Here is a 72,089-nt window from a genome sequence, read left to right on the forward strand (position 1 = left end):
TCATGGATTGCAAGAATTAATGTTGTTAAAATGATCATACTACCCAATGCAATCTACAGATTCTTTGCAATCTCTATCAAAATTACAATGGCATTTATCACAGAAACAGAATCAATTTTTTTAAATTTGTATGGAATCACAAAATACTCAAAATAGATAAAGCAACCTTGAGAAGAACAAAATGGAAGGCATCACACTTTATGATTCCAAACTATATTACAAAACTATAGTAATGAAGTAGTATGTCATTAACATAAAAACAAATACATAGATCAATGGAACAGAGTAGAGAGGCCAGAAAAAATAACCAATGCATATATGGTCAATTAAGTAACAACAGATGAACCAAGAATATACAATGGGGAAAGGATATTCTCTTCCATAAATGGTGTTAGATAAACTGAATAGCTAGAGGCAAAATAATGAAACTGGACCCCATCTTACACTACACACAAAAATAAACTCAAAATGAATTAAAGACTTGAATGTAAGACCTGAAATGATAAAAATTCTAGAAGAAAACACAGGGGGAAAGTCCCTTGACATCAGTCTTGGCAATGACTTTTTGGATTTGACACCAAAAGCTAAGGCAACAAAAGAAAGATAAACAAATGGAACTATATCAAACTAAAAAGCTTCTGTACAGAAAAGGAAACAACCATCAAAATAAAAAAGCAACCTACCAAACAGAGGGAAATATTTTCAAATCATATATCTAATAAGGGGTTAATATCTAAAATATTTAAAGAACTAACACAACTCAACAGAAAAAGAGTCAGATTAAAAAATGAGCAAGAAACCTGCATAGAGATGTTTCCAAAGCAGGCACATAGATGCCCGATAGGCACATGAAAAGATGCTCAACATCACTGATCATCAAGGAAATGCAGATCAAAATCACAATGAGATATCATCCCACATCTGTTATAATGGCTATCGTCAAAGACAAGAAATAATAAGTGTTGCGTAGAACATGAAGAAAAGGCAACCCTTGTGGACAGTTGATCGACATGTAAATTGGTGCAGAAACTATGGAAAATAGCAATGGAGGTTGCTCAAAAAATTAAAAACAGAGCTACCATATGATCCAGGAATTCTGCCTCTGGGTATTTACCAAAAGAAACGAAATCGTTATGCTGAAGAATCCATATACAATGCAGCATCATTTACAATAATCAAGACATGGAAACAACTTAAGCATCTATCAATGAATAAATGGATAAAGAAAACATGGTATATAATGATATACAATGGAATACCATTTGGTCATTAAAAAAAAGAAAACCTTACTATCTGCAACAACAATAATATGGATAGATCTTGAGGGCATTATGCTAAGTGAAAAAGTCAGACAGAGAAAGACAAATACCATATCGTGGTATCATGGTATGATTTCATTTATATGTGGAATCTTAAAAAAAAAAAAAAAAACCTCATAGATACAGAGAACAGATTGATAGTTCCTTGGGGACAAAGGGGCGAGAGGTAGGCAAGATGGGTGAAGACAGTTAAAAAGTACAAACCTCTAGTTTTGAAATAAATAAGTTCTGGGAATGTAATATATAGCATGTTGCTATGGTTAACAATATTGTATTATATATTTGAAAGTTTCTAAGATAGCAGATCTTAAAAGTTCTCATCACAAGAAAAAAAGTTTTATAACTATATTTGGTGATGGGTGTGAACAGAATTTATTGCAGTAATTATTTTGCAATATATACATAAATCAAATCATTATGTGTACACCAAAAACTAATACAATGTTGTATGTCGAGTATATCTCAATTTAAAAATACTATAGAGTTAAAAAAAAATCTACATGGTAATCTCAATTGCTGACTCTTATAGATCAGACCCAGTTTCAAATAGTTTAACTCAGTTTCCTACAAATACAGACACTCCATGATTTACAATGTTTTGACTTAGGATTTTCCCACTTTACAATGGTACAAGAACTAACACATTCAGTAGAAACCATATTTTGAATTCTGATCTTTGCCCAGGCTAGTGATATGCTGTACCATACTCTCTTGTGATGCTGGGGAACAGCAGCAACTCACAGCTCCCAGTCAGCCCCACAATCACAATGGAAAATAACCAATACATCTACAACCATCTTGTACCTACAAAAGCTTTTTTTTTTTTTTCACTTTTAGTACAAGATTCAACAAATTACATGAGATACTCAACATTTTATATAAAAAGGGGTTTGTGATAGAGGTTTTCACCCTACTGTTGTTGTTGTTCAGTTGTTCAGTCGTGTCCAACTCTTTGTGACCCCATAAACTGCAGTATGTCAGCCTTCCCTGTCCTTCACTGTCTCTGAGTCTCTAGGTGCCCTACTATAAGCTAGTGTAAGTGTTCTGAGCACAATTAAGATAGGCTAGGCTAAGCTATGATTTTCAGTAAGTTAGGTATATTAAATGTATTTTCCACTTGCAGTATTTTCAGTTGATGATAGGATGTGGTCTCATCTTAAATTGAGGCAGATCTGTACATACAAGACTATCAGAATATGTGTTCTGACTGTGTGTCTGGAAAATGGGATCACTCAATTTATTAAGTCATTTGGAGCTTACAGGAAAAAGTAATGCAGCATGGGTTTAAAACTCCATTGAAAATTGTTGTTCAAGTAATACATACTTGGTACATAAAAATCAAATAATACAAAATGGTATAAATTGAAAAATGAAGGTCCTACTCCTTAGATAACTACTATTGTTTATTATGGTTCCTTATAGATATTTTCTATACACATAAATCATCTCTCTGTCTACCCCCCTCTTTTTCAACAAATGAAGTTTTAATATACAGTCTGTTCAGTATTTTGCATTTTTCAGTGAATATAGTTTAAATGTATTTTTATATCATGACAATGGCAATAATCCATATGTAGAACAGGGTTATCAATCCATCTACATTTGCTGAGCAGATAACATAAATTAGAGGAATGAGTTGGATAGAAGAAAACCAATACAATATTGTAAAGTAATTAGCCTCCAATTAAAATAAATAAATTTATATTAAAAATAATTTTCATTTATAATATAAATTAAAAAATCAAAGATTTAAAACTTTTGGGCATCAAAGGACATTATCAACAAAGTATAAAACACAGTCTATACTAAGGAAAGAAAATATTTATAAATCATATATCTAATAAAGGTCTAGTGTTCAGAATAAAAAAAGAATTCTTACAACTCTACAACAAAAAGACAACTCAATTAAGAAATGAGTAACAGAGTTGAGTATCCATTTCTCCAAAGAAAATATACAAATGGCCAATAAACACAAGAAAAGATGTTCAATTTCATTGGCCATCAAGGAAATGCAAATTAATCAAAAACACAACGACATACCACTTTCAGTTCAGTTCAGTCACTTAGTCATGTCCAACCCTTTGCGACCCATGAATTGCAGCACGCCAGGCCTCCCTGTCCATCATCAACTCCTGGAGTTCACTCAAACTCATGTCCATTGAGTCGGTGATGCCATCCAGCCATCTCATCCTCTGTCGTCCCCTTCTCCTCCTGCCCCCAATCCCTCCCAGCATCAGAGTCTTTTCCAATGAGTCAACTCTTCGAATCAGGTAGCCAAAGTATTGGAGTTTCAGCTTTAGCATCAGTCATTCCAATGAACACCCATGACTGGCCTTCGTTAGGAAGGACTGGTTGGATCTCTTTCCAGTCCAAAGGACTCTCAAGAGTCTTCTCCAACACCACAGTTCAAAAGCATCAATTCTTCAGTGCTCAGCTTTCTTCACAGTCCAACTCTCACATCCATACATGACCACTGGAAAAACCATAGCCTTGACTAGACAAATCTTTGTTGGCAAAGTAATGTATCTGCTTTTTAATATGCTATCTAGGCTGTTCATAACTTTCCTTACTTTACACTCACTCAGTTAACTATATTTTTAAGGGAAAATATGTGTTGGTGACAATGTGGAGAAATAGGAACCATCATACACTGCTGGTGGGGATGTAAATGTTGTAGCCTCTTTGGAAAACAGTATGGCACATCTGCAAATGATTAAAAGAAGCGTAACCATATGACTATACAATTCCACTACTAGGTATACCCCAGAGAAATGGTAACATATGTTCACACAGAAACTTACATCCTAATGTTTACAGCAGTATTATTCATATTAGCCAAAAGATGGAAACAACCCAAATGTCCATCAAAAATGAAGGGGTCAACAATTTATTACATATACATACAATGGAATATTACTCAACCATAACAAAGAATGAAGTACTGACATATGCTAAAACTTTGATAAACCTCAAAAAACATTATACTAAAGTAGTGAAACACAAAGGGTTACATATTGCATGATTCTTTTTCTATGTAATATGCAATATAGGAAAATCCATAGAGACAGAAAGTAGATTAGTAGCTACCAGCAGTTGAGGTGGAGAGACGAAGCAAAGAGCAATTACTTAAAGAAAACAGGGTGTTCTGCTGGGGTGACAAAAAAGTTTTCCCACTAGTGAGAAGTGGTGGATGCAACAACATTATGAATGCATTAAGTGCCATTTAAGTGTCCACTTTCAAATTATTGATTAATTGTATTTTACATGAATTTCACCTCAATTTTTTAAAAGAAGATTGCAAGGGGAATGTTTAATTTGCCCAAGAGAACCACTGTCCTCAAGGGACCTAGTCTATTAGCTTTTGTTGAACTAAAGACAAGTGAGTTTTCCACACTCTTTAAAGCAGACTTGGGATTTGGCTTGAGAGGCAATGAACTAAAGAGGAAATAATACAAGGCTCAAGAGGAATGTTCTTGATTACTTGCTGTACATTTTGGAAAAGAATAAAATGAAATACTGTTTTCCATTTTTTTTAATGTAACAAGAGAAACGAGGGTAGCAGCTTATTTAAGAAACCAATAAGAAATATTTTCAAAAATCAGTAAGAATGATCTTTTTTTTTTTTTAAGGGGATAGACCATTTTGAAGTCTTTACTGAATTTGTTACAATATTGCTTCTGTTCTATGTTTTGTTTTTTTGGCTGAGAGGCCTATGGAATAATTAGCTTTGCAACTGGGGATCAAGCCCACACCTACTGCACTGTAAGACAAAGTCTCAACCATTGGACCGCAGGGAAGTCCCAGGAATGACTTTCTGAGAGGAAAAAACAATAGTTACATTGAGCAGATAAGAACCAAGATGAGACGATGCAAGTTCTCCCCTCCTAATCATGTTAAAAGCCTTGAACCACACTGTTTATTTTTTAATTGTCTTTATACGGAGGAAATTTTCAAACTGTGCCAGAGAGTCATTTCATCAAAAATGGCACAATTATGAGCAAACAACCCACAAGGAATGTTCTTACTCCTCTCCATTCTTTGGCCTGACAGAAGTATTCATTGTGGATATAATTCTCTATTTCTGCACTGTGGTATGGTAGTCCCCAAATGGTGAGCCCATTATCTAAAGCTGTTGATCTTTATGTTGTAGTGGGAACAGGGAGTCACACTCCTTTCTGGCCTTCAGAGTTTAACAATAAATACTGGAGAGGGTGTGGAGAAAAGGGAACCCTCTCACACTGTTGGTAGGAATGTAAATTGATACATGCACTATAGAAAACAGTATGGAGGTTCCTTAAAGCATTAAAAACAAAGCTACCATATGACCCAGAAATCCCACTCCTGGGCACATACCCAGAGAAAACCATAATTCAAAAGGATACATGCACCCCAATGTTCATCGAAACACTATTTACAATAGCCAGGACATGGAAGCAACCTAAATGTCCATCAACAAAGGAATGAATAAAGATGATGTGGCACACACACACACACAGATATATACAATGGAATATCACTCAGCCATAAAAGGAATGGAATTGTACCACTTGCCGAGACATGGATGAACCTATAGCCTGTCATACAAAGTGAAGTAAGTCAGAAAGAGGAAAAACAAATATCATACATTAACACATACATATGGAATCTAGAAAAATGGTACAGATGAACCTATTTGCAAAGCTGAAATAGAGACGCAGATGTAGAGAAAAAACATATGAATATCAAGGCGGAAGAGGAGGTGGGATGGATTGGGAGATTGGGATTGACATATATATTGACTGGGCTTCCCTTATGGCTCAGATGGTAAAGAATCTGCCTGCAATGCGGGAGACCTGGGCTCAATCCTTGGTTGGGAAGATCCCCTGGAGAAGGGAAAGGTTACCCACTCCAATATTCTGGCCTAGAGAATTCCATGGACTGTATAGTTCATGTTATCGCAAAACATCAGACACAACTGAGCGACTTTCACTTTCACTGTATATACTACTACGTATAAAGTAGATGGCTAATGAAATATAGCCCTGGGAACTCTACTCAGTGCTCTGTGGACAAAAGTGTGAGTGTGTGTGCGTGCTCAGTGGCTCAGTCATGTCTGATTCTTTGTGGCCCCATGGACTGTAGCCCACCAGGCTCCTTTGTCTATGGGATTCTCCAGGAAAGAATACTGGAATGGATTCCCATGCCCTCCTCCAGGGGATCTTCCTGACCCAGGGATTGAACCCACATCTCCTGCAGCTCCTGAATTGGCAGGCAGATTCTTTTACCAGAGCCGGACAAAGTACATATATGTAGGTTATAGCTGATTCACTGAGGTATACAGCAGAAAGTAAGTCAACATTGTAAAGCAATTAAACTAAAAGAAAAAAACTACTTATAATTTTCTCATACAAATAAAGTAAAAAAATAATCGCTGTATCCCAGAATCTTAGAACAGCAAATATGAGAAATTGTAGTACTACAGTTAAAACACCAACTTCGGGACATATTTCTCCACCAAAACTTCCCTAATTTCAACTCTTCTCTTCCCTCCACATTTCCCTGGGAGGCAAGAACAGCAGGTCAAAGAGACGAAAGGAAAGGTCACTCCAAGAGATAAAAGTGGTAAGGAGCAAGGCTGTGGGCTATGAGTTCAGAATCATGGCCACTAGGTTCACACTATCCTGAGCACCATGCCCTGCTGAGTCCTCCAGAGAATATGAACTGTGCGGCCACTGGAAATGTAGCTTACAAGGGCACACACCAGACAGACACATTCATTTCTTCATAATTGGAAAAGCCAAAGATATGACTTGGATTTTGATCTGCAGCCCTCAGGGGTTTTCCCACAGAGACTTCATAAATAATCAAGTTTGATTCTTCTCAAACCTAAGACTCGGGCTTCCTAATGGCTTATACCGAAACCAATATGTAGTTCATAGGAATTCTATGATTTCATCCTCCTTAATTATCAGAACCTTAAAAGTTTATCAAAAGCTATATTAAGTGTATTGGAAATCTCTATAATATTTTTTTTTTTGTTAGTAGCTTCATTTTTATTTTATTTTTTTTAATTTTTTAATTTTTTTTTTAAATTTTAAAATCTTTAATTCTTACATGTGTTCCCAAACATGAACCCCCCCTCCCCTCCCCTCCCCATAACATCTCAGTGGGTCATCCCCATGCACCAACCCCAAGCAAGCTGTATCCTGCGTCAGACATGGACTGGCGATTCAATTCTTACATGATAGTATACATGATAGAATGCCATTCTCCAAAATCATCCCACCCTCTCCCTCTCTCTCTGAGTCCAAAAGTCCATTATACACAGCTGTGTCTTTTTTCCTGTCTTGCATACAGGGTCGTCATTGCCATATTTCTAAATTCCATATATATGTGTTAGTATACTGTATTGGTGTTTTTCTTTCTGGCTTACTTCACTCTGTATAATTTAAAAAGATATATAGGTAAAAATTATTTTAAACAACTAATGTTAAGATTCACAAAATCTTCACAAATCTGAGAGATACTCATCATTTTTCTTTATTAAAGTATAGTTGATTTGCAATATTGTGTTACTTTCAGGTGTAGAGCACAGTGATTCGGATATATATAAACATACATATATACACATACATGGGAGAAGGCAATGGCACTCCACTCCACTACTCTTGCCTGGAAAATCCCATGGACGGAGGAGCCTGGTAGGCTGCAGTCCATGAGGTCGCTGAGGGTCGGACACGACTGAGCGACTTCACTTTCACTCTTCACTTTCATGCATTGGAGAAGGAAATGGCAACCCACTCCAGTGTTCTTGCCTGGAGAATCCCAAGGACGGGGGAGCCTGGTGGGCTGCCGTCTGTGGGGTAGCACAGAGTCGGACACGACTGAAGTGACTTAGCAGCAGCAGCAGCAGCAGACACATACATACATATTCCTTTTCAGATTCTATTCCCATATAGGCCACTGAGAGTATAGCATAGAGCTCCCTGTGCTATACAGTGGGTCCTTCTTGGTTATCTATTTTACATATCATAGTATGTATATATTAATTCTAAACTCTTTTAAGTATAGGCAATTAGAATCTTTAATTAGTTCCTTCCTACCCCTCTTTTTTTCTCCTATGTCCACACTGTCACATTCTTCCCATTCATCCTTAACAAAGTGACTAGGGCTATATTTTCCAGTATTATTTAAACCTATCTTGACCAATAGAGTTTTTGGTTGTTTTACCATCGTTCTAAATATGAATACTTTAAGAATAGATGGGGTACCTCCAAAGATTCCCCAAGGCCAAATGAAAAAGACTTACAAGGTTTTTTTCAAGAACCTTTAAAGATAACTACCCATTGTATTTTACAAAGTTAGACTAAGCTTCATAAGAGATCTTGATGATTATAGTTTCCAAAAGATTCATTTCACTTCTGAACAGAGATGTAAGACCCTGAATAAAATCCTGGAAAAGAAAATTCAATAATAAAAGAATCACTCACCATGATCAAGTAAGTTTTATCTCAACAAGGAAGGCAAGATACATTCCTGGACAATCTATCAATATAATAGATTGTGCCAATGAGTCAAATAAGTCATTTTTTGACAATGGCAACAGAAAACAAAAACAACATTCATATACATTTCTTAGTTTAAAAAACATGTAACCACTACAAACCTATTATAACAGATAAAAATCAAAGAGACTGATAATACAAAGAGGTGGAGATGATGAAAAGCATATGGGACTCTAATGACAGTGATTGGGATGAATATGCAAACAAGCTAAACTGTTCAAATTTCTTTTCTTAAGAGGAGTTGCTTAACTACTTGTGGCCATTTATAGAAAGCCTGTCTGCAGTGGGAAACAATGAGGCCAAAGAGGGATAATTAGAGTTGAAAAAATATATAAAATTACTATACAATTTTTAAACATATATATATATATATAATGGGCTTCCCTGGTGGCTGAGAGGTTAAAGCATCTGCCTGCAATGCGGGAGACTGGGGTTCGATCCCTGCATTGGGAAGATCCCCTGGAAAAGGAAATGGCAACCCACTCCAGTATTCTTGCCTGGAGAACCCCATGGACGGAGGAGCCTGGTGGGCTACAGTCCATGGGGTCACAAAGAGTCGGACACAACTGAGCGACTTCATTTTTCATGTATATATAATAGTTAATTTTGTGTCAAATTGACTGGACTAAGGGATGCCCAGAGAGCCAGTAAAACATTCTTTCTGGGTGGGTCTGTGAGTGTTTTCTGGAAAATATTAGCATTTGAATCTACAGGTTGAGTAAAGAAAATCACCTTCAACAATGTGGATGGGCATCAAACCTTGAGGGCCTCAATAGACTACATGGGAGTTTTTTGTTACCCACCAGGCTCCTCTGTCCATGGGGATTTTCCTGGCAAGAATACTGGAATGGGTTGCCATTTCCTTCTCCCTGGGATCTTTCTGACCCAGTGATGAAACCCCTGACTCCTGTATTGTCAGGAAAGTTCTTTACCACTGAACCAGGGAAGCCCCTACAAGGGAGAAGGAAGTACAAATTTGTTCTGTGCTTGAGCTGGGACACCCATCTTCTCCTGCCCTCAGACATTGGCATTCTTGGTTCTTGGGACTCAAACTGGACCTTATACTATCTGCTGTCTTGGTTTACAGGCATTCAGACTAGGACTGAATTATACCAACTGCTAAATTATACCACCAGTTTTCCTGGTTCTCCAGGTTGAAGAAAGCAGACTGTGGAACCTCTTATCCTCAATTGCACAAAGCAATTCCTATAATTAATTTATACACACACAGACACACACACACAGAAACACACATAAATACATATTTACTGGCTCCTATTGGCTCTGTTTCTCTGGAGAACTCTGACTAATACAATATGTAAGGGGGAGAGATGACCTGCAGTACTGAAGAAGGACATGGCAACCCGCTCCAGTATTCTTGCCTGGAGAATGCCATGGACAGAGGAGCCTGGTGGGCTACAATCCATGAGGTCATGAAGAACTGTACATGACTCAGGGGCTGAATGAACAAACAAATGATTGACTCCCAGACCAGTATTAACTGAACACAATTTCACTTTTGGGATTGTCACTAATATAAAACCATGAATTTCCATTTATTCTCATGCTCATTTGAATAGTTTCTTTTGCTTTCAAGAGAGTTGTCACTAATGGAGAAGTAATGTCACACTGGATGCAGACTGCGTATACTGAGCACCTATTATGAACAGAAAGCTGTGCAAGATAAATAGGACAGATTCTTCCCTCAATATTAACTGCTGATTAATCAAATACACTAAAAAGACTAATAATATGCATGAATTGAATTTCAAAACAATGCTTTGCAACATGTGATTTCATGTAATACAGACTTGGTGTTTTGTTTTGTTTTGTTTTGTTTTTCACCATGCCACACAGCATGTGAGATTTAGTTCCCCAACAGGGCATGGAATCCACACCCTCTGCAGTGAAAGCATGGAGTCTTAACCACTGGACAGCCAGGAAAGTCCTTAGTAATAACAATATAGAAGACCCTACTTTAAAGAGATAGGGACAATTCTATTATTAATAATTATATATTTTAAAATTTTATTTATTGGCTGTGTTGAGTCTTAGTTGCAATATGTGGGATCTTTGTTGCAGCACAAGGACTATCCAGTTGTGGCCCATGGCCTCTAGAGTACGGGGTCAGTGGCTGAGGGGCACAGTCTTAGTTGTTCCAAGGCATGTGGGTCTTAGTTCTTCCCCAGTGAGGGATCAAACCCATGTCCCATGCATTGCAAGGTGGATTCTTAACCATTGGACCACCAGGGAAGTCACCACTATTAATTACTGAAAGCTTTATTACTGAAATACAGTACCTAGTATTGAAAGAGAAAGTTTTCTCTTCTTCTGTTTTCAAACACAGTCTGAAAAGTGACATATTCAGTCACTCAACCCAACAGTTTGCATTAGTGATATGTTTCCTATTTTTAAAAACTGATTTATCTTTTAGTTTGGAATACTGACACAATCCTAACAATGTTTCTTTGTAGTAATCAGGAAACGAATGAGATATTTACAAGAGATGAAATTTCTTAAACTTCCAGAGAGATAGGGACAGAGAGATAAGATTGTTCTTCTACCAATATCATCACCTCTAGAATCTGAACATTTAACTGTGAAACATATTCATATGTCATTAATATTGTACTGGATGTATATATAAATATATATATATAATACAAAAATTATATACATACACACACATATATATTCAGTGGCTTCCCAGGTGGCGCTACTGGTAAAGAACCTGCCTGCCAATGTAAGAGATGCAAGAGACATGAGTTCGATCCCTGGGTCAGGAAGATCCCCTGGAGGAGGGAATGGCAACTCAATTCAATATTCTTACCTGGAGGATACCATGGATAGAGGAGCCTTGAGAGCTACAGTCCTCAAAGTCAGAAGCAACTTAGCACACAACTGAACAACTGAAGCAACTTAACACACACTCATGTATACATATTCAGTACAATATTCAAATTCCTATCAAGGTTTATGTTTTTGTATGCCTATCCTGTTTTAATCAGATTAATACAACAGATTTCTGAAGTCCCATTTCTATCACCTATGAGCAGCATACTTGCATAATTTAACTGTAGTCACATTATGAACCTTTCATAGTTGACAGTTCATGCAACTAGAGAGTAGTCAAAATCCCATTATTTTTGTTTCTGGGGAAGCCTAATTACTGGATGGTTTCTAGGAAAGCATATTGACAAGTTGAATGAAATGGATGGTTCTCATATTAAATTTTCCTAGAAAGGAAAAGCAAGGTAATTCTTCTTAATTTTCATAATGTGACTTTTCTGATTCAAAATGGTGAAATTTCAGTTTTTCTAAGGCTATCTGGAATTTGCCCCTAAAGAGCTTTTGAATTGAGGCATAGAATATTTTTAAAAAGAATTTGTCACAAGAAAACTTATAAAAACACTAATTAAGTATATTAGGAAATGAAAGTGGACTAAGAAGAAACAAAACTCAAAAATTTTGAGCAACTCAAGATTCTTAAATCCACTATGGAAAATAGCAATAATGAAACACTACTTTCATGTAAAACAATTAAAGTTTCAAAAACACTTTCATATCAACAACTTCATTTGATACAATTGACTTATAAGAAAGAACAGGGATCAAGCCCTTCTGTCAGGTGAATCAGTTCAGTTCAGTTCAGTTGCTCAGTCGTGTCCGACTCTTTGAGACCTCATGAATCACAGCACGCCAGGCATCCCTGTCCATCACCAACTCCCAGAGTTGACTCAAACTCACATCCATCGAGTCAGTGATGCCATCCAGCCATCTCATCCTCGGTCGTCCCCTTCTCCTCCTGCCCTCAATCCCTCCCAGCATCAGAGTCTTTTCCAGTGAGTCAACTCTTCGCATGAGGTGGCCAAAGTACTGGAGTTTCAGCTTCAGCATCATTCCCTCCAAAGAAATCCCAGGGCTGATCTCCTTCAGAATGGACTGGTTGGATCTCCTTGCAGTCCAAAGGACTCTCAAGAGTCTTCACCAACACCACAGTTCAAAAGCATCAATCCTTCGGCGCTCAGCTTTCTTCACAGACCAACTCTCACATCCGTACATGACCACTGGAAAAACCATAGCCTTGACTAGATGGACCTTTGTTGGCAAAGTAATGTCTCTGCTTTTGAATATGCTATCTAGGTTGGTCATAACTTTCCTTCCAAGGAGCAAGCGTCTTTTAATTTCATGGCTGCAGTCACCACCTGCAGTGATTTTGGAGCCCCAAAAAATAAAGTCTGACACTGTTTCCACTGTTTCCCCATCTATTTCCCATTAAGTGAATAGAGAGGCACAAATTTAAGTAATGAACTCACAGCCATAAGTAAACATACACATATGCATCCATTCACAGCATTTCTTGAAAGATCACTATGTGAAAGACATTGTACTAACTGATAATGGAACATCCTTCCCTTCAAGGGTAGGCTGTTCTAGAGTGTTGAACACTCTAGAAAGGGTGACAAAAAAGTTCAGCATGATATAATAAATGTTTTAAGGTGCTTTAGTCATTGGGAAAAAATCACCTTTAAATTCATGTGGAATTTAAAACATAAATATCTCTTGAATCACACAAGTGAGATGTTCATGGGAAAAAAGTAATCTTTGAGCACAGAACCATGGAATGTTGGCACTGCAAAGAGCCGTAGAGATTACTGTTCCAACAGTTCCCTTATTTCACAGGTGAGGAAACTAAAACTGGTTTTCCAAGGATAATAAAACTAGAAAGTGGCAAAGTTTTAAAGTTTCTTAAGGCTATAAGTATAATTTTCAAACAACCTAAACGTACAGAATCAAAAAAAAAAAAAAGGGAAAGAAACAAAGTGCATAATAACTTGGATGTATTCAGTCAAGCATGATTGGTTTTACCACTACCCTTAAAGTGTTCAAAATGTCAACAGAAAAGAGGACTTTTTCATTAAAGCTATTATTTTATAATTTCCCAATGAATTAAAATAATTTTAATACTCAATGGTCAACCAGTATTCAAAAGGCAAAAATAAAATAAATTATGCCTGACATTATTTTGGCCACCTGATGCGAAGAACTGACTCATTTGAAAAGACTCTGATGTTGGGAAAGATTGAAGGCGAGAGAAGGGGATGGCAGAGGATGAGATGGTTGGATGGCATCACCAACTCAATGGATATGAGTTTGAGTAAACTCCGGGAGTTGGTGATGGACAGGGAGGCCTTGTGTGCTGCAGTCCATGAGGTCGCAAACAGTCAGACATAACTGAACAAATGAACTGAACTGACATTACTTTTAAGATCATTGCTGATACTTCTCTGAATGAACAGACCTCACCATGCTAACTGCTAAGTAGTTATATCCTCAATACAAGGAACAGACAGTGGACACTGCAGTGCATTGAAATGTACAATCCCCAGTCTGTGACCATTGCTGGTCTACTTTTATATATGTATTTTTTCATAAACCCACAGCATTAACATCCATCAATATCATTCCTTCCAATAACACCTTTAACTTTTAGCAATGTGAATTTGTTGAGGAAAAGGCTATGTCACATTGAATTTTGAAATTTCCCAAAATAATGTAGCATGCCAGTACTGCTGACTTTTTAGACTGAATTATATTCACATTACCTTTCTTCCAGTTCACTTTGCTATTTCTAGTAGAGTGGTTCTGCCTACATGAATAAAATTGTATTACATTCTTATCCTTCACTGTTGGCTCTACCTTGACAGTCAAGTTTAATCACGCCAGATGTTTTTGCAAAGCTCACTCCTTCTGCACAGATAATAGCCAGCCTGACCAATTCTTCCCCTCAAAGTACCACCCTCCCTCAGAAGTGTTATGTTCAGGGGATAATTCCTGACAATGAAGCAAACTAACCTGCTTTCAGTCAATTTGTGGGCTGCCATTTAAGCAGAAAAATCTGATCTTCATACTCTTTTAACCTGGCTAGTCTAAAATGTTCATAGTTTACTGCTTTTGTCTTCCTGTATGCTTCCTGAACTATAGAATCTCATACAGAGAATAGAACCATGAATGATAACTACAAAACAATGAAACAAAACTTCCAAATGAAATATAAAATTAATCACATTGCTTTTTTATATCAGCTACACCTATATTGATTTTTTTGTTGTTGTTGTTGCTCTTCAAACGCAGGTTAAGAAGTAATTGTTTACACCTCCAGTGACTCATCTCCCCCCGGTAGGGGCTACAAAATCATATGACTACAAAATCAATGACTACAAAAGTCACTGACAAAATCATATTTTTACCAAGTGTATATCCCTCTGCTCTTAGATTTCCTTTTTTCTTCTATTTCTCTGTCTCTGTACATAAATATATCCCTTTCCCAAAAAGACTTACAGAGTTACATGTCACTCCTCCAAAGAACAGACTTCTAGTAACTTCAAACTTCAGGGGAAAAAAAGCCACAAACCTTTATAAAAGGGAAAAAAAAGATTTCTAAGAAGCTAGTTGTCAGAAAGCACATACTTATTTCATAAGAATAAAATTAAAAATGTGCTCTCCTTCCTCTAAGTTTCCCAAAGCTTATTATCTGTTCTTATCTCATGGCACTTACAATTTTTCCTTATTATTCTAGTTATTTATGTAAATGTGTTATCTTCTTCACCAACCTGGAAGATCTTTGCCAGCAGGATCGAGGTCTAACTTATCCTATTCCCCAAAATGTCAGTTGCTTCATTTATGTTCTATAAAGAACCATTTCTCCATCCTTTAAAGCCCCATGAAAGTTGCAGAAAGGTCAAGGCAATGAGGATTGGAAAAAAATTATTTGATTTGTCCAGTTTTTCACTAGTGTTTGACACTTAACACATACTTTTATTATAGGTTTTTTTACACACGGCTTATATTCCCAACTGCTCCAACTAAAAAGGCAGCTTTATAAGCTCCTTGAGGGAAGTTCCACCTGTTGCTCGTCTTTGTATTTCTCAAAGTTTTTAAACAGAACCTTGTACCTAATAGGCACAGAGATATAAATGAAATAACATAAATCAGATTAGAAGGATAAATAGCAGACCCCTATAAGGCATAACAGCAATGAACAGCATTAGAATATAAAAAAGCCATTTTTATTCATTAAACATTTATTAAGTGAATATTATATACTAACTGTGGTATGTACTAAAAGGAATAAAGCATAAAATTTCCCTCAAAGAAAACCTAGGTTAGTGGGGTAACTAGGAATCAAAAATTTTAAGCCAAAATTATGAGATTACTCCCTATTGATAAACTCAACTTTCTCAGTGCACATTATATTGTAAAAAGATATTTTAAATGAAAAAAAAGCCATAAAACTTTGAGCATGAAAGTAGATAAGATTACATTAACTGAAACCCCCATGCCTAAGACATTACTTATTGTATGTTATCACCATTTCTTAAATGCTTATAGTCTAAATTAGATTGCTTTCCCAATATTCTTTGTATGCCATATCCCAAAGAGTAATAGATAAGAATAGTTGTTTTACATGGATTATCATATTTTAAGAGATATTTGTAAATATAATAAACAAATGTCATTATTAATAGTATTAAGCATTCAAATTTGTTTCTCTTTTTTATAAAGCAAGATTTCTCTAAATGCTTTATATAATATTCACAAATCTTACTAGGTATTTTAATCAAGCAGTTAGACAATTTCCAATAGTTCATGGAACCATAAAGGCCTATTCCAATATCTACTCGATTATAGCAAGAATACTAGCTAGTGATTAAAATATTCAAGCATAGCCTTTGAGAATAATTTTATTCAACTTTAAAAGACACAGCAATTTAGTCTGCTATCATCCTCTTTTCTCCAGAAATGACTGACACTCTCATTGAATACCAAATAAATTTCATTTCCTTTCCTGTTGATAAATTAGGAGGGAAAAAGGAATGAGAGAATTTTACCACCTTTATAGCCTTAAAGAGTTAATGGGCTCAAGACATTTAGCAGAATTATTTAGGCAAAAGAAGATACACAATGAGAAAAAAGGGTCTGATTTAGGTAGCCTATATGCAGTTTTGGATTGTATACTAATCCAGCCAGTCATTTGCTATTACAGTTGATATTGTTGTTATTATCATTGATAGCTAACTAAATAAACAACAGTAAATGGCAATGTGTAGTGCAGGGTATGCTCCCACTACAGATGTGTTAGATAAGGAGTATATGGATATTTTAGGAGCAACTTTTCTCTCTGCTTAAAAAAATACATATTCATTCTAGAAAATTTGGAATATTAGAAAAGAACAAATAATATTATAAAAACCATTATTCTAAAATTGATATATTACAAGTATTAACATTTTACTGTATTTTCTTCCATAATGTGTACCATTGTGTGTGTCTAGGTGTGTACATGTGCATGCATGCAAGTTTTATATGGTGTACACATGGATTCTTAGTATGTTTTTTCCCACTTCAGACATGAAAATTCTTCCCATGAGTATATAGAATTATAATTTCAAATAGTTACACAAAATGCCATAGTATAAATGAACCATAAAGCATTTAAGCAATGGCTCACTGTAGGCTATTTAAGCTATTTTCAATTTTTCATTATTATAACTAACTATATAATAAATATATGTTTTTTGGTACATCACTGGGATTTTTTTGTAGGTAGATAGATAGATGATAGAATATGAGAGAGTCAGTTCTTAAGCAGATTAATAAGAAGTCCAGGAACCAGAGAACAAATTGCCAACATCCGCTGGATCATGGAAAAAGCAAGAGAGTTCCAGAAAAACATCTATTTCTGCTTGATTGACTATGCCAAAGCCTTTGACTATGTGGATCACAACAAACTGGAAAATTCTGAAAGAGATGAGAATACCAGACCACCTGACCTGCCTCTTGAGAAACCTGTATGCAGGTGAGGAAGCAACAGTTAGAAATTGACATGGAACAACAGACTAGTTCCAAATAGGAAAAGGAGTATGTCAAGGCTGTATATTGTCACCCTGCTTATTTAACTTATATGCAGAGTACTTCATGAGAAATGCTGAGCTGGAAGAAGCACAAGCTGGAATCAAGATTGCCAGGAGAAATAGCAATAACCTCAGATATGCAGATGACACCACCCTTATAGCAGAAAGTGAAGAGGAACTAAAAACCCTCTTGATGAAAGTGAAAGAGGAGAGTGAAAAAGTTGGCTTAAAGCTCAACATTCAGAAAACGAAGATCATGGCATCTGGTCCCATCACTTCATGGGAAATAGATGGGGAAACAGTGGAAACAGTGTCAGAGTTTATTTTTTGGGGCTCCAAAATCACTGCAGATGGTGACTGCAGCCATGAAATTAAAAAATGCTTACTCCTTGGAAGAAAAGTTATGACCAACCTAGATAGCACATTCAAAAGCAGAGACATTAATTTGCCTACAAAGGTCCATCTAGTCAAGGCTATGGTTTTCCCAGTGGTCATGTATGGATGTGAGAGTTGGACTGTGAGGAAAGCTAAGAGCCGAAGCATTGATGCTTTTGAACTGTGGTGTTGGAGAAGACTCTTGAGAGTCCCTTGGACTGCAAGGAGACCCAACCAGTCCATTCTAAAGGAGATCAACCCTGGGTGTTCTTTGGAACGAATGATGCTAAAGCTGAAACTCTAGTACTTTGGCCACCTCATGCGAAGAGTTGACTCATTGGGAAAGACTCTGATGCTGGGAAGGATTGGGGTCAGGAGGAAAAGGGGACGACAGAGGATGAGATGGCTGGATGGCATCACTGACTCGATGGACGTGTGTCTGAGTGAACTCCAGGTGATGGTGATGGACAGGGAGGCCTGGCTTGCTGCGACTCATGGGGTCGCAAAGAGTCGGATATGACTGAGCGACTGAACTGAACTGAACTGAATCCTGTTATCCTAAAATGTAAATTATGGGAGTGGGTCTAGTAAGATCTTTACCACCTCCAGACATTCTTTTGATTCATTGTAATAACTAATTAAAAGGTATATAACTTCACTGCTAACACTAGCAAGGGGGGTACTCTCTGACCCTCTTCTGATGTCTGTGTCAGAAGCTTTCTCTATCTCTTTTACGCTTTAATGAAACTTTATTACACAAAAGCTCTGAGCGATCAAGCATGGTCTCTGGGCCTGGATTGAATTCTTCTCCTCCAGAGGCCAAGAATCCCTGTGTCTTTCATGGTTCAGCAACCTTTCAGATACATACATACACACATGCATACATATATATGCTAGTGAAATATTATTTTAAGTGAATAGCAGTTACTTACATCTTGTTTTTTGCTTAAATATTTGCCCATTTTTCTACTGACTACAGAGTATATCTTAATTTATTTCTTTAAATTTTATTTATTTGTTTTTGTTTTTGGCTGTGCTGGTCTTTGTTGTTGCAAGGAATTTTTCTCTAGTTGTGACAAGCAGGAGTTACTCTCTAATTGCGGTTCATAGGCTTCTCCTGTTTTGGATCCGGGCCTCTAGGGTGCACAGGCTTCAGTAGTTGCAGCAAGTAGGCTCAGTAGTTGTGGCTCCCAGGTTCTATAGCACAGGCTCAACAGTAGTGGCACAGGGACTAAGTTGCTCTGCAGCATGTGGGATCTTCCCAGATCACAGATTGAACCTATGTCTCCTGCATTGGCAGGGAGATTCTTTGCCCCTGAGCCACCAGGGAAGCCTCTCAATTTCTCAGTGAACTGTTCAGTGCTGCTTGAATATACAATACTGAAATATTATCTGCTAATGAGGTTTACAATTTTATTATGAAAATATACAGAAAATTACTAAGAAAAATTATAATTATTTGCCTTTCAGAACTAATAAACATCAATCCAATCATAATTGCTCAACAACTTTTCTTTTTCTGAAAATGAGTAAAATTTACAGATGGAGTTAAATCCTCTTTGTATTCCTCCCCAAACCAGTTACACTTTCTTCTTACCCACGACCATTAATAATCACAAATTTGATGTGTGTCTTTCCCATCATACTCTTACACATTGTGTTTTAATGAAAAATTATACAATATTGTTTGGGTAGCCTGAGAAAAGTTAAATATCATATGAACCATTCTGCAGATTACTTTTTTTAACTCAACATTATGCTTTTCAGATCTATCCAAGTTGATATATAAATATCTAACTCATTAATTTATACCAATTTATCCATGTTATTTATATAACATTCATTCATTTTAACTGCTATATGATATTCTAGAATTCTGTCTCATCAAGCCTTCATCATTTATCCATTCACCATGGTAGACATTTAAGTTGTTTCTGGTTTTTGTATTGCAAAAATTGATTTAGCAACCAACCTTGTACATATGTGCACAAATTTCTTTATATCATATACCTAAATATAAATTATTGAATCCAGATATTTCAATCATTGAATACTGAATTACTGAATCACTTTCAACCTTATTATATATATTGTCATATATCTTTCAATTTCCTAATGTTTAAATAGGATTTTTGCATTTATGTTCAGAAAAGAGACTATAATTTTGGTTTGTTATATTTATCTTTCAGTAGTAAGTTAATAATTTCCTAAAGTCAGTTGGGGAGCATATCTGTATTATCTAGACTCCAAAAATATTTCTGAAATGGGGATTATCTATTCCTTGAAGATATGATAAAAATCATATGCAGTTAGCCTGATTCCTTGAGAATGGAGTCAGCAATATTTTTTTTTCACTTTCAATTCAATGTTTTTAATGATAATCAGTTTTTAAAAATTTCTTTATTTTAATTGAAGGCTAATTACTTTACAATATTGTAGTGGTTTTGTCATAGATTGACATGAATCCACCACGAGTGTACATGTGTTCTCCATCCTGAACCCCCCTCTCACCTCCCTCTCCATCCCATCCCTCAGGATAATCCTAGTGCACCAGCCATGAGCACCCTGTCTCATGCATCAAAACTGGACTGGTGACCTATTTCACATATGATAATATACATGTTTCAATGTTATTCTCTCAAATCATTGCACCCTCACCTTCTCCCACAGAGTCCAAAAGACTGTTCTATACATCTGTGTCTCTTTTGCGGTCTTACATGTAAGATTACTGTTACCATTTTCCTAAATTCCATATATATGTGTTAGTATACTGTATTGGTGTTTTTCTTTCTGGGTTACTTCACTCTGTATAATAAGCTCCAGTTCAATCCACCTCATTAGAACTGATTCAAATGTGTTCTTTTTAATAGCTGAGTAATATTCCATTGTGTATATGTACCACTGCTTTCTTATCCATTCATCTGCCAATGGACATCTAGGTTGCTTCCATGTCCTGGCTATTATAAAGTGTGCTGCGATGAACAATGGGGTACACGTGTCTCTTTCAATTCTGGTTTCCTTGGTGTGTATGCCCAGCAGTGGGATTGCTGGGTCATAAGGCATTTCTATTTCCAGTTTTTTAAGGAATCTCCACAGTGTTCTCCATAGTGGCTGTACTAGTTTGCATCCCCACCAAGAGTGTAAGAGGGTTCCCTTTTCTCCACACCCTCTCCAGCATTTATTGCTTGTGGAATTGTGGATAGCAGCCATTCTGAACGGCATGAAATGGTACCTCATTGTGGTTTTGATTTGCATTTCTCTAATAATTAGTGATGTTGAGCATCTTTTCATGTGTTTGTTAGCCATATGTATGTCTTCTTTGGAGAAGTGTCTGTTTAGTTCTTTGGCCCATCTTTTTATTGGGTCATTTATTTTTCTGGAATGGAGCTGCAGGAGCTGCTTGTATATTTTTGAGATGAATTCTTCGTCAGTTGCTTCATTTGCTATTATTTTCTCCCATTCTGAAAGCTGTATTTTCACTTTGCTTATAGCTTCCTTCATTGCGCAAAAGCTTTTAAGTTTAATTAGGTCCCATTTGCTTATTTTTGCTTTTATTCCCATTACTCTGGGAGGTGGGTCATAGAGGATCCTCTTGTGATTTATGTCAGAGAGAGTTTAGCCTATGTTTTCCTCTAGGAGTTTTATAGTTTTTGGTCTTACATTTAGATCTTTAATCCATTTTGAGTTTATGTTTGTGTATGGTGTTAGAAAGTGTTCTAGTTTAATTCTTTTACAAGTGGTTGACCAGTTTTCCCAGCACCACTTGTTAAAAAGATTGTCTTTTCTCCATTGTATATTCTTGCCTCCTTTGTCAAAGATGAGGTGTCCATAGGTGCATGGATTATCTCTGGGCTTTCTATTTTGTTCCATTGATCTATGTTTCTGTCTTTGTGCCAGTACCATACTGTCTTGATGACTGCAGCTTTGTAGTATAGCCTGAAGTCAGGCAGGTTGATTCCTCCAGTTCTATTCTTCTTTCTCAACTAATCAGTTTTTACTCAGAGTTTCTCTTTCTTCTGGCTTCTTTCTGATAATATTTTCCTGAAAATTTAGCAATTATGTAAGCCTAGATTATTCCCTATATGGTGAAGTCTGTGACAAGAGCTTGTGTGCAGATAGATCATGAACCCAGGGAATGAGTATGTGACAATGAAGAAGAGTGAAAAAAGGAATGAAGAAAAGCCTATTCAATAAATAAAGAAAATACGGTGTGTGCATGTATATATGCACACATACACACACACACACACACACACACACACACACACACACACACATATATATATAGGTTGGAAAGATCCCCTGGAGAAAGAAATGACAATACACTCCAGTATTCTTGCCTGGAGAATCCTATGGACAGAGGAGCTTGGCAGGCTACAGTCCATGTGGTTGCAAGAGTCAGACTAAACCACTTAGCGGCTAAACTACCATGTGTGTATTTATATACACACACAATGGCATACTACTCAGGCATACGGAAAGAACAAATGCTAAGTAAGTCAGAAAGAGAAAGACAAATACCATATGATATCACTTGTATGTGGAATCTAAAATATGGCACAAATGAACGTATCTGCCAAACAGAAACAAACTCACAGACAAGGAGAACAGACTTGTGGTTGTTAATGGGAAAAGGGATGCAGGAAGGATGGACTTGGAGTTCAGGACTAGCAGATGCAAACCATTATATATACAATAGATGAACAACAAGGTCCTACTGTGTAGCATAGGGAACTATATTCAATATCCTGTAAGAAGCCACAATGGAAAAGAAATCAGAAAAAGAATATTTACAAAGTTGTCTTGAAGCTCAACATTCAGAAAACTAAGATCATGGCATCTGGCCCCATCACTTCATGGCAAATAAATGGAGAAACAGTGGAAACAGTGACTGATTTTATTTTTTAGGCACCAAAATCACTGCAGATGGTGACTGTAGCCATGAAATTAAAAGACGCTTACTCCTTGGAAGGGAAGTCATGACCAACCTAGACAGCATATTAAAAAGCAGAGACATTACTTTGTCAACAAAGGTCCGTCTAGTCAAGGTTATGGTTTTTCCAGTGGTCATGTATGGATGTGAGAGTTGGACTATAAAGAAAGCTGAGCCCCGAAGAATTGATGCTTTGGAACTGTGGTGTTGGAGAAGACTCTTAAGAGTCCCTTGGACTGCAGGGACATCCAACCAGTCCATCCTAAAGGAGATCAGTCCTTATTGTTCATTGGAAGGACAGATGCTGAAGCTGAAACTCCAATACTTCGGGCACCTGATATGAAGAGCTGACTTATTTGAAAGACCCTGATGCTGAGAAAGATTGAAGGTGGGAGGAGAAGAGGATGACAGAGGATGAGATGGTTAGATGGTGTCACTAATTCAATGGACATGAGTTTGAGTCAACTCCGGGAGTTGGTGATGGACAGGGAGGCCTGGCTTGCTGCAATCCATGGGGTTGCAAAGAGTCGGACAAGACTGAGCAACTGAACAGAACTGAATATGTGGAATGTGTGTGTGTGTGTGTGTGTGTAACTGAATCCCTTGGCTGTACACCAGGAACACAACATTGTAAATCAACTATACTTCAATAAAATACATTTAAAAAAGAAAAGCCTATTCAATGTTGTGTTATTAAGCTGATCACTACTATTACCAGGGCTTGTTTCCACTAGTGACCTTATGAGGAGCTGTACAGAATGTACCTCAGAATTGTTTGCCATTCACCCAATGGCTCCTGCTCCTTATTGGTCAAGAATGGCCCCGTGGGCTATTAAATCGCAAAGAGTCAGACACGACTTAGTGACTGAACAACAACTTATGAGCTGCATATACATATAAGTGCTTTGGATTCTCACACAACAGAAAATAAGATGAAGTGGCCAAAATTATTAGGTTACACCAGTAAAAATCTGTTTGCCACAACAATGACTATAGTAAAAAGTGCATTGATGACATAAGAGATGGAACACAGAAGGTGTCTTATATACTGTTTCATCTTAGTTTTCAAAATTATTTAGTTTCCTGATTTCCTGTATCTATTCTCATGCTCCCTTTTTATTTCCAATATTATTTATGCATTTTCTCCTTACTCTGCTTTCCTAGGGGTTCCTTTTGTCAGTTATTTTTAGCTTTTAGTTTTATTGATTGGTTTTACTTTTTTTCTAGTCATTAATTTGTTTATATATTTATTATCTCTTCCTTCAGCTGACTTTATTTATTTATTTTTTGGTGAGTGAATATATGCAAGATTTATTGGAGAAAAATATAACATTCTATTTGTAGACATTTTAAAGATTCAAATAAATGACTGTACAATACTTATGGGCTAGAAAACAAAACATCTGAAAGATACCAATTTTCACAAGTTTACTATAGGTATAATGCAATCTCAGTAAGGATTTCATAGATTTTTTTGTAATATTTGATAGGCAAAATTTTTGCTGAGTTACAAAGGATAAAAAATAATGACACACTCTAAAAGAAGGATAACAAAATGAAATTATCAGAGATCACTAATTACTCTAAAGTGAAAAAGTGAAAGTGAAAGTTGCTCAGTCATGTCCAACTCTTTGCGACCCAGTCCATGGAATTCTCTAGGCCAGAATAATGGAGTGAGTAGCCTTTCCCTTCTCGAAGGGATCTTCCCAACCTAGGGATTGAACCCAGGTCTCCGGCATTTGGGGCAGATTCCTTACCAGCTGAGCCATCAGGGAAGCCCTAGTTAATGAAGACAGCACATTATTGTTGTAGGAATATACAAATAGACCAATGGAAGATAATTGAACTTAGAAACTGACTCGTATGTATGTGAACCCTTAATTTATGATAAAGTTATCATTAAAATGGAAAAGGAACTGGACATGGAACCACAGACCGGTTCCAAATAGGAAAAGGAGTACATCAAGGCTGTATGTTGTCTCTCTGCTATTTTAACTTATATGCAGAGTACATCATGAGAAATGCTGGGCTGGAAGAAGCACAAGCTGAAATCAAGATTGCCAGGAGAAATATCAATAACCTCAGATATGCAGATGACACCACTCTTATGGTAAAAAGTGAAGAAGAACTAAAAAGCCTCTGATGAAAGTGAAAGAGAAGAGTGGAAAAGTTGGCTTAAAGCTCAACATTCAGAAAGCAAAGATCATGGCATCTGGTCCCATCACTTCATGGGAAATAGATGGGGAAACAGTGGAAACAGTGTCAGACTTTATTTTTCTGGGCTCCAGAATCACTGCTGATGGTGATTGCAGCTATGAAATTAAAAGACAATTACTCCTTGGAAGAAAAGTTATGAGCAACCTAGATAGCATATTGAAAAGCAGAGACATTACTTTGCCAACAAAGGTTGTCTAGTCAGGGCTATGGTTTTTCCAGTGGTCCTGTATGGATGTGAGAGTTGGACTGTGAAGAAAGGTGAGTGCTGAAGAATTGTTGCTTTTGAACTGTGGTGTTGGAGAAGACTCTTGAGAGTCCGTAGGACTGCAAGGAGATCCAACCAGTCCATTCTGAAGGAGATCAGCCCTGGGATTTCTTTGGAAGGAATGATGCTAAAGCTGAAACTCCAGTCCTTTGGCCACCTCATGGGAAGAGTTGACTCATTGGAAAAGACTCTGATGCTGGGAGGGATTGGGGGCAGGAGGAGAAGGGGACGACCGAGAATGAGATGGCTGGATGGCATCACTGACTCGATGGACGTGAGTCTGAGTGAACTCTGGGAGTTGGTGATGGACAGGGAGGCCTGGCGTGCTGCGATTCATGGGGTCGCAAAGAGTTGGACACAACTGAGCGACTGAACTGAACTGAATGAAATGCACAGTTCTACTGACACATGTATTCAACTGACTTTAATATGTGTCCATTACAACAAGCTTCATGGTATCATCATCTAGATCTTCTACAATTTGTTGTCTTACCAGACTTTCCTTCTCTCTTCCCTAATTGCTCTATTTTTTTCCTGTGGGGAACTCATGTCATGTGGTTCCAGTCCATTTAATTTTGCCAGGACTTCAGCCATATATGTAGTACTAGGAGAACAAGGCTTTGTCAAGCAGAGGGATCCCAACTCCTTACCCTCAAAGATGGTTTAGGAACGGGCATATAGTCTAAGCAGAACCACTCTGTTCTCTAAGAACTGCTTATGTGGATGCTAGGAGAGAAAGGAGCTCTCTTACTTGAATCATTTTAAGTGTAAAATTACATCAGCTGAATGAATTATTCATATATAAAAATGCTTGGTAGAACATATGGGATTTATGAGGCACCAATTTATGTGAATACCCTCTTTTCCCCCTTTTCTGGCAACTATGTACTCAAATATAGGCTGAATCTATGAAAAAAAAATCTTCTCACTACTAAATACACATAAAGCATATGTGTGTGTGTGTGATCTTCTAACATTACATTTGCCCAAGGTATTTGTGTTTTAAGTAATGTTGAAAACTTTTCTAGAGGAATTTTAATCATTAATGGTGAAATTATTTGAGGCGCTGTATTTTTTTTTTTTTTTACTATGGTACAACCTAAAGATGGCTAGATGACCAAGTGCCCTTAATGCTGACTCTGATTGCTGAGGTAAATGAGGTATCTAACTCTTATTTAACCTAAGAGAAATTACGTTACTAGGCTTTCAGGCAATATATTCAAGGTGATTATATTTTCTGAGTTGCCCATGTATTTTCAGTCCATTCTGGCCAACACTGATATCAAGAAATAAATTTGCAACTTAAAAGTAGTAACTCTTCATGCATTTCTAAAATACAATTAAATGCATTCATGTGCATCTATGGGTGGTTCCCTTGTGGCTCAGCTGGTCAAGAATCCACCTGCAATGCTGGAGACTTGGGTTCAATCCTTGAGTTGGAAAGATCCCCTGGAGAAGGGAAAGGCTACCCACTCCAGTATTCTGGCCTGGAGAATTCCATGGGGTCACATGGGGTCACAAAGAGTCAGACATGACTGAGCGACTTTCATTTCACTATGCACATCTATCAAAGGGCATTTTGAAACACAAGCAAAGTTTTGGTTTGCTGGTCTGTAATTTAGAAATGCAGGCCATTCAGTAGCCAATATGTCAGTTCTTTAAAGCGAAAAACAAAGATCCAGGTGAAATTTCAAATTCAGTATGAGTCTCATCTTTGCACAGGAGGAGTCAGGATGAAATCTGTATTACTTTAAGTTCTTTTGAGTGCAAAATATAGCAAATATTAAATTATTTACAAAGTCATAACTGTTCAAAGCTGAAATGCAAGTAGCCTGACTATATCATAGTCCAAACTATCCACAACTTTATTTTCTTGGCAAATCCTAATAACAAAAACTTGATTTGGAATGTTTATAATAGGATATATGACATTGAATGATGATTTGATTAACAACTTCAACAAAATTGATCCCTTATGTAGCACTTGAAAGGAATAATGAAATTTCTTTGAAGGATCACTGAGGACCCATTCAAAGTACAATAAATAAGTCATTCAATAATACTTAGCAATATATGTGGCCTCATTTTTCTAGAGTTAGCCTAAACTATCCAGTATTTGCACTTATTTGAGCTAAACTATACACCAGGCCTCTACACAGTGGTAAATTAAACTATGCATTAATTAGTCACTCTGAGGCTTTGTCTCACTCTGTCTTGTGTTGCCTTGCATGTTTGGGCCACAAGTTTATAAAGGAGATAACATTTGTGTATATTTTCCTCACCAGACAGTTATGAAGATAGTTGATTCAGGAAATGGTTTAAAATTTTGTCCTTGCAAAGAATTTCTGTCCTATGGGCAAATATCAACTTTTGCAAATCTTCTGCAAAGCTATTTGGTAATTTGTGTTAAGACTTAACACAGTTCTCATCTCTCAGAGGAAAATCAGTGCCCACAAACGTTCATGCTTCAGAATTTTCATCTCAATGGTATATACAAGAGTGAAAACTTAGAAACACTGCTAATATCCAATCTTAAGGAAGTGGTTAAATAAATAAGACATCGGTAAATGAAATAATATGCAGTCATTGTGAAACATTTTTTCAAACATGAGAAAAATGGCTCATGTTTTTTAAAAAATTAAATACTATATGATCAATATATCCCCATTTGCACGTAAAAAGATGAAGTATATGTATTGAAAATGACTAAAAGGAAATGTACCAAAAGTTAAACAATTTTTTCTAGTCATACTTAGGCAATTATAAGTTTTATATATTCAATATTGTGAACAAAAATTGCTTTTATAATCATTAAAATCAATAAATATTATTTTTAAAAGAACAACAACAACAACAAAAAATACTTTTGGCCTAAAGGAACAACACAAATTCAACTAGGAGAGAAAACACAAACTCATCTGTCCAAAACCTAATATCCATTAAAAGGAGGACCAAGAAGATATTTGATGAATACACTCAGTTACTTTCTTTGAAGTTTACCTATGATTTTTCAGGGGGAAGAAGCTACAAGACAGCATATTAAGTTTCATGTCTAGAGTGGGTCAGCCTGTGTTTGAACACTGGCCTCAATACTTACTAGAAGTGTGGCATTTTCTACATTGTTTACATTTCACAAGCTTCAGTTCTCTTTCTATAAATGGGCACAAAATCTATGCTTCATTCATAAGGTTGTTGTGAGGATGAAGTGTTTTAGTTATGTTTTAATACACTTAACACCAGTGAATAACATATAAACACTCAATATACAACTAATTGGGCTTCCCTGGTGGCTCAGACTATAAAGAATCTCCCTGCAAAGTAGGAGACCTGGGTTCAATTCCTGGGTTGGGAAGATCCCCTGAAGAATGGAATGGCAACCCACTCCAGTATTCTTGCCTGGAGAATCGCATGGAGAGAAGAGCTTGATGGGCTATAGTCCATGGAATCACAGAGTTGAACATGACTGGGCAATGAAGCACTCATGCATATGACTAATCAATTATTATAAAGGTGTATTAGTGAGAGTTCTCCAGAGAAACAGAACCAACAGGATGTATATATCTGTAGAAAGAGATTTATTATAAGGAATTGGCTCGTGCAATTATGGAGAGGATGGCAAGTATTAATTTCTGTAGTTTCAATCAGAAAGTTAGAGACCCAGGAGAGTCCAAAGGAAGGACAATAGTGGATGTCTCAGTCTGAAAGTTGCTGGGAAAGAAAAAGTCTCCTTTTAAACAGATTTATCAAGGTATAATTGATAAAAATCATTATACCTATAGTTAACAATTCAGTATGGTACACTTAAAAATTTGTTAGATATCATGTTAAGGAAATCAACCCTACAATATGTGTTGGAAAGAATGATCCTGAAGCTGAAGCTCCAATACTTTGGCCACCTGATGAAGAGCCAACTCATCAGAAAAGACCCTGATGCTGGGAAAGACTGAAGGCAGGAGAAAGGGACAACAGAGGATAAGATGGTTAGATGGCATCACTGACTCAATGAACATGAGTTTGAGCAAACTCCAGGAGATGGAGAAGGACAGGGAAGCCTGGTGTGCTGCAGTCCATGGGGTCAAAAAGAGTTGGACACGACTGAGCAACTTAACAACATGTAAAGTGTTCTAACAACACACACACACACACACACACACACACAAACACACAAAGGGGCTCTCAGGCAGGAAGAATTCATCTTACTCAGGTGAGGGCCAGCCTTCCTGTTCAATTCAAGCCTTCAACTTATTGGATGAGGCCCACCTATATGGGCTTCCATGGTAGCTGCATAAGGGCTTCCCTGGTGGCTCAGATGGTACAGAATCTGCCTGCAATGCAGGAAACCTGGGTTGGATCCCTGGGTCAAGAAGATCCCCTGGAGAAGAGCATAGCAATCCACTCCAGTATTCTTGCCTGGAGAATCCCCATGGACAGGGGAGTCTGGCGGGCTACAGTCCATGGGATTGCAAAGAGTCAGACATAACTGAGCAACTAACACATTCATGCTAGATAGAGCAATCTGTTTTTACTCAGTCTAACAGTTTAAATGTTACTCTTGACCCAAAACACTCAGAGATACACCAGAATAATGTTTGACCAAATGTCTAGGCACCCTGTAGCCTAGTCAAGTTGACATAAAATTCACCATCATGAATGGATATTAGTAGAATTATATACCATGCATATACAATGATACCATGATTTGTTAAAACTACAAGATGAATTCAAGTGTCTTACATTTTAATGTAATATCAAAAACTGATTTGAGTGAGGATTTTGTGTGAATTTAGTTTAGTATTTTTTGCTTTGTTTTTTAACAAAGTTCCCAGTTGTTCAACTAAATTACTTGGTCCGTTTTCTCTAAATAGTCAGTTGTGGCTATAGATAAATTGAATGGAATTTTTACAGCCTAGTAATTCTTGAAAAGCAGCAAAGCTCTCAAACACAGAAGGTCATCTCTATACAGTACTAGGTTTGAAAACCTGTGAGCAATCTTTCCCACCATTAATTCTTAAGTTGGATCAAAGAGCATTACGGAGTATATCAGATAAATAGAGGAATAAAGTGATACTAATGCAAATTTTTTTTCATATGTTCAAGTCAATGATTTAAAGTGAGAATTAAATGCATTGAAGGGAAAATAATTTACAGAATTAAAAAGTAGGCTTGAATTTTCAAAGAGGTAGCAAGAGTGGGAAAGAATGCATGACATACAAATCACAATTAAATTTCCTAAGTTTAAATTGCAATTAATATTGCCCAGTACATCAAAGCTGCATTCAAGTCATTTTCTTTTAATTGACCACACTATGCTTTCTTACATATTTTCAACAAGTAGTCATGAAGATTTAAATTTTGTACAGATGGTTGATCATACTATAAAGCCTAAAACATGGTATTAAAGGAACATTTTTAAATCAAGTACAGTATTGAATAAAACCAAGAAAAATGATATACCTTTAAATCTAGAAAATTGTTCTATACATGACAAAACACAATCTATCCCTTTCCTTAGCTCTCAGTTCATTTGTTTGATAAATGAACATTTAGTTGAAAATAAAGAGTTAAGAAAATACCTAGAGAATGTCTTGACTCTATTCCTAGATATTCTAAAAGTGAACACTTTTGGAAAACAATTATATTTTTAAGCTCTTCCAGCCTTTAGTGGATGGATAACTTCTGGGAAGATAACAAATGTGTACATAATACTTAAACAAAGAGCAAAATAAAATTGAAAGGTCTTAGCAAAATGTAATGACTATAATTTACTAACACCTTACTATGTTAGGAAGATAAGAAAGCCTTACCTTTTAGTAACTTTAGTAAGAAAGACTTCCTCAGTGATCATTGCAAAGAAATAGAGGAAAACAATAGAATGGGAAAGACTAGAGACCTCTTCAAGAAAATTAGAGATACAAAGGGAACATTTCATGCAAAGATGGGCATAATAAAGTACAGAAATGGTATGGACCTAACAGAAGCAGAAGATATTAAAAAGAGGTGGAAAGGATACACAGAAGAACTACACAAAAAAGATTTTCGTGACCTAGATAATGACAATGTTGTGATCACTCACCTAGAGCCAGACAGCCTGCAATGTGAAGTCAAGTGGGCCTTAGGAAGCATCACTATAAACAAAGCTAGTGGAGGTGATGGAATTCCAGTTGAGCTATTTCAAATCCTAAAAGATGATGCTATGAAAGTGTTGTACTCAATATGCCAGCAAATTTGGAAAACTCAGCAGTGGCCACAGGACTGGAAAAGGTCAGTTTTCATTCCAATCCCAAAGAAAGGCAATGTCAAAGAATGTTCAAACTATCAGCAAATAGATGGGGAAACAATGGAAACAGTAACAGACTTTATTTTGGGGGGGCTACAAAATCACTGCAGATGGAGACTGCAACCACGAAATTAAAAGACAATTGCTTCTTGGAAGAAAAGTTATGACCAACCTAGACAGCATATTAAAATGCAGAGACATTACTTTGCCAACAAAGCTATGTTTTTTTTTTCCAGTAGTCATGTATGGATATGAGAGTTGGACTATAAAGAAAGCTAAGCATTGAATAATTGATGCTTTTGAACTAGGGGTGTTGGAGAAGACACTTGAGAGTTCCTTCGAGTGCAAGGAGATCAAACCAGTCCATCCTAAAGGAAATCAGTCCTGAATATCCATTGGAAGGACTGATGCTGAAGCTGAAACTCCTATACTTTGGCCACCTAATGAGAAAAACTGATTCATGTGAAAAAAAAAACCCTGATCCTGGGAAAGATTGAAGGCAGGAGGAGAAAGGAACGACAGAGGATAAGATAGTTGGATGGCATCATGTACTCAATGGACATGAGTTTGAGCAAGCTCCAAGAATTGATGATGGATAGGCAAGCCTGGCATGCTGCAGTCCATGGGGTCGAAAAGATTCAGACAAGACTGAACTGAACTGAACTGAACTGATAATTTACATCTTAATATGTGGCAGACACTTTAGCAATATTATTTCTAGTTATCACCTTCAAAACTTTCCTTCAAGATAGGTATCAGCTCTCTAGCCTCTCATTGCACCCCTTCCTCAATCACACACTCAGCATTCCCCCACTACAAATGAGGAATCTGAAACTCTGGGATATTAAGTAAGATATTAAGGGCTAAACCTAAACTCATAAAGCTGAGTGGATTGAAAGCCAGTTTCACATAGCACCAAACCTAATTGTGCCATTCTAGTTCTAAAGAAATATTCAAAAGTCCCAGGACCACAAGCATTACTTTTCTAAAGCAGTGTAGCAATTTTTTCTTTGAAAAGACAATTATTGATTTGTTTCTAACATTGTTAACATACATATTTACAGTAAAACATTTGTAAAATATACAGAGGTGAAAAAAAAGAAAGAAATAATCACTAATTGCATCAGTAATATTACAGGGTAAGTCACAGATGCTGGACTATGCCAACCAGATCTCCATTTCAGGAAAAAACAGTTTATGCTTCATGCTAAAACCTATATGCAAGCCAGGAAGCAACAGTGAGAACTGGACATAGAACAACAGATGGGTTCCAAATAGGAAAAGGAGTACATCAAGGCTGTATATTGTCATCCTGCTTATTTAACTTATATGCAGAGTACATCATGAGAAACGCTGGGCTGGAAGAAGCACAAGCTGGAATCAAGATTGCTGGAAGAAATATCAATAATCTCAGATATGCAGATGACACCACCCTGATGGGAGAAAGTGAAGAGGAACTAAAAAGCCTCTTGATGAAAGTGAAAGAGGAGAGTGAAAAAGTTGGCTTAAATCTCAACATTCAGAAAACAAAGATCATGGCATCTGGTCCCATCACTTCATGGGAAATAGATGGAGAAACAGTGTCAAACTTTATTTTCTGGGGCTCCAGAATCACTGCAGATGGTGATTGCAGCCATGAAATTAAAAGATGCTTACTCCTTGGAAGAAAAGTTATGAGCAACCGAGATAGCATATTGAAAAGTAGAGACATTACCTTGCCAACAAAGGTCCGTCTAGTCAAGGCTATGGTTTTTCCAGTGGTCATGTATGGATGTGAGAGTTGGACTGTGAAGAAAGCTGAGTGCCAAAGAATTGATGCTTTTGAACTGTGGTATTGGAGAAGACTCTTGAGAGTCCCTTGGACTGCAAGGAGATCCAACCAATCCATTCTAAAGGAGATCAGTCCTGGGTGTTCTTTGGAAGGAATGATGCTAAAGCTGAAACTCCAATACTTTGGCCATCTCATGCGAACAGTTGACTCATTGGAAAAGACTCTGATGCTTGGAGGGATTGGGGGCAGGAAGAGAAGGGGACAACAGAGGACGAGATGGCTGGATGGCATCACTGACTCGATGGACAAGAGTTTGGGTGAACTCCGGGAGTTGGTGATGGATAGGGAGGCCTGGCGTCCTGCAATTCATGGGGTCACAAAGAGGTGGACATGACTGAGTGACTGAACTGAACTGAACTGAACTGAATGTTTTACAGTCTGGTTTCTTGGGAACCCAACCTGTAGCAACATATATCTGTCCAGGCTTGGAGGATGTTTGTGTAAAATATAGGACCTATTGCACTGCAATGGTTAATTACAAGGAAAAGCCAGAATGACTCTTGTGGAGCCGGCACGCCACATCTAAAGACCACTCGCCACAACAAAAAGCCCGTGAACCACCATGAAAGATTCTGCATGCCATAAATAAAACCCTATACAGCCAGCTTCCCTGGTGGCTCAGAGGTTAAAGCGTCTGCCTGCAATGTGGGAGACCTGGGTTTGATCCCTGGGTCAGGAAGATCCCTTGGAGAAGGAAATGGCAACCCACTCCAGTATTCTTGCCTGGAGAATCCCATGGACAGAAGAGCCTGGTGGGCTACAGTCCACAAGGTTGCAAAGAGTCGGACACGACTGAGCCACTTCACTTCACTTCACTTCTTCACAGTCAAATAAATAGATAAACATAATATAAATATAAACATTCAATATACTGTATACAATATATACAAAATAAAACGTGATCTCCTTATGAGTATACATTATAATCCATTAGTAAATCTTTCAATGTTGCTCTTTATTTTTAGTCAAATGGACTCAGAAGTATTCCCTCTACTAAGATTTTTGTTTTGTGAAAATTTATCTTTCCAGTTTCAATAACATTAAATAGTCCAATGTAATATGAGGTGCATAAAAGTTCATCTTCATTGACATTAAATACAAAATAAAAAGATTGTAAATATAACAATATATACATTCAAAGAGCTGAATGTCATATAAAATTACTGAGGTGTGATCAACTGTCAACTTCATCTGTGGTGGGAGAAGAAGTTTGAGGGGTTCCTGAAATTTTCTTGGAAAAATATCTTCCTCTTAAAGAAACATCCTTTCTCACCACAGCTTTCTAATGGATGTTATTTGAAATTAAAATGCAGTAAACTGTATTATTTGCAATTTGACAGCTTCTTTTCTGTTTTCTTTTTGTAAGTTTCAATTACAAATATAAACCACCTAGAAGAAACTTTTCTTAAAGCAATATTTACAGTGAAATCTTAGCAAAACTTAAGGCAGCCTCTTGCTAATGTTATTTTGTTGCTATTGCTTTAATCATAGAGGAGTAAAACCACCATAAGTCAAGGACAGAAAATACCTAAGTGGGAAATCCTTAGTTAAAATGTAAAACAGCACCTTGGTAAGTGAAGAAAGCAATTCTAAGGAGACATGGAAGCAGTAATGATAATAACAGCAACAGCAACAACAATAATAGAAGAGGGGGTGGAGGAAAAGGAAGAGCTAATGCTAGCACTCATTAGATACTTGCTATATCTGCCAGGCACTGTTCTAAGCTCCTTATATACAGTATCTAAATGTATCCTTTCCATGACCTTATGAGGTAAATGATATTAATATCCACACTTTGCCAATGAAGTAAAGGAAAGTTAAGAAAAGAAAAGAAAAGTTTCTGCACACAGATAAGTAATTAGCCAAATATTGGGCTTCCCTGGTGGCACTAGTGGTAAAGAACTCTCCTGCCAATGAAGTAGACATAAGAGACCCAGGCTCAATCCCTGAATCAGGAAGATCCCCTGGAGGAGGCAATGGCAACGCACTCCATTATTCTTGCTTGGAGAATCCCATGGACAGAGAAGCCTGGCAGGCTAAAGTCCATGTGATAGCAAAGAATCTGACACAACTGGAACGACCTAGCACTGAAGCACTGGAATTTTAACCAGGGCAGACATATTTCAGCGCTGGCACTCTTATCACTATCCATAAAGACTGTTAAAAGAGAAAATAGGAAAGCAAACTGTCTCTACTTTAAAAAAAATGCTTGAGAGTTAAAAACATAGGTTTTGGAGCTATGTATATACTGAATCTGAAGACCCAGTCAACCATTCACTAGGTCTGTGACCTTAGGCAACTTATTTTACTTCTATATGCTTCAATTTTTCTCATCCATAAAATGAGAATAATAATAAAAACTACTCAAAGTTGTGGAAGTTCAATATCAAAAGTGCACAAAAAGCACTTAGGGCAGTGTGTGTCCATGAAACCTTGCTTATTATTTTATATATAACAATATTACATACTGTCAAATCAGATAGCAATAACAAGCTGCTAAAAGATAATATGGAGAGTTATAGTGTGTTGCCTAAATATCTCAAGAATGTACTTTCATATATTATTAAAGAGAAAGTTGAATTTACTTTAAAGTTGACTAAGTATATTTTTAATATATGGTCTATCAATATCACTACACAAGTTTTCTTAGAAACAAATTCTGACTCCTAAATATGTAAAAATTCTTCTAAATGTCTTCACAGAATATCCGACTTTAAAGTAGAATGTGCAAAACTGCCAAGATATAATTGTATTCATTATTAAAACATTATTTGTTTCTTTATCCTAGGGTATTTTCTTTTGAGCTTGATAAAAAACAGCATGACAACTGCCAAAAAGATGTTTGTAATATGGTTTAGTATCAACAGCTACTAGGAATCAGGAAAAACAATAATATCTCATAGTCTTTGGACCTATTTTTATTTTATGACATATTGACTTTACATTTTAGAGATAGCCCTCATTAACCCTGAGATATATAAATAAACAATTATGACTCAGAAGTTTCAAGATTCATTCTTATATTCATACTATAGATAAGAGGACCAAAGACTTCTCCAAAAAGAGGAGATTTTACAATATTAGTTGAATTGTTGTGCAGTATATAGAATTGAAATTCTATAGAATTCATTTTTCAATCTTCTCTTTCTTATGACAATAATAGATTGATTATATTAAGCAATGGAGAAATGATTCAACTTCTTGGCTAATCCAAAGATATTAAATTAGTAGATATTCCATTGGTTTTCACTCTCATACCATAATTATATTTTTATAATTATTTGTATAATTACTTTCCCTCACTTTTATTTCAAGCTTTTGAGCAACATGATATTTAAAAAATGCAATTTAGTGATAGATTACTGGGGTTCAATCCTACTTCTGATGCTTTATTTGTTCTTTGTCTTGGATAAGTCATAAAACCTCCCAGAACCTTGAATTCAACAGAAATGGAATCTCATAGAGCTGATATGCAGTTTTAGTACAAATGTATATGAAAATGTCTTATACATTATAAAGATTTATAGGAATGCAAAGCAGTTTTATTACTGCCTTTAGAATATTAATTTCAGTAATATAATAGTCCATTTTTGTTGAAACACAAATATAAATTTATAGACAACCATATACAAATTTCTATTTAAACACATGAGAAGGAATAGATTCTCTCATTTTTAAAGGAATATTTAAGTAATTAGACTGACCAACTCTCAGTGTAAACTCCTATTTTAAGTTCACAGTAGCTTACTCTACCCTTTCTTCAATTTGAAGTCTAAAAAGCAGCTCTGTTCTGTTTGTTCTCCTCCCACCAACCCTTCCATCAGATGTACTATTTTTGAGTTTAAAACTAATTTTGAAAGAAAAATGTTTTCTAGTTCATAAAAACAATTGTATTTCATGCATAGGGTTTAATACTATTCAGTTACTATTTTTTAATTTAAATTTATTTATTTTAATTGGAGGCTAATTACTTTATAATATTGTATTGGTTTTGGGAAAACCAGTATAGATAAATCTATACTGTTGATACTTGATTTTGTCCATAAGCACCTTCATTCCTGTTGCTGAATGAACATCAAGGACTGGATCCGTAAAGGAGAGAAGTTTTGTCTTTTTTTCATTTTCAAGAGTGAAAAGGGAAAATAAATTCTTCCATCAACCTCTGCCTCCCTAATCCATATAAAGTTATCATTTATATTTTGAGGCAGCTGAACTTCTAATCTACAGCTCAGACATTAAGCTAAAGAATAGATAAATAATTCATGACACATCCATAATAGCTCACTCATGCCATTATTGCTGAGGTTTGGTTCATTTGGGGAGATTCAGTTATATCAGAACCCAAGCTTTAAATTCAATATACTGTGAGCTTTCTTTGTCTATATTGAGTCATTTCAATGCTCATCAGGACTTTCAGCAAATATGTGGTATAAAATTTTAAATCAGTTCACATTTGTGCTGAATATTCCCATTGTCATACATCTGTGTGTACATATTCACATACACACAAATGGCATTGATTTGATTTGATCAAGTCATACTAAATAACCTCATTTCATTTCATACAACCTCATGTCCTTCCCTTAAACTTTTCCATAGCCTTTTTTTTTTTTCATGACACCATGCACTTAAGGATGCCAATTTAAGCTACCTGCTCAGCCTCGTCTTGTCTTAGCTAGCCTCACTAGATGTAATGATTCTGTTACATTCAGATAAGGAAACTCAAAAAAGAGACCAAGGTACCTCAGGAGCTTGACAAGTAGGATTCTTCATCCATGTGGTCATCCACATAGAGATGGGCATCAACCTAACTCCTAGTGACACTGAAATACTCAACTATAACTGCACCTCCAAAATGAGCCCTGCTTTAGTCCCTTTACCACTTTTAAGGTGTCAGTACCTACTAGGTTTAAGCCTGGGAAAAGGAAAAATATCTACCTTTAAAAATAGAAGTTTCCCCTTACTCCAAAATTAATTTGTATCTAGTCTGAGTAAAAAAATTAACATAACTTCCCACAATGATCATTTCCTTCCTCTTTTTTACAATAAAATCTACGAGAGTAAATCACTGCCAACATCTGTTGGATCATCGAAAAAGCAAGAGAGTTCCACAAAAACATCTCTTTCTGCTTTTTTGACTATATCAAAGCCTTTGACTGTGTGGATCACAATAAACTGTGGAAAATTCTGAAAGAGATGGGAATACCAGACCACTTGATCTGCCTCCTGAGAAATCTGTATGCAGGTCAAGAAGCAACAGTCAGAACAGGACATGGAACAACAGACTGGTTCCAAATAGGAAAAGGAGTACGTCAAGGCTGTATATTGTCACCCTGCTTATTTAACTTATATGCAGAGTACATCATGAGAAACGCTAGGCTGGAGGAAGCACAAGCTGGAATCAAGATTGCCGGGAGAAATATCAATAACCTCAGATATGCAGATGACACCACCCTGATGGCAGAAAATGAAGAACTAAAGAGCCTCTTTATGAAAGTGAAAGAGGACAGTGAAAAAGTTGGCTTAAAACTCAACATTCAGAAAACTAAGATCATGGCATCGGGTCCCATCACTTCATGGCAAATAGATGGGGAAACAGAGGAAACAGTGACAGACTTTATTTTGGGAGGCTCCAAAACCACTGCAGATGGCGACTGCAATCATGAACTTAAAAGACACTTGCTCCTTGGAAGAAAAGTTATGACCAACCTAGACAGCATATTAAAAAACAGAGACATTACTTTGCCAACAAAGCTCCGTCTAGTCAATGCTATGGTTTTTCCAGTAAAGAACTGACTCATTTGAAAACACCCTGATGCTGGGAGAGATTGAAGGTGGGAGGAAAAGGGGATGAAAGAGGATGAGATGGTTGGATGGCATCACCTTCTCAATGGACATGAATTTGAGTAGACTCTGGGAGTTGGTGATGGACAGGGAGGCCTGGAGTGCTGCAGTTCATGGGGTCACAAAGATTTGGACATGACTGAGCTACTGAACTGAACTAAAGAGGAAATCATACTTAGACAAAGAGCGAGTCAGCACACATTTTATGGACCATTTTAATCCATAAGTAGTTACTCTGAAAGACTGAGGGTATTTTTAAATTTTTGGGGGGGGTTACAAGGTTACATTTTATTCAACCAAATTCCTCCTTACAAAGTGTCTGTTTTATGGAGAAAATTCTACCAAAATTACTATGAAAATCTCCACAGCAGGGAAGTAAATTAACTATGAGAGTGAAAAACATAAGAAATTCTGGGCCAATCTTATGTACATTTCATCCAAGTTTCTATTTGTGTCGAGACATCCAGAGACAATTTGTGGATACTATGGCAGCATTCCTGCAAATTTTCTCCAAAATTTTCATAAATTACTAGTTTTTCATGAATTATATAAGTTAACAGATGGTTCTTAATTGGAGGAGAAGGGTTTAACCCTTTGGAGAATCTGACAACTCATTTAAACTAGGTCTTCATTCTTTGGAAATTGAAAATCTAATGAAAGCTACATACTTTATTCAAGAAAACGTGTATATATGTGTATGCATGAACACACACATACACACAGAGTACAGATAAAGATTTCTATAAATAAGTTCATGGAGTTAATGGGACGAGCCTAAGAACTACTCTGCAGAGAATGGAAATTGATAAATATGCTCATTTTTTAAAGTAACTAAGAAAACTATATTTGATAGCATCATATATAAAGCATACTTGATTGGAAAAATAAACCATGCAGATTACACATTTATCACAAAGATGGTGAATAAAAAGCATGGCCTTCAAAAATTAGCATAAAGTAGATAAATTTGGTCTTGAGTGACGTAGGAATCTCTAATGGTTAATACGTGAAAAGGGTGGAGATGGTGATGAATAAGGGTAAGGATGGAGATATAGTAAAAAAAAAAATAGAGATGGAGAGAGTAGAACTGATTAGTCTCTGAGAGGGTGGAAATCTGGCTTAACAGGAGAAACACAGAAGTTTCTCTGTGATTTGCACCTATCTGTACATGTTAGTCTGTAGTTTCCCTTTTTTTTCAAGTTTTTTTCAACTTTGATTTCAAGGTTCTGTTAATCTGTTAAAATGAACTTGGAAGACTTTCCTTTTTATGTATGCTCTGGAGTAAGTTTAATCACCAGGTTCACTAGCTATTAATATATGTAACATAATGATCTGATCCTTTACAGTTTAACAGAACTTCTCTGGCATCTTGTGAGTCATAGATCATTTGATAAGTATATATTACTTTCATGGTAGCACAGTGGTAAAGAATCTGCCTGCAGTGCAGGAGAGCCGGATTCAATCCCTGGGTAGGGAAGATCCCATGGAGAAAGAAATGGCAACCCATTCCAATATGCTTGCCTGGAGAATTCTGTGGACAGAAGAGCCTTGTGGGCTATAGTCCATGGGATATCAAAGAGTCAGACATGACTGAGAGACTGAGCACCTTAGCATCTTATATCACTTTTATAATCGGGAAAAAAATTAAGTACATTCCCTTTAAGAATCTAATTAAAGCTATGAAAATTTCTCTACTGCCCAAACCAATCTAAAAAAAAAAAAACCTACAAAATTGGGTTTACAATTTCAAGATGGTTCATAGAAGCCTTAAAATCTATTCATGAAGTCCCTAAAGATTGATCAATATAGGTTAGGAAACTGTTCCCTGCCTTTCCTGATTCTTTCTATTTTTAGTTGTTCTGTCTCTTGGGATAAAACTTTAGGATATGTTTACCACCTTGTATATGAATCATGTTCTTACAGTTTTAAATATATAAATCTGGAGTGACATCAGCAAAATAGCACACTAGGAAACTCCAATCCTTTGCTTTCCTATGGAAACATCCAAAAAAAAAAAAAATGACTACTATAACTTTATAGGAAACAGGAAATAAGGGGGAAAAAAGCTATAAGACATACAGAAAACAAATAGCAAAATGGTAAATGTGAGTCCTTCCCTATCAGTAACTGTTAATCCTCTGAATGGATTAAATTGCCCATCCAAAAGGCTTAGATTGGCAGAATGGTTTATAAAAACGTGATTTAACTAATGCTATCTACAAGAGACTAACTTTAGATCTAAGGACTGAAATAGCTTGAAAGTGAAGAATGTAGAAGGATATTCATACCAATAGTAACCAAGGAGGGCTGGGATAGCTACACTAATACCAGATGAAATAGACTTAAAAACTGTTACAAGAGACAAGTAAGTACATTGTATGTTGGTGAAGTGAAGTGAAGTTGCTCAGTTGTGTCTGACTCTTTGCAACCCCATGGACTGTAGTCTACCAGGTTCCTCCATCCATGGGATTCTCCAGGCAAGAATACTGGAATGGGTTGCCATTTCCTTCTCCAGGGGATCTTCCTGACCTAGGGATCGAACCCAGGTCTCCCACATTGCAGGCAGATGCTTTAACCTCTAAAAAGTTTATTTCACCAAAAGAATATGGCAGTTATAACCATTTACATATCAAAACATCAGACCTCCAAAATATATGAGGCAAACATCAACGGAATTAAAGGGAGAAAGAGACAGATATACAGCAATTACTAGAGACTTTAATACTCCACTTTCAATAACTGGAGAGAAAAACAGAAGATCAACAAGGAAACAGAAGATTTAAATAACAGTAAATAAATGAGTTGGGCCTAACAGACATATACAGAACATTCCTCCCAACATCAGAATAGATATTTTTCTCAAGTGTACATGGAACATTCTCTAGGATAAGCCATACATTAGACGACAGAATAAGTTTTAATAATTTTTTTTTAGTTTTTTTATTTTTTTAATTTTAAAATCTTTAATTCTTACATGTGTTCCCAAACATGAACCCCCCTCCCACCTCCCTCCCCATAACATCTCTGAGGGTCAAATTGAAAACATACAAATATCTTTTCCAATTGCACTGGAGTGAAATAAGCAGTCAGTGGAAAGAAAATAGGAACACACACAAATATGTGGAAACAATACACTCTTAAACAACCAGTGGATCAAAGAAATCAAGGGATATTAGAAAATACCTTAAGACAAATGAAAAAACAATATACCAAAACATATGGGATACAGTGAAAACAGTACTGAGGGAAATGTATAGCTATAAGTGTTTTTATTTTAAAAAGAAGAAAGATATCAAATTAACAACCTAATTTTACATCATTATACAATGGCCAAACCAAAACAAAGCTAGAAGAAGGAAGGAAATGAAGATTAGAGTGGAGATAAATAAAACAGAGAATAGGAAAACAACAGAGAAAAGCAAGGAAACCAAGCACTCTTTGAAAAGATCTAATAAAGCATACAAACCTTCATCTAGTCTGAAAAAAAAAAGACTCAAATTACCAAAATCAAAATATCAAAGTGAGTAAACAAAAAGGTCCTACTGTATCGCACAGGGAACTGAATTCAATATCCTGTGATAAACCAAACTGCACACCAGGTGACAGAGTAGAAAGATGTGCGTTCATCTTCTCCTGTGAGAACTCCAAAGTTACAACTCATTGCTGAACAAACAGCGACAGAAGAATGATGGATCCCACCAAAAAAAGCTACCCCACATTCAAGGGCAAAGGAGAAGGCCCAGCAAGATGGCAGGAGGGGCAAAATCACATTTAGAATCAAACCCCATACCCGCCAGAGATGCTCAGAGGGCTCAAACAACACCGTGTCTGCACCAGGACCCAGACACCCCACAGAGATTGAGTCAGACCTACCTTTGAGTGTTTGAGTATCTCCTGTGGAAGTACAGGTCAGCAGTGGCCTGCTGCAGGAGCTTGGGGTGCAACAGATCTGGGTCACACAGCATGTGGCATAAGCCCTCTTGGAAGAGGTCACCATTAGCCCAACCATAGAGCCACTGAGCAGACGACCCACAAAACAAACTGCAGAACAATAATACCAAAGAAATTCTCACACTGTTAAGAAAGCTCTTGGACCTACAATAGATTTCCCAACCTGGGGATCTGGCAAAGGGACTGAGGACCGTCAAGGAATTTGACTTTGGAGTCCAGTGGGATTTGACTACAGAACGTACATAGGACTGGAGAAACAGTCTATTGGAGGGCACATAAAAAACCTTGTGCACACCAGGATCCAGGAAAAAGGAGCAGTGACCCCACAAGAGACTGACACAGACCTGCCCGGGAGTGTCTGAGAATCTCTGGCAGAGGTGTGGGTTGGTGGTGGCCTGCTGCAGGCTCAGGGGCTGAGTGCAGCAGTGTGTGCAAAGGACCTTTTGAAGGAGGTCGCCATTATCTTCATTACCTCCACCACAGTTTGGTCTCAGGTCAAACAACAGCTAGGGAACACAGCCCCGCCCATCAACAAAAACTGAATCCAAGATTTGCTGAGCATGGCTCTGCCAATCAGAACAAGACCCAGTTTCCCCTACAGTGAGTCTCACCCATCAGGAAGCTTCCATAAGTCTCTTATACTTATGCTTCAGAGGGCAGACAGAATGAAAACCACAATCACAGAACACTAATCAAACTGATCACATGGACCATAGCCATGTATAACTCAATGAAACTATGTATCATGCCATGTAGAGCCACCCAGGACAGAATGGTCATAATGGAGAGTTCTGGCAAAACGCGATCCACTGGAGAAGGGAATGGCAAACCACTTCAGTATTCTTGCCTTGAGAACCCCATAAACAGTATGAAAAGGCAAAAAGATAGGATACTGAAAGATGAACTCCACAGGTCAGTAGGTGCCCAATATGCTACCGGAGATCAGTGGAGAAATAACTCCACAAAGAATGAAGAGACAGAGCCAAAGCAAAAACAACACCCAGTTGTGGATGTGACTGGTGATAGCAGCAAGGTCCAATGCTATAAAGAGCAATATTGCATAGGAACCTGGAATGTTAGGTCCATGAATCAAGGCAAATTGGAAGTGGTCAAACAGGAGATGGCAAGAATGAATGTCGACATTCTCGGAATCAGCGAACTAAAATGGACTGGAATGGGTGAATTTAACTCAGATAACCATTATATCTACTACGAAGGGCAAGAATCCCTTAGAAGAAATGGAGTAGCCATCATACTCAACAAGTCCAACATGCAGTACTTGGATGTAATCTCAAAAATGACAGAATGATCTCTGTTTGTTTCGAAGGCAAACAATTCAATATCGTGGTAATCCAAGTCTATGTCTCGACCAGAAAGGCTGAAGAAGCTGAAGATGAATGATTCTATGAAGACCTACAAGACCTTCTGGAATTAACACCTCAAAATGATGTCCTATCATTACAGGGGATTTGAATGCAAAAGCAGGAAGTTAAGAGATATCTAGAGTAACAGGTAAATTTGGCCCTGGAGTACAAAATGAAGTGGGGTGAAGGCTAAAAAAGTTTTGCCAAGAGAACACACTGGTCAGAGCAAACACCCTCTTCCAACAATGCAAGGGATAACTCTACACATGGACATCACCAGATTCTCAACACCAATGTCTGATTGATTATATTCTTTGCAGCCAAGGGTGGAAAAGCTCTATCCATTGAGCAAAAACAAGACTGGGAGCTGACTGTGGCACAGCTCATGAACTACTTATTGCGAAATTCAGACATAAATTGAAGAAAGAAGGGAAAACCACTAAGCCATTCAAGTATAATGTAAAGCAAATCCCTTAAGGTTATACAGTCGAAGTGACAGATTCAAGGGATTATATTGAATAGACAGACTGCCTGAAGAACTATGGACGGAGGTTCATGACATTATACAGCAGGCAGTGATCAAGACCAGGCCTTACAAGTAGCTGAGAAAAGAAGAGAAGCTAAAGGCAAATGAGAAAGGGAACCTATACCCACTTGAATGTAGATTTCCAACTGACTCAATGAACGTGAGTCTGAGTGAACTCCGGGGGTTGGTGATGGACAGGGAGGCCTGTCGCAAAGGGTCGGACACGACTGAGCGACTGAACTGAACTGAGTAGAGGTGACAGGATTCCAGTTGAGCTATTTCAAATCCTAAAAGATGATGGTGTGAAAGTGCTACACTCAATATGCCAGGATATTTGGAAACCTCATCAATGGCCACAGGACTGCAAAAGGTCAGTTTTCATTCCACTTCCAAAGAAAGGCAATGCCAAAGAATGTTTAAACAACACCACAATTGGTTTCATCTCACATGATAGCAAAGTAATGCTCAAAATTCTTCAAGTCAGGTTTCAATGGTATGTGAACCATAAATTCCAAATGTTCAAGCTGGATTTAGAAAAGGCAGAGGAACCAGAGATCAAATTCCCAATATCTGTTGGATCACAGCAAAAGCAAGAGAGTTCCAGAAAAATATCTACTTCTACTTTATTGACTATGCCAAAGTCTTTGACTGTGTGGATCACAATAAACTGTGGAAAATTCTTAAAGAGATGGGAATACCAGACCACCTGACCTGCCCCCTGAGGAATCTGTATGCAGGTCAAAAAGCAACAGTTAGAATTGGACATGAAACAATGGACTGGTTCCATATTGGGAAAGGAGTACCTCAAGGCTGTATATTGTCAACCTGCTTATTTAATTTATATGCAGAGTTCAGTTCAGTTCAGTTCAGTTCAGTTCAGTAGCTCAGTCATGTCCGACTCTTTGCGACCCCTGAATCACAGCACGCCAGGTCTCCCTGTCCATCATCATCTCCCGGAGTTCACTCAAACTCATGTCCATCGAGTTGGTGATGTCATCCAGCCATCTCATCCTCTGTCGTCCCCTTCTTCTCCTGCCCCCAATCCCTTCTAGCATCAGGGTCTTCTCCAATGAGTCAACTCTTCACATGAGATGGCCAAAGTATTGGAGCTTCAGCTTTAGCATCAGTCCCTCCAATGAACACCCAGGACTGATCTCCTTTAGATTGGACTGGTTGGATTTCCTTGCAGTCCAAAGGACTCTCAAGAGTCTTCTCCAACACCACAGTTCAAAAGCATCAATTCTTCGGTGCTCAGCTTTCTTCACAGTCCAACTCTCACATCCATACACGACCACTGGAAAAACTATAGCCTTGACTACACGGACCTTTGTTGGCAAGGTAATGTCTCTGCTTTTCAATATGCTATCTAGGTTGGTCATAACTTTCCTTCCAAGGAGTAAGCGTCTTTTAATTTCATGGCTGCAGTCACCATCTGCAGTGATTTTGGAGGCCCCCAAAATAAAGTCTGACACTGTTTCCACTGTTTCCCCATCTATTTCCCATGAAATGATGGGACAAGATGCCATGATCCTAGTTTTCTGAGTGTTGAGCTTTAAGCCCATTTTTTCACTCTCCTCTTTTACTTTCATCAAGAGGCTCTTTAGTTCTTCTTCACTTTCTGACATAAGGGTGGTGTCATCTGCATATCTGAGGTTTTTGATATTTCTTCTGGCAATCTTGATTCCAGCTTGTTCTTCTTGCAGCCCAGCATTTCTCATGATGCACTCTGAATATAAGTTAAATAAGCAGGGTGACAATATACAGCCTTGACATACTCCTTTCCCAACTTGGACCCAGTCTCTTGTTCCATGTCCAGTTCAGTTGCTTCCTGACCTGCATATAGGTTTCTCAGGAGGCAGGTTAGGTGGTCTGGTATTCCCATCTCTTTCAGAATTTTCCACAGTTTATGTGATCCACACAGTCAAAGGCTTTGGCATAGTCAATAAAGCAGAAATGGATGTTTTTCTGGAACTCTCTTGCTTTTTCCATGATCCAGCAGATGTTGGCAATTTGATCTCTGGTTCCTCTGCCTTTTCTAAAACCAGCTTGAACATCAGGAAGTTCACGGTTCACGTATTGCTGAAGCCTGGCTTGGAGAATTTTGAGCATTACTTTACTAGCATGTGAGATGAGTGCAATTTGCAGTAGTTTGAGCATTCTTTGGCATTGCCTTTCCTTGCGATTGCAATGAAAACTGACCTTTTCAAGTCCTGTGCACTGCTGAGTTTTCCAAATTTGCTGGCATATTGAGTGCAGCACTTTCACAGCATCATCTTTCAGGATTTGAAACAGCTCAACTAGAATTCCATCACCTCCACTAGCTTTGTTCATAGAGATGCTTTTTAAGGCCCACTTGACTTCACATTCCAAGCTGTCTGGCTCTAGGTGAATGATCACACCATCGTGATTATCTGGGTCGTGAAGCTCTATTTTATACAGTTCTTCTGTGTATTCTTGCCACCTCTTCTTAATATCTTCTGCCTCTGTTAGATCCATACCATGTCTGTCCTTTATCAAGCCCATCTTTGCATGAAATGTTCCCTTGGTATCTCTAATTTTCTTGAAGAGATCTCTAGTCTTTCCCATTCTGTTGTTTTCCTCTATTTCTTTGCGTTGATCATTGAGGAAGGCTTTCTTATCTCTCCTTGCTATTCTTTGGAACTCTGCATTCAGATGCTTATATCTTTCCTTTTCGCCTTTGCTTTTCGCTTGCCAGGCTTGATGAAGTGCAAGCTGGAAGGAAGATTGCCAGGAGAAATCTCAATAACCTCAGATATGCAGATGAAATCACCTTTATTGCAGAAAACGAAGAAGAACTGAGGAGCCTCTTAATGAAAGTGAAAGAGGAGAGTGAGAATGTTGGCTTAAAACTCAACATTCAAAAAGCTAAGATCATGGGATCTGGTCCCATCATTTCATGGCAAATAGATGGGGAAACAACAGAAACAGTGATAGACTTTTTTTTTTTTGGTGGGGGGGGGGGTGGCTCCAAAATCACTACAGATGGTGACTGCAGCCATGAATTTAAAAGACATTTGCTTCTTGGGAGAAAAGCTATTGCCAACCTAGACAGCATATAAAAAAGCAGAGATATTTCTTTGACAACAAATGCTCATCTAGTCAAAACTATGGTTTTTCCAGTAGTCGTATGGATGTGAGAGTTGGATCATAAAGAAAGCTGATCACTGAAGAATTGATGCTTTTGAACTGTGGTATTGGAGACTTTTGAGAGTCCCTTGGACTGCAAGGAGATTCAACCAGTCCATCCTAAAAGAAATCAGTCCTGAATATTCATTGGAAGGACTGATGCTGAAGCTGAAGCTCCAATACTTTGGCCATCTGATGCAAAGCTCTGACTAATTGGAAAAGACTCTGATGCTGGGAAAGATTGAGGGCAGGAGGAGAAGGGGACGACAGAGTATTAGATGGTTGGATGGCATCATTGTCTAGATGGACATGAGTTTGAGCAAGCTCTGGGAGTTGGTGATGAACACAGAAGCCTGGTGTGCTGCAGTCCATGGGGTTGCAAAGAGTCAGACACAACTGAGCAACTTAACTGAACTCTACTGATAAACCACAATGGAAACGAATATGAAAATGAAACTATATATTATGTATAACCAGATCACTTTGATGTACAGCAGATATTAACACATTAGTAATCAATGATAAGTCAATAAAATAAATTTTTAAAAAGTGAAAGTGGGGGCATACTACCTATTTTGCTTAAATAGTGAGCTTCCTAGGTGGCACTATTGGTAACGAACCCACCTGCCAATGCAAGAGTCCTGGGAGACATAGATCCCTGGATGGGGAAGAGCCCCTGGAGGAGGGCATGTCAACCCACTCCAGTATTCTCGCCTAGAGAATCCCATGGACAGAGGAGCCTGTTGGACTACAGTTCAAAGGGTCACAAAAGTTGGACATAACTGAAGTGACTTAGCACATACCAGAAAATATTACAAAAGATTATTACGGACAATTGTATGCCTGCAAATTGGATAACCTGGGTAAAACACAGACATTCCTAAAAATATACAACCTATGAAGATTGAATCATAAAAAAAAAAACAGAATATCTCAATAGACCTATAAATAGTAAGGTGATTGAATCAGAAATCAAAAACTTCCCAACAAAGAAAAGACCTGAATAGATGGCTTAACCACTGGATTCTACCAAACACCTGAAATAGAATTGACATCAATCTTCCTCAAATCCTTTCAAAATACTGAAGAGGAGACTTTCCCGGCTTTCCAGTGATTAAGACTCTGTACTTCCACTGCAGGGGTTACACACTGAATCCTTGGTGGGCAAAGTTCCACATGCTGTGAGGTTCAGCAAAAAAAAAAATTCAAAATACTGAAAAGGAAAGAACATTTTCTGATTCATCCCATGAGTCCAGCATCACCCTGATACCAAAGCCAGACACAGATGCTGATACTACAAGAAAAGAAAATCACAGACCAATATCCCTTTGAATATCAATACACAAGTTCTCAACTAAATACTAGCAAACTAAATTCATCAGTGTACTAAAAAGATTGTACACCATAAACAAGTAGAATTTATTCCTGGAATACAAGGACATTTCTACACTCAAAAATCATTCAATGTAATACAAATGCCTAAATGTAAGCATTAATACTATAAAACTCTTAGGAGAAAACAGAGTAAAAGCTTCGTGACATTAGATTTAGCAATTATTTGTTTAATAAGACAGCATAAATATAGGCAACAAAAGAAAAAAATACACCAACGTTGCTCACCAGAATTAAAAACTTTTATATATCAATGGATATTAAGAAGAAAGCAAAAAGGCAACCTACAGAATGGGAGAAAACACTTGCAAATCATATCTGATAAGGGATTAGCATCCAGAATTTATAAAGATCTACAACTCAACAACAACAACAACAACAAAAGACTCAATTCAAAAATGGGCAAAGGACTTGAATAGAAGCTTCTTCAAAAAAAGATATATAAATGGCCAGTAAGCACTGAAAGTTGAGATGTTCAATATCACTAATCATTAGGGAAATGCAAATCAAAACCAAATGAGATACCACTACACATCTGTTGCTGCTGCTGCTGCTGCTAAGTCACTTCAGCGACTCTGTGTGACCCCACAGATGGAAACCCACCAGGCTCCTCTGTCCCTGGGATTCTCCAGGCAAGAATACTGGAGTGGATTGCCATTTCCTTCTCCAATGCATGCATGCATCCTAAGTCACTTCAGTCATGTCCGACTCTGTGTGACCCTATAGACAGCAGCCCACTAGGCTCCTCTGTCGACGGAATTCTCTAGGCAAGAATATTGGAGAGGGTTGCCATTTCCTTCTTCCACACACCTCTTAAAACCACTATTATTAAAAAAAAAAAAAACAAGTGTTAGTGAGAATGTGCATAAACTGGAATACTCATTCATTGCTAGTGGAAATGTAAAATGACATGCCATAAAAACAATATGAATCAAGGCAAATTAGAAGTGATCAAAGAAGAGATGGCAAGAGTGAACATCAGAGAAATAAAATGGACTACAATGGGTGAATTTAACTCAGATGACCATTATATCTACCTACTGCGGGCAGGAATCCCTCAGGAGAAATGGAGTAGCCATCATGGTCAACAAAAGAGTCCAAAATGCAATACTTGGATGCAATCTCAAAAATGACAGAATGATCTCTGTTTGTCTCCAAGGCAAACCATTCAATATCACGGCAATCCAAGTCTGTGCCCCAACCAGTAATGCTGAAGAAGCTGAAGTTGAACAGTTCTATGAAGACCTACAAGACCTTTTAGAACTAACACCTAAAAAAGATGTCCTTTTCATTATAGGGGACTGGAATGCAAAAGTAGAAAGTCAAGAAACACCTGGAGTAACAGGCAAATTTGGCCTTGGAATGCAGAATGAAGCAAGGCAAAGACTAATAGAGTTTTGCCAAGAAAATGCACTGGTCATAGCAAACACCCTCTTTCAACAACACAAGAGAAGACTCTACACATGGACATCACCAGATGGTCAATACCAAAATCAGATTGATTATATTCTTTGCAGCAAAAGATGGAGAAGCTCTATACAGTCAACAAAAACAATACCAGGTGCTGACTGTGGCTCAAATCATGAACTCCTTAATACCAAATTCAGACTCAAATTGAAGAAAGTAGGGAAAACCGCTAGACCATTCAGGTATCACCTAAATCAAATTCCTTATGATTATACAGTGGAAGTGAGAAATAGATTTAAGGGCCTAGATCTGATAGATAGAGTGCCTGATGAACTATGGAATGAGGTTCGTGACATTGTACAGGAGACAGGGATCAAGACCATCCCCATGGAAAAGAAATGCAAAAAAGCAAAATGGATGTCTGAGGAGGCCTTACAAATAGCTGTGAAAAGAAGAGAGGTGAAAAGCCAAGGAGAAAAGGAAAGATATAAGCATCTGAATGCAGAGTTCCAAAGAATAGCAAGGAGACATAAGAAATTGATCGCCTTCTTCAGCGATCAATGCAAAGAAATAGAGGAAAACAACAGAATGGGAAAGACTAGAGATCTCTTCAAGAAAATTAGAGATACCAAGGGAACGTTTCATGCAAAGATGGGCTCGATAAAGGACAGAAATGGTATGGACCTAACAGAAGCAGAAGATATTAAGAAGAGGTGGCAAGAATACACAGAAGAACTGTACAAAAAAGATCTTCATGACCCGGATAATCACGATGGTGTGATCACTCACCTAGAGCCAGACATCCTGGAATGTGAAGTCAAGTGGGCCTTAGAAAGCATCACTATGAACAAAGCTAGTGGAGGTGATGGAATTCCAGTTAAGCTATTTCAAATCCTGAGAGATGATGCTGTGAAAGTGCTGCACTCAATATGCCAGCAAATTTGGAAAACTCAGCAGTGGCCACAGGACTGGAAAAGGTCAGTTTTCATTGCAATCCCAAAGAAAGGCAATGCCAAAGAATGCTCAAACTACCGCACAATTGCACTCATCTCACATGCTAGTAAAGTAATGCTCAAAATTCTCCAAGCCAGGCTTCAACAATACATGAACTGTGAACTTCCTGATGTTCAAGCTGGTTTTAGAAAAGGCAAAGGAACCAGAGATCAAATTGCCAACATCTGTGGGATCATCGAAAAAGCAAGAGAGCTCCAGAAGAACATCCATTTCTGCTTTATTGACTATGTAAAAGCCTATGACTGTATCACAATAAACTGTGAAAAATTCTGAAAGAGATGGGAATACCAGACCACCTGACCTGCCTCTTGAGAAATCTGTATGCAGGTCAGAAAGCAACAGGTAGAACTGTACATGGAAAAAGAGACTGGTTCCAAGTCGGGAAAAGAGTTCGTCAAGGATGTATATTGTCACCCTGCTTATTTAACGTATATGCAGAGTACATCATGAGAAACGCTGGACTGGAAGAAACACAAGCTGGAATCAAGATTGCCGGGAGAAATATCAATAACCTCAGATATGCAGATGACACCACCCTTATGGCAGAAAGTGAAGAGGAGCTAAAAAGCCTCTTGATGAAAGTGAAAGTGGAGAGTGAAAAAGTTGGCTTAAAGCTCAACATTCAGAAAACGAAGATCATGGCATCTGGTCCCATCATTTCATGGCAAATAGATGGGGAAACAGTGGAAACAATGTCAGACTTTATCTTTTTGGGCTCCAAAATCACTGCAGATGGTGACTGCAGCCATGAAATTAAAAGACACTTACTCCTTGGAAGGAAAGCTATGATCAACCTAGATAGCATATTCAAAAGCAGAGATATTACTTTGCCAACTAAGGTCCATCTAGTCAAGGCTATTGTTTTTCCAGTAGTCAGGTATGGATGTAAGTGTTGGACTGTGAAGAAGGCTGAGTGCCAAAGAATTGATGCTTTTGAACTGTGGTGTTGGAGAAGACTCTTGAGAGTCCCTTGGACTGCAAGGAGATCCAACCAGTCCATTCTGAAGGAGATCAACCCTGGTATTTCTTTGGAAGGAATGATGCTGAAGCTGAAACTCCAATACTTTGGCCACCTCATGGGAAGAGTTGACTCACTGGAAAAGACTTTGATGCTGGGAGGGATTGGGGGCAGGAGGAGAAGGGGACAACAGAGGATGAGATGGCTGGATGGCATCCTGACTCGATGGACCTGAATCTGAGTGAACTCCAGGAGTTGGTGATGGACAGGGAGGCCTGGCATGATGCGATTCATGGGGTTGCAAAGAGTCGGACACGACTGAGCGACTGAACTGAACTGAACTGAAAAACAATATAGCAGGTCTGCAAAATCATAAACATAGTATTACCATATGATCCAACAATTTATTTATGGGTATATATCCAAACAATCAAAATCAAGGACTCAAATAGATATTTGTTCAACAGTATTCATAGCAGCATTATTCACAAGTAGCCAAAAGTGAAAAAACATTCATTGATGGATGAATGGATAAACAAATGTGGTATATACATGAAATAGAATATTATTCAGCTTTAAAAAGTAATGAAATTCTAATATATGCTTGAACCTTGAAAATATCATGCTAAGTGTAAAAACCAGACACAAAAGAAGATTCCACTTATATGAAGTACTTAAAATATAAAATTCATAGGGATTGAAAACAGAATAGTGGTTATCAGGGAGAAGAAAGAAATGACTATGAGAAGTAATTGTTCAATAGAGGTCATTGATAGTGATCATTGTTGCACAGCATTGTGAATGTATTTAATGCCACTGAGTTGCACAGTTTAAATTTTTAAATGCATTAATTTTATGTTATGTATATTTTAACACAATAATAAATTTATCTTCAGTTCAGTTCATTTCAGTCGCTCAGTTGTGTCCAACTCTTTGTGACCCCATGAATTACAGCACGCCAGGCCTCCCTGTCCAACACCAACTCCCGGAGTTCACCCAAACTCACATCCATCGGGTCAGTGATGCCATCCAGCCATCTCATCCTCTGTCGTCCCCTTCTCCTCCTGCCTGCAATCCCTCCTAGCATCAGAGTCTTTTCCAGTGAGTCAACTCTTCGCATGAGGTGGCCAAAGTATTGGAGTTTCAGCTTCAGCATCAATCCTTCCAATGAACACCCAGTACTGATCTCCTTTAGGATGGACTGGTTGGATGTATTTGCAGTCCAAGGGACTCTCAAGTCTTCTCCAACACCACAGTTCAAAAGCATCAGTTCTTTGGTGCTCAGCTTTCCTCACAGTTCAACTCTCACATCCATACATGACCACTGGAAAAAACAGAGCCTTGACTACAAGGACCTTTGCTGACAAAGTAGTGTCTCTGCTTCTGAATATGCTTTCTAGGTTTGTCATAACTTTCCTTCCAAGGAGTAACCATCTTCTAATTTCATGGCTCCAATCACCATCTGCAGTGATTTTGGAGACCAGAAAAATAAAAGTCAGACACTGTTTCCACTGTTTCCCCATCTATTTCCCATCTGATGGGACCAGATGCCATGATCTTCGTTTTCTGAATGTTGAGCTTTAAGCCAACTTTTTCACTCTCCTCTTTCACTTTCATCAAGAAGCTCTTTAGTTCCTCTTCACTTTCTGCCATAAGGGTGGTGTCATCTGCATATCTGAGGTTATTGATATTTCTCCCGGCAATCTTGATTCCAGCTTCTACTTCATGCAGCTCAGCGTTTCTCATGACGTACTCTGCCTATAAGTTAAATAACCAGGCTGACATTATACAGCCTTGACACACTCCTTTTCCTATTTGGAACTAGTCTGTTGTTCCATGTCCAGTTCCAACTGTTGCTTCCTGACCTGCACATAGGTTTCTCTAGAGGCAGGTCAGGTGGTCTGGTATTCCCATCTCTTTTAGAATTTTCCACAGTTTATTGTAATCCACACAATCAAAGGCTTTGGCATAGTCAATAAAGCATAAATAGATGTTTTTCTGGAACTCTCTTGCTTTTCTGATGATCCAGCAGATGTTGGCAATTTGACCTCTCGTTCCTCTGCCTTTTCTAAAACCAGATTGACCATCTGGAAGTTCACGGTTCACGTATTGCTGAAGCCTGGCTTCAGAATTGGAAAATTACGTTACTAGCATGTGAGATGAGTGCAATTGTGTGGTAGTTTGAGCATTCTTTGGCATTGCCTTTCCTTGCGATTACAATGAAAACTGACCTTTTCAAGTCCTGTGCACTGCTGAGTTTTCCAAATTTGCTGGCATATTGAGTGCAGCACTTTCACAGCATCATCTTTCAGGATTTGAAACAGCTCAACTAGAATTCCATCACCTCCACTAGCTTTGTTCATAGTGATGCTTTCTAAGGCCCACCTGACTTCACATTCCAAGATGTCTGGCTCTAGGTGTTTGATCACACCATCATGAATATCTGGGTCATGAAAATCTTTTTTGAACAGTTTTGTGTATTCTTGCCACCTCTTCTTAATATCTTCTGCTTCTGTTAGGTCCATACCATTTCTGTCCTTTATCGAGCCCATCTTTGCATGAAATGTTCCCTTGGTATCTCTAATTTTGTTGAAGAGATCTCTAATCTTTTCCATTCTATTGTTTTTCTCTATTTCTTTGCAGTCAATATCACTTTAATCCAAGCCTATGCCCCAACCAGTAATGCTGAAGAAGCTGAAGTGAAATGGTTGTATGAAGACCTACAAGACCTTTTAGATCTAACACCCAAAAAAGATGTCCTTTTTATTATAGGGGACTGGAATGCAAAAGTAGGAAGTCAAGAAACACCTGGAGTAACAGGCAAATTTGGCCTTGGAATGCGGAATGAAGCAAGGCAAAGGCTAATAGATTTTTGCCAAAAGAACGCACTGGTCATAGCAAACGCCCTCTTCCAACAACACAAGAGAAGACTCTACACATGGACATCACCAGATGGTCAACACTGAAATCAGGTTGATTATATTCTTTGCAGCTAAACATTGAGAACCTCTATACAGTCAGTAAAAACAAGACTGGGAGCTGACTGTGGCTCGATCATGAGCTCCTTATTGCCAAATTCAGACTGAAATTGAAGAAAGTAGAGAAAACCTCTAGACCATTCAGGTATGACCTAAATCAAATCCCTTAAGATTATATAGTGGAAGTGAGAAATAGATTTAAGGGCCTAGATCTGATAGACAGAGTGCATAATGAACTATGGATGGAGGTTCGTGACATTGTACAGGAGACAGGGATCAAGACCATCCCCATGGAAAAGAAATGCAAAAAAGCAAAATGGCTGTCTGAGGAGGCCTTACAAATAGCTGTGAAAAGAAGAGAAGCAAAAAGCCGAGGAGAAAAGGAAAGATATAAGCATCTGAATGCAGAGTTCCAAAGAATAGCAAGGAGAGATAAGAAAGCCTTCCTCAGCGATCAATGCAAAGAAATAGAGGAAATTTATCTTAGACTCACTCATAGATTCCAGGGAAAAAATACTAAAGCTATGCAAGTCAAGACATGAAACAGTGTTGGGGAAACTGCACATTTTGTTGGTTTGTTATGTAATATTTGTCACACCCTAATAGCATTTTGGCTATGGTTTTCCCAGTGGTCATGTGAGAGTTGGAGTGTGAAGATAGCTGAGTGTCGAAGAATTGATGCTTTTGAACTGTGGTGTTGGAGAAGACTCTTGAGAGTCCCTTGGACTGCAAGGAGATCCAACCAGTCCATTCTGAAGGAGATCAGCCCTGGGTGTTCTTTGGAAGGAATGATGCTAAAGCTAAAACTCCGGTACTTTGGCCTCCTCATGCGAAGAGTTGACTCATTGGAAGAGACTCAGATGCTGGGAGGGATTTGGGGCAGGAAGAAAAGGGGACGACAGAGGATGAGATGGCTGGATGGCATCACCAACTCGATGGTTGTAAGTGTGAGTAAACTCCGGGAGTTGGTGATGGACAGGGAGGCCTGGCATGCTGTGATTCATGGCGTCGCAAAGAGTAGGACATGACTGAGCGACTGACCTGAACTGAACTGAATGGCATTTTTACACTTACATGAATGCCTATAAATGTACCCTGGTGTTCTCTTTTATTGCAGACTGAACCACAAATAAAAACAGAACATAAAAACCGGAAACCTGTATAAGCTTGGGACATATGTTTGGTGGGGGTGTTTTTTGTTTTGTTATGTTTGGCTTTGTTTCAGTTTCACATACACAAATAATTCATTATTTGTCTGAACAACATTAAAAAAAAAACACGCAGTTTTTAACCTAGAATATTCCAGTTTTCACTTCACATCTCAAATGTACAAAGAAAGAATTGACTTATTGTATCACTCCTCACTACCTTTCTGTTCCATTGGTATCAGCCTCCTCAGGTACAGATTTGCACAGGTGATTAACAGAATTTTCATGGATATAACTTGGTCTACTACAGAAAATAATAATTCTGCTAGTTTTCCCCAAAGACTGTATTTGTGCTCCCTTCCCTTTGAGTTTCAAATCCTAGTAATGTTACATATGTGGGGATAATAACAACACTTATCTCATTAGGTTGTGAGGACTTAATGGGATAACAGAATGCAAAATACTTAGCATAGCATCTGGCACACTAATAAATAGCAGTTCCCTTTCTACCCTACATTTGCAGTATAATATTATGCCTATGATGACCATATAACTTGTAATCTTCAGTATAGTACCAATATCAGGTATGTTGCTTTCCCAATACCATATTATATTTCTATATATCCTAATCCTCATGTCAGTACTCTGAATACAGAATATGTGCTCATATAATATTAATATATACTCCTTAAGCAATAATAATAGATGTTAGATTTTATATGCTGAGTATGTTAACCATGTCAGGTGCTCTTCATACAATATGTCACTTAAATCTCCCAACATTCCTATGAGATGTACAGTATCACTGCCATTTAATAGATGAAAAAATACAGAGATCAATTAGCTTGGCCAAGGTCATATATCTGGTAAGTAGTATAAGCAGGTCTCCTGACTCCCTGGTTGGTGCTTTTCCCACTATCTCAGAGGATCATAGTTCTGGTTAATCGACACACAGGAAAACAAATTTTTTTTAAGTAGTGCTACTTAGAAAAATACAGACTACTTTTAAACACTGCTAGATATTTGATTAGTTGTTGTGTTCTATTGTCTGAATGTGTGTATCCCTCCAAAATTCGTTATATTGAAATCTTGATGCCCACTGTGATGGTGTCAGTGTCGCCACCTTTGGGAGGTGATTAGGTCACAGGGTGGAGCCCTCCTGAATGAGATTCATACCCTTATAAAAAGAGGCCCTTTCTGCCGTGTGAGGACGCAATGAGAAGTCTTCAGCCTACCATGCTGGCACACTGATCTTGGACTTCCAGCCTCCAAAACTGTGAGAAATAAACGTTGGTTGTTTATCAGTCACCCAATCTATGTCATTTTGTCATTGCAGTCTGAATGGACTCAGACACATTCTGAACAAAGAAAACCAGTAAGCAGTATGATGGAATCATTCTCATACAATAAAAACATTAAGTACTTCTGTTTCCTTGTCTCTAAATTAGGACCGATTTGTCTCACAAGATGGCAAAGACTGATGGGGAAATTGTTAATAAAGAATCTCCATATTTGAAGTACAAATCCTCAGTAACAGAAATATAGATACAGAGCAAGATATCTTGAATACTTGAGCTTATTCTTTGAAAAGGGATTGACAAGAAAAAAAGCTTGATGTTGAAAATGGCTCAGTTATATTCAGTTGCTGAAGTTATTCTGACAATCAGGTACAATGCAGAAGGGCAGACATTCTCAGGAAAGGTTAAGGTTTCCTTGGCAACTATCAAATGCACTGTTAATATCCCCTAGGAAATTTTTGGTCAATAATGACTGAAGGGCTAGAAAACTATTTTTAAACCATCTTTTGAATTAATTCTATTCTCCTTTCAAAGTTCTTCTTCCTTCAAATTTATTTTAATTGCTTAATTAATGGGTATTTGGTGAAGGTTACTGAACATTCTGTTGAAGGAATGGTTTTGACTCGATCAAATAGAATTAAAGATGACAATGAACAAGGAGCTGTTTTGAAAAGATTTGAGCAAACTCTAATGTAAATGAAGAGTCAACCCTTCAAGTGTTCACCCAAAGTTACAGTCACAAGTGTCTATCTAAAATTATCATTAATATATATTACAGAACTTTTGTATTTGCAAACTTCTTAGTAATTCATTTGTATTGGTTATTTCATATATCAGTCTAGCTAAGACAGTCAATGTTTATCCCTATTCTAAGGATGAAAAACTTGAGACCAATTAAATTTAAAATAGCCAGATTTTTTTGACCATTCTTTAGAAGATAATCATTGACATGTATTGATGAGAATCGTTTTATAATTTAGAATTGGTATATTACATTACTTGCAATTCTATCAAGTAATACTTGATAGGATTCTCGGTACCCCAAGAATGGTGGACAAGCTAAAATTAATCAAGCCTCGGCACAAACCAAAGACATGTTAGAATATTTAGAGAGCTTCTGATATTAAAATACCTAATGACAACGTCATTTATTGTTACCATCAGTTAGAGTCTTTGATGTTTGTGGAGTATGCTCTCAACTCTACCAGAAATGAGCAGTTATTTTCAATTAAAATCTTCATTATACTTCACCCAGTTTCTTTTCTTACTGGTTAGGGACATTCAAAGTATGGTTCTTTTTACTAAGCAGAATAACTGTTAAAATGAGTTGTAATAATAATTAACTGTTACTGAGATATTGCAAAGAATATTCTATTGATTTTTAAAACTCTCTAGTACAAGTGTAATTATCTTAGAAAGGTAATTGATATAGCAACTTCAATAACGCAATTCCAGGTTTATATCTATGTCTCAGTGACAGGCACCATAATATAGTAGAAAGGAAAATAGATAGGAAAAAAAAAACTATTATGTGGTTATTTAAGAATATCCTTGAGAAAGATATTGTTTTACTTACAAGTGGTTGTATCTCTGTCCCTCACCACCACCCCCCTTTTTTTTGTCTCACAAATCAGCATGAGAATCCCTATCTACTTCCTGTGTTGGAGCTTTTTTCTTATTTTCTAAAAGTAAATATACTTCAATTAATTTCTATATCTGTAAATCATCCCTTATAGCATTTGCAAAAAAAATTTAAAAACTGCAAGACTGGATGCTTTACTTACTTCAAAATATAACTCCCCTAGAAAGTACATGTTCATTTCAGCACCTGGTATATTCAGGAGGCAAACAGAAACTAAACAATCAGAGAAAGTAACAAGAAAAATAAGTATGCTAAGTATTTTTTTTCTCTTCCTCATTTTTTAAAAACAGGAATGAAAAGTTCCAAAGTGAGTTGAAAAGGAGCTAAAAACAATGTCCTATTAAGAGTATCACTCAACATATTTTGACTGCTCTTAAGGAAAATGAATCCTATGTACAACTTGACACTACAAACACAAACAACAAAAATACTTCATCATAACAATCACCAAAAGTCATTTTTAAATGTCTGCTATGGCCACTTTTTCACAACAAACTGGAAAGACATGATAGCTGCCGCTAATGGTGCTATTTTCTCATCACATAAAGCCCTGGGTACCATGCCTAGTACATAGTAGTTACTGAATAAACAATAGTTCTTCCTCCACCTACTAACACATACAAGAAAACTCCCACTGGTGGACCACACATCTCCCTTTGCCATGTTCTGACCAAGAGAATAGAGGTGGTCATGATTAACGTAGAGATAAGGGGAAGCATGGTGAGTTAGCTAATCATGGTAGTACACAGGGATGAGAATATAGGTAAAAAGACTTTTAGATGCAAGGAAGGCTAGTTGGCCAAGTGAAAATGTTTGAGAAATGGAAAAGAAGGAGAAATCATGACATCATCTCAAGTATGTATACTTTTAAGGGAGGTCACAAAGTAAGGTTTATTCCTCTGATTCACATTTTATCTCCCAATGTACTAACCTAGGACACCATGATATCTGATAGTCGAAAGCATCTGCTTCATGTTACTCATCTTCTGAATGAAGCATTCAGAAGAAGTTTCCTGTGAGAAAACCCCCACGTTTTGTATCATGTGACACTGCAAACTTGGGCACACTTGAAATAGAGGGCAGTCATCAGCTAGATCACTTAACCAATACTTGCTTAATAAATAATATCCTGTACCTGCAACAAAATTTACATTAATTCTTGCAAACTGCATACCCTTCATGGTCATGTTGTTGCTGTTCACTTGCTAAGTGAGGTCCTATTCTTTGCGACCCCATGGACCACAGTGCACTAGGCTTCCCTGTCCTTCACTATCTCCTAGAGTTTGCTCAAACTCATGTCCATTGAGTCAGTGATGCCATCCAACAATCTTATCCTCTGTCACTGCCTTCTCCTCCTTCCCTCAATCTTTCCCAGCATCAAGGACTTTCCCAATGGGTTGCCTCTTCGTATCAGGTGGCCAAAGTACTGGAACTTCAGCATCGGCATCAGACCTTTCAATGAATGTTCAGGGTTGGTTTCCATTAGGATTGACTGGTTTGATATCCTTGCAGTCCAAGGGACTCTCAAGAGTCTTCTCCAGCACCACAGTTCAAAAGCATCAATTCTTCAGCGCTCAGCATTCTTTGAGGTGACAAGAATACACAGAAGAACTATAAAAAAAGATCTTAATGGCCCAGATAACCACGATGGTGTGATTACTCACCTCAGTGAGGAATCTTGGAGTGTGAAGTCAAGTGGGCCTTAGGAAGAATAACTATAAACAAAGTTAGTGGAGGTGATGGAATTCCAGCTGAGCTATTTCAAATTCTAAAAGAAGATGCTCTTAAAGTGCTTCATTCAATATGCCAGCAAACATGGAAAACTCAGCAGTGACCACAAGACTGAAAAAGGTCTGTTTTCATTCTAATCCCAAAGAAAGGCAATGCCAAAGAATGTTCAAACTACCACACAATTACACTCATCTCACATGCTAGCAAAATTATGCTCAAAATTCTCCAAGCTAGGCTTCAAAAGTACATGAACTGTGAACTTCCAAATGTTCAAGTTGGATTTAGAAAAGGCAGAGGAATGAGAGATCAAACTTCCAACATCCATTGGATCATCAAAAAAGCAAGAGAATTCCAGAAAAACATCTATTTCTGCTTTACAGATTATGCTAAACCCATTGACTGTGTGGATCACAACAAACTGTGGAAAATCCTTTAAGAGATGGGAATATCAGACCACCTTACCTGCCTCCTGAGGAATCTGTATGCAGGTCAAGAAGCAACAGTTAGAACCAGACACGGAACAATGGACAGTTCCAAATTGGGAAAGGAGTACGTCAAGGCTGTGTATTGTCACCCTGCTTATTTAACTTATATGCAGAGTGCATCATGCAAAATGCCAGGCACAAGCTGGAATCAAGATTGCCAGGAGAAATATTAGTAACCACAGATATGCAGATGACACCACCTTTATGGCAGAAAGCAAAGAGGAACTAAAGAGCCTCTTGATGAAAATGAAAGAGGAGAGTGAAAACCTTGGGTTAAAACTCAACATTCAAAAGCCAAAGATCATGGCATCTGGTTCCATCATTTCATGGCAAATAGATGGAGAAACAATGGAAACAGTGACAGATTTTATTTTGGGGGCTCCAAAATCACTGCAGATAGTGCCTGCAGCCATGAAATTAAAAGACTCTTGCTCCTTGGAAGAAAAGTTATAACCAACCTAGACAGCATATTAAAAAGCAGAGACATTACTTTACCAACAAAGGTCCATCTAGTCAAAGCTATGATTTTTCCAGTAGTCATGTATGGATGTGAGAGTTGAACTATAAAGAAAGCTGAGTGCCAAAGAATTGATGCTTTTGAACTGTGGTGTTGGAGAAGACTCTTGAGAGTCCTTTGGACTGCAAGGAGATTCAACCAGTCCATCCTAAAGGAAATCAGTGTTGAATATTCATTGGAAGGACTGATGCTGAAGCTGAAACTCCAATACTTTGGCCACTTGATGCAAAGAACTGACTCATTTGAAAAGATCCTGATGCTGGGAAAGATTGAAGGCAGGAGGAGAAGGGAGCGACAGAGGATGAGATGGTTGGATGGCATCACCGACTTGATGGACATGATTTAAGCAAACTCCAGGAGTTGGTGATGGACAAGGAAGCCTGGCATGCTACAGTCCATGGGGTTGCAAAGAGTCAGACATGACTGAGTGACTGAAATGACTGACAGCCTTCTTTATGGTCCAACATTCACATCTGTACATGACTACTGGAAAAATCAGTTTACGGACTATATGGACCTTGGTTGACAAAGTGATGTCTCTGCTTTTAAATATGCTGTCTAGATTTGTCATAGCTTTCCTTCCAAGGAGCAAGCATCTTTTATTTTTGTGGCTGCAGTCACCATCCACAGTAATTTAGAGCCCAAGAAAACAAAATTTTTCACTGATTCCACGTTTTCTTGTTCTATTTGCCATCAAATGGTGAGACCAGATGCCATCATTTTAGTGTTTTGAATGTTGAGTTTTAAGCCAGCTTTTTCACTCTCCTCTTTCACTCTCAAGAGGCTTTTTAGTTCCTCTTTACTTTTTGCCATTTGAGTGATATCATCTGAATATCTGAATTTGTCGATTTTTCTCCCAGCAATTTTGATTCCAGCTTGTGCTTCATCCAGCCCAGCATTTTGAATGATGCACTCTGCAAAGAAGTTAAATAAGCAGGGTGACAATACACAGCCTGGACATACTCCTTTTCCAATTTTCAATCAGTCCACTGTTCTATGTCCTGTTCTAACTGTTGCTTCTTGACCTGCATACAGATTCATCAGGAGGCACGTAAGGTGGTCTGGTATTCCTGTCTCTTAAAGAATTTTCCACAGTTTGTTGTGATCCACACAGTCAAAGGCTTTGGCATAGTCAATAAAGCAGAACTACATGTTTTTCTGGAACTCTCGCTTTTTCTATGATCCAGTGGATGTTGGCAATTTGATCTCTGATTCCTCTGCCTTTTCTAAATCCAGCTTATACATCTGGGAGCTCTTAGTTCACATACTTTGAGGCTTAACTTGAAGAATTTTGAGCATAATGTTGCTAGCATGTGAGATGAGCACAATTGTCTGGTAGTTTGAACATTCTTTGGCATTGCCCTTCTTTGAGATCGGAATGAAAACTGACATTTTCCAGTCCTGTGGCCACTACTGAGTATTCCAAATTAGCTGACATATTGGGTGCAGCACTTTAAGAACATCTTCTTTTAGGATTTGAAATAGCTCAGCTGGAATTCCATCACTACCACTACTTTGAGCTCATAGTAATATTTCCTAAGGTCCACTTCACTTCACACTCCAGGATGTCTGGCTCTTGGTGAGTGATCACACCAACATGATTATCTGGGTCATTAAGAACTCTTTTGTATAGTTCTTTTGTGTATTCTTGTCACCTCTTCTTAATCTTTTCTGCTTCCGTTATGTCTTCACTGTTTCTGTCCTTTATCATGCCCATCCTTGCATGAATTCTTACCTTGATATCTCCAATATTCTAGAATAGATATCTAGTCTTTCCTACCCTATTGTTTTCTTCTATTTCTTTGTACTGTTCACTTAAGAAGGCTTTCTTATCTCCCCTTACTACTCTCTGCAACTCTGAATTCAGTTAGGTATATCTTTCCCTTTCTCCTTTGCCTTTAGCTTCTCTTCTTTTCTCAGCTCTGTGTAAAGCAACCTCAGACGACCACTTTGCCTTCTTGCATTTCTTTTTCTTTGGAATGGTTTTGGTCACTGCCTCCTGTACAATGTTATGAACCTCCATCCCTAGTTCTTCATGCACTCTATCAGCTCTAATTTTTTGAATATATTTATCATCATGACTGTATAATCATAAGGGATTTGATTTAGGTCATACCTGAATGGCTTAGTGGTTTTCCCTATTTTCTTCAATTTAAGCCTGAATTTTGCAATAAGGGTGATCTGAGCCACAGTCAGCTCCAGGTCTTGTTTTTGCTGACTGTATAGACCTTCTCCATCTTTGGGTGCAAAGAATATAACCAATCTGATTTCAGTATTGACCATCTGGTGATGCCCATGTGTAGGGTCATCTCCTGTGTTGTTGGATGAGTGTGTTTGCTTGATCATTGTGTTCTCTTGATAAAACTCTGTTAGTCTTTGCCCTGCTTCATTTTGCGCTCCAAGGCCAAACTTACCTGTTACTCCATGTATCTCTTGATTTATAAAATATATCACAAGACTCTTTTAACTCTCCCCTATAGATAACATAAATGGTCACTATACTAAGTTGCTTAAGTTGTTTTTCCAGGAACATGGAGCTTGTCTTGCCCAGTTCAAACCACCTGAGACCACAGACCATTCAACTGAGCCTGTATAAGTATCTGATAGGTAACCTTTCGACATCAGAGGGCCAAAAACTCCACCCTTGAATCATGCTACAGCAGCCATTTTCTGAACACATGCTCCATGAAGAAGCATGTAACTCAGATATGCCTGTGTAGAACACTAGTTTTGTACTGGATAATGGCACCATCTCAAATATGAAGTCAGGTTCATACTAGAGATGAGGGGATTTGAAACTCCAAAGACCATGCAAAGGATCAAGAGATGCAGACAACATAATGAGAACAGAGGCTTAAAGGGAAATGGCAACAACACAGTAAGCAGAGTCCAAAAGGCAGTGAAAAGCAATGAATTTGACGGCTGAGGGGATTTGGCAGCAATATGCATAGGCAGAATCCTGGTAGGAAGAAGCAGAAGAGAGAGCCTGCATCCTGAGAATTACCGAGCACTAGATATGCTTCTGGTACACGAGGGTTGTACACTATTCTAAATATTATCTTTCAGTCAAAGGAGAGATCAAATGTGCAGATGGGTTATCTCAGTACTGAAATGGTTTCAGTGCTTCCTCACTTTCTCATTTGCCTTTACAATTGACACACTGACAGAGTAAAATTGAGATTGCTGCCATTCCTCGTGAAAGGGAGCAGAACTTATCACCCCGAAATATGCTACTTTGGGATGAGGGTTATTTTGAGCTAAACCCCAACAGATTCAGGAGAAGCTCTTTATCCCCCATCAACTGCTTAAATTTACATGGAAAGGGGGCCTGCACCAGGGACCAGAGAGCCTGCACTAGAGGTACATTTTAACCCAAGACACTTATCTAAACAACAAAAGAAACTTTTTTCCCCAAACATCTTCTTTGAATTCCTGAATGGCTTTTCTCCCCTCTGTATCACCAAACCCCAACTCCTGTTCTCAGTTCAAGATGTCATGCAAGTTTCAATTCCATGGCTGCCTTTTGAGTCTTCACATTTTTACTGGGCTCCCGTATGCACAAAACTGTGTTGGTTTTCTCCTGTTAATCTTCCTTATATCAACTTGATTATTAGACCAAAGAACCTAGAAAGGAAGAAGAAAAATTTTTTTTTCTGTCCCTACGCTTGCAACCATAAGTCACAAAAAACATCCTTAGGCATAGGAGAGTAACTATCCAGTCATTGTTTATGGCCTCCTCTTCATTGTGGAGTGCTGAAAACAAGCCGGATACCATGGGGTCAATGAAGGTACAAATTCTTTCCATGTTCCCTGGTTCTTATCTGTAGGAAACAGTTTTAAGCCCTCTAAACCTTCCTGAATACCAAAGGGCAGATTCAAACAGCTGCTAATCAAGGGAGGGAGGGGATGCAGAAACAAAGGAGGAATAGTCAAGAAACAGTAGTATAGCAATTAAAGCAAGACTGTGGTTCCTTCTCAAGTTATATATTTAACAATACCGTTGAGCTGTTCTTGAGGAACTAAGGCCCCCATCCAGGTGAAGGATGGTAATTTCAGGCTGAGCACAAGACTCCTAGAGCACTACCCTGTTACCTCACCAGCAACCAATCAGAAGAAAATCATACACCTTGTAGGCTCTACTTCAAATGTTCAAATGTTCTTCCCCAAAAAAATCTTCTTCCCCCAAACCACCAGGGAGTTTGGAATTTCTGAGCACCAGCCACCCACTCTCCTTGCTTGGCCCATACAATAGACCTTTCTCTGCTCCAAACCCTGACCTTTTGGTTTGTATGACCTCACTGTGCATTGGCCACATGAACTTGCATTTACTAACAGTGCCAGCCATCAGAGAAGGAGAGACACCCAACACCAGTCTGGAGATGTGGGAGCTATGTCAGGTTGCTTTTGTTTGCAAGTAACAGAAAAGCCTGTATCAGACAGTTTTTAAAAATAAGATGTTTTAAATCTTACATACTAAAAAGTTCATAGGTAGGGCAGACACAAGTATGGTATGTCAAAGCTCTGTCTTTACTTCTCTGTGGTTCCCTGTTATTGGCCCTTCTTGGTCTGGACTTCACCCTCAGGTGTAGAGCAAGATGCTGACAATAGTTCTAAGAGGGATAATAAACATTTTCCAGAAGGCTTTCCAGCATTATTTCATATACTTATGTTTCTACCAATAAGTTTTTGGCAAGGAAAATAGGCCTATCAAGACAATCTTAGATCAATTTGGACTCACTGAGGTAGGAGATACCTGGGCCCCAGGCTGAGCAGATAGAGTTTGTCCCCTGTGGACAGAAACTCCATAATAGCAGGATAATTTGATAGGCTGAGCCCAGCCCAGATATAAGACAGAAACCGCATATTTCTCATTCTCAAAGTCAACGAGACCTCCCAGTCTATAAAGCTCTTTGAAGGTCAAAAGGGGAGTGATGTCAATCTATCCATAGGCCACTTCACTGGAATGGATCTTGGCTAAGAGGTAGGCACACATGGGAGGATCATGAGATAAACCAAATATAGACTCAGAACTGGGCTTCCCAGGTGGCACAGTGGTAAAGAATCTGCCTGCCAATGCAGGAGACAAAAGAGACGCAGGTTCAATCCCTGAGTTGGGAAGATCCCCTGGAGGAGGGCATGGCAGCCCACTCCAGTATTCTTGCCTGGAGAATCACAAGGACAGAGAATCCTGGTGGGCTACAGTCCATGGGGTTGCAAAGAGTTGGACACGAGTGACTGAGCATATACATATAAACTCAGAACCAGGGAAAGCAAGATGACTGGCTAAAGGAAACCTAGAAGAAATGCCCCAAATAAGCGATTCAAGCTACCACAAGGGTGTGATTCTCTCTCTGAGCTCACCCATGTATCTATTTACAAGTACTTGTTTCACTACTTTCCATCTTTGTGGGAATTCTTTTCTGCAAAGCCAAAGGCCCAGGGTCTTGCCACTGGCCACGGATCTAGGATTCAGCACTCTCAGTATCAAGGCCCAACCTCAGTCTCTGGCCAGGAAGCAAAGCTCTGCCTCAAGCCTCCACAGAACAAAGCCACCAGAGATCACCACCTCCTGTGGCTTAAAATAGGGTTGCCTTTATCAAAGAGGATTGATACCTGGACAAAATCCAGGCTTCATTAGAAAAAGAAAGACAAGTTGGGAGCATATGTTGGGTGAACTATCAACAGTATTTGTTTCAAGAATCATATCACACTACACTGGTAAGGCAAGGAAAAGGAGCTTAATGGATATGTTTTTTCTGAGATTCTCAAGCATATAACATTACCTCCTATTTTATTTCAAACAGTAACAAAGGTTCTGACAACAAAGTCTGTAATTAGAACACTTCTTCCTTGTCACTATGGTGGCAGTCCTCAAATTATGCTATATTGATTTCCAATGATCCATCAACTCTTCCCATAGTATTAACTTACAACATTTAAAACTAACAGGGCACTAACCAATGTATTAATCAAATATTGATTAAGTGCCTACTATATGCCAGACACCATGCTAGGTGCTAGAGATAGAGAAGTAAACAACATACAGTTCCTTTTCTTCAGGATGCTTGGGGCTGGTGCACTGGGATGACCCAGAGAGATGGTATGGGGAGGGAGGTGGGAGGGGGGTTCAGGATTGGGAGCTCATGTACACCTGTGGCAGATTCATGTTGATGTATGGCAAAACCAATACTGTAGTGTGAAGTAAAATAAAGTAAAATTTAAAAAAAAAACATAATACAAGAATTCCTGGGCTTATAATGAATTTTATTGCTAGAGAAAGTGCATACATGAAAATTAAGTTAAATCTTATTTTCCTAAATAAACAGTGAAGACTTCCTAACCAGGGATCTCTTCCCATATTTTTTATTAAATAATCACAAATTCCATACTCTGTTAACTAAAATTATGGTTCTTGATAGGAGACCAGAATATGCCACCACAGATATGCCTTTCTGGCATAAGAATTATTTTGAGAAACAGAAGAAACAGGACAAGTTTTGAAAACAACATAAATTAGTCTTTTGTGAGGAAAATTAACATTTACCAGAAGATTTCCCTTTGTAAGGGTGTCTCTCACAGTCTTCTAGGAAGAGAAGTATTACCACAAATCTCCAGAAATTCTAATCAATGAAGAAGTGAAGTGAAGTGAAAGTTGCTCAGTCATGTCTGACTCTTTGTGACCCCATGGACTATACAGTCTATGGAATTCTCAAGGCCAGAATACTGGAATGGGAAGCCTTTCCCTTCTCCAGGGGATCTTCCCAACCCAGGGATTGAACCCAGGTCTCCCACGTTGCAGGTGGATTCTTTACCAGCTGAGCCACAAGGGAGGCCTTCAATAAGGCACACACTTAAATCTGCCTAATAAACCTTATTCTTATTTATGTTATTACTTGCTCACCTTCCCATAACTTATCTCCCTCATACCTTTCTTCCTTTGCTTTGGCCGAACATGGTATTTAAGTTCAAATTCTAAGCCACTTCTTTGAGTTACTCAGTTTGTTTTAGGTTTCTCCTAAACATGGGCTTCCCTGGTGGCTAAATGGTAAAGAATCTGCTTGCAATGCAGGAGCCCTGGGTTCGATCCTTGGGTTGGGAGGATCCCCTGGAGAAGGGAATGGCTACACACTCTAGTATTCTGGCCTTGAGAATTTCCTGGACTGTACAGCCCATGGGGTCACGAAGAGTTGAACGTGACTGAGCAAATTTCACTTTCACTGTCCCATGTACATATGAGATATATCTATTAATAAACTTCTACTTGTTTTTCTCTTGTTAATCTGTGTTTTGCTACAGGCACCCCAGCTGAAAAGTAGAAGGGTTAAGGAAAGAGGAGATCCCCTGGAGAAGGTAATGGCTACCCACTCCAGTATTCTTGACTGGAGAACTCCACAGGACCCTGGCAGGATACAGTCCATGGGTTGCAAAGAGTCAGACATGACTGAGAGACTAACACAAATATATCTGCATACTATAAAGATTTTTAAAGAGTATGTAAACTGATTAGTCTGCTAATCAGCAGTAGGTAAACTGCTGCACGACACAGGAGCAGTTGAGAGGAAATACACTGCGTCCAAGGTAAGGAGCAGTGGTTGACATGAGATAGCCCACGTCCAAGGTCAGGAGTGGCAGCTGTGAGGAGATACTCCACATCCAAGGTAAGGAGCAGTGGCTGCGCTTTGCGGGAGCAGCCATGAACAGATATCCCATGCCCAAGGTAAGAGAAAGCCAAATGCGACCATAGGAGCTAAGAGAGGGCATCAGAGGGCAGACAGACTGAAACCACAATCACAGGAAACTACCCAATACGATCACATGGACCACAGCCTTGTCTAACTCAATGACACTAAGCCAAGCCACGTGGGGCCACCCGAGACAGATGGGTCATGGTGGAAAGGTCTGAAAGAATGTGGTCCACTGGAGAAGGGAATGGCAAACCACTTCATTATTCTAGCCTTGAGAACCCCATGAACAGTATGAAAAGGCAATAAGATAGGACACTGAAAGATGAACTCAACAGGTCGGTGGTGCCCAATATGCTACTGGAGATCAGTGGAGAAATAACTCCACAACGAATGAAGAGGTGGAGCCAAAGCAAAACAACACCCAGGTGTGGATGTGACTGGTGATAAAAGCAAGGTCCGATGCTATGAAGAGCAATATTGCATAGGAACCTGGAATGTTAGGTCCATGAATCGAGGCAAGTTGGAAGTGGTCAAACAGGAGATGGCAAAAATGAATGTTGACATTCTAGGAATCAGCAAACTAAAATGGACTGGAATGGGTGAATTTAACTCAGATAACCATTATATCTACTACTGTGGGGAGGAATCCCTTAGAAGAAATGGAGTAGCCATCATAGTCAACAAAAGAGTCTGAAATGGAGTACTTGGATGCAATCTCTGAAACAACAGAATGATCTCTCTTCATTTCCAAGGCAAACCATTCAATGTCACGGTAATCCAAGTCTATGCCCCAACCACTAATGCTGAAGAAGCTAAAGTTGAACAGTTCTATGAAGACCTACAAGACGTTTTAGAACTCACACACGAAAAAGATGTCCTTTTCATCATAGGGGACTGGAGTGCAAAAGTAAGAACCCAAGAAACACCAGGAGAAACAGTCAAATTTGGCCTTGGAGTACAGAATGAAGCAGGGCAAAGGCTAATAGAGTTTTGCCAAGAGAACGCACTGGTCATAACAAACACCCTCTTCCAACAAAAAAAAAAAGAGAAGACTCTACAAATGGAAATCACCACAGGGCCAACACTGAAAACAGATTGATTATATTCTTTGAAGCCAAAGACAGAGAAGTTCTATACAGTCAGTTAAAACAAGACTGGGAGCTGACTGTGGCTCAGATCATGAACTTCTTATTGCCAAATTCAGACTTAAATTGAAGAAAGTAGGAAAAACCAATAGAACGTTCAGGAATGACCTAAATCAAATCTCTTGTGATTATAAAGTGGAAGTGAAAAATAGATTAAAGGGACTACATCTGATAGACAAGA

Source organism: Capricornis sumatraensis, chromosome X (assembly GCF_032405125.1).
Source record: "Capricornis sumatraensis isolate serow.1 chromosome X, serow.2, whole genome shotgun sequence".
Classification (NCBI taxonomy): Eukaryota; Metazoa; Chordata; class Mammalia; order Artiodactyla; family Bovidae; genus Capricornis; species Capricornis sumatraensis.